The 56952-nt window shown below is 39.4% G+C and overlaps 2 protein-coding genes and 1 non-coding gene across 16 annotated transcripts; 1 reads left to right on the forward strand and 2 right to left on the reverse strand.

The window, feature by feature from the left end:
* Nucleotides 1-1023: 1023 nt before the first annotated feature.
* Nucleotides 1024-40164, forward strand: TERF1 (telomeric repeat binding factor 1). 14 transcript variants are annotated; one of them, XM_055286491.2, is made up of 11 exons: nt 1041-1433; nt 6143-6238; nt 14292-14413; nt 15837-15923; nt 18441-18590; nt 20547-20659; nt 24253-24312; nt 25969-26060; nt 31090-31182; nt 31505-31608; nt 38621-40164. In XM_055286491.2, exons 1-11 carry the CDS (start codon nt 1124-1126, stop codon nt 38795-38797), a joined length of 1404 nt encoding a protein of 467 aa, XP_055142466.1. In that variant the 5' UTR covers nt 1041-1123; the 3' UTR covers nt 38798-40164. The 14 variants fall into 14 exon arrangements, with proteins under 14 accessions (XP_055142467.1, XP_055142466.1, XP_055142468.1 ...); XM_055286500.2 differs by lacking the exon at nt 1041-1433 and adding an exon at nt 5164-5170; XM_055286492.2 differs by lacking the exon at nt 31090-31182 and having other exon boundaries at nt 1024-1433.
* On the reverse strand, nt 7223-7668 carry LOC129486502 (small ribosomal subunit protein eS26-like). Its single transcript, XM_055286506.2, has one exon. It carries the CDS (start codon nt 7643-7645, stop codon nt 7298-7300), a length of 348 nt encoding a protein of 115 aa, XP_055142481.1. The 5' UTR covers nt 7646-7668; the 3' UTR covers nt 7223-7297.
* On the reverse strand, nt 12562-12665 carry LOC129487046 (U6 spliceosomal RNA). Its single transcript, XR_008659180.1, has one exon. It is a non-coding gene; the product is annotated as a U6 spliceosomal RNA (small nuclear RNA).
* Nucleotides 40165-56952: the final 16788 nt, after the last annotated feature.

The following is a 56952-nucleotide window of genomic DNA, read 5'->3' on the forward strand; positions in this document are numbered from 1 at the left end:
AGGCTTTGATGATGTTGGATGCGTTACAAACAGAAAGGCTTTTAAAGTAAACTTTTTATTCAATTATGACACACATACTGAAAGTGCATAAACGATGTTCAGTGAATTTTTATAAAGTGAACACACTGATGTAACCATTACCCACATCAAGGAACAGAAAACGGAGCCGGGCGTTGTGGCTCAGGCCTGTAAACCCAGCACTTTGGCAGGAGGATAACTTGAGGCCAGGAGTTGGGGACCAGCCTGAGCAACAGAGTGAAATCCTGTCTCAAAGGAAAAAAAAAAACAAAACAAAACACAAAAACAATAACCAGACCACCCATCCCCATTTAGAATTTCCTTTTGTGCTAAGTTTCAAAACTCAAAATAAGCATTCACTTATTTTCTACAAACTGCATTCTATAGTCGATCTCAAACCTTGATTGAGATACATTTCCATTATAGTATACTCTTTCTAGAGCACTGATCTCAACATGTGGTGCCCAGCCAAGTAGCGTTAGACTTTCAAATTCAAGGATCCCAAGCTAGACCAGCAGAACAGGAATTCTGGGAGTGGAGCCCGGCAATTTGTTTTTTAGCAAGCCCCCAGGCTGATTCTGATGCATCTTGAGGTTGGAGAAGCATGGATGTTGTCAGTTGTAACAGTTGTTGTTTGTGATCACGTAGTAACTGTTAGATGAATACTAGGGTTTAAAAGTGTTACGCTTGTCTAATAGTGACAAGTTCTCATTACCCATTTCTTTCTGAAATACGCTGCAGGCAAATGCGTTTTCATTTTAAATAACCATGTTGTTGTTCCAGTCAAGGTTGCACTTTACAAGGAATAAGGAAGATAAAGCTGCCTCCTCCTATCCTAATCTCACTCCTCGCTCAGTATGGAGTCCTCCAGTTTACCTACAAAGCCCCGCCCTAGACTGGCGGCAAATTCAACGCCCAGAGGCAGGAACAGGTGTCGGCCAATCAGAAGCCGGAGCAGGTGTTGGCCAATCAGAAGCCAGGCTTGAACGGCTCGCCCTTGTCCCGCCGGCGGAAGAGACTCTCCGCGGCCACGCCCCGCGCCCTCGAGTGCGAGCCAATCGTTGCTCGGCGCCTGAAGGGGCAGTACCCAGGCGAGCCATTTAACATGGCGGAGGACGTTTCCTCAGCGGCCCCGAGCCCGCGGGGCTGTGCGGATGGTAGGGATGCAGACCCTACCGAGGAGCAGATGGCAGAAACAGAGGGAAACGACGAGGAGCAGTTCGAATGCCAGGAACTGCTCGAGTGCCAGGTGCAGGTGGGGGCCCCCGAGGAGGAGGAGGAGGACTCGGGCCTGGTGGCCGAGGCCGAGGCCGTGGCTGCCGGCTGGATGCTCGATTTCCTCTGCCTCTCTCTTTGCCGAGCTTTCCGCGACGGCCGCTCCGAGGACTTCCGCAGGACCCGCAACAGCGCAGAGGGTGAGGGCGGACCGCGTCCGGGCCGGGACTACGCGGGGGGCGGATGCGGGATCCGTGGTGCGCGGCAGAGGGCTGGTTCCCTACGTCGCCGAGGGAGGTCGGGAGAGAGGGGCTGCTGCGTCCAATTAGCTGGGAGTCCGAGGCTCCGGGCTGAACTTTGTTGGAATCCCGGTTCGCCCGTTGTCAGCACCTGAGTTTTTCTCAGATTGATTTCCTCTTCGATAAAATGAAAATAAGACCCTGTTTAGGTTTGATGCAAGCATATTAAATGATTTAAAATGTATGCAGTTCCACTCAACCCAGTACCTTTGTCTCTTTTGGCGCTTTCTACTCAGGTATTCCTGTAGCAATATTCAGCAGTCCCTGTGGCCTCCAGTGACCCCCCAGGCATCAGTGTTTTATGTTAATTTGTGAGCTATTTAACCTCATTTGGCCTGCTGGCTCTACAGCAGTTAATTTTATTCTGTATAGGCTCAGAATAAAAGTAAATGTTGGCCACATGCCTGCAAGTCCCAGCTACTTGGGAGCCTGAGGTGGGAGGATCGCTTGAACCCAAGAGGCAGAGGTTGCAGTGAGTCGAGATCGTGCCACTACAGTCCTGCCTGGGTAACAGAGTGATACCTTGTATGAATAAATAAATGAATGAATGAAACTGTTCATGAAATGTGCTGCACCCCGCCCCCGTCCCAAGATGGGGGTCTCACTGTCACCCAGGCTGGAGAGTGTAGTGGCGCCATCACAGCTCACTGCAGGCTCGACCTCCTCAGGCTCAGGTATCCTCCCGCTTCAGCTTCTGGAGTAGCTGGGTCTGCAGGCGTGCACCACCACCCGCAGCTGTTAAGTTACAGGCGTGAGCCACGCGCCTGGCCTAGTGTAGCTTTTCGAAAAACAACAGAAAGATGTTCTGGTACTTCATTCATAGTTGGCGCTAAAATTACTGTGCAAGTATATGTTTATAATACTATAACTATGCTATTTAATAGAATTCTCAGAAAGACATTTTGACACATTTCATCTTCACCATAATCCTGTGAGTTAGGCAAATAATCTTAGTTTTAAGGTACTGATAGGTTAAAAGGGAGTGTTTCAGCCCCATGCTTTATCTTCCAGTTCAAGGATCTTTCCTCTATATTGCGGTTAACACTGGAGCCAGGGATAATTAACATTAAGTAGAAAATTAAATCCTGGAAGGAAGCTAGTTCCTCAGAATTCTCTTAGAGTTCTCTTAGAGTTGGAGACATTGGTATGAGCTGTTCAGCTCATGTAGGTATAGATGACTTAGAAATATTTACATATGCATGTGTAGACATAGGTTACTATACAAATATGTATTTCCTTACTCTGTCAGATAAAAGGGCACAGAAGCAACCTAACTCTAGTAACAATGAGTACACCTAGCACCCCGATCTTGTTTACAACTAAGTTTAAAGACCTCACTTGGCTTTATTGTGATTCTGGATTCAGGTAATACTTTATTCCATAAAATAAGTGCTCGATGAATTGAGCAGTTGGGGGTTGGCTTTATAGACAGTAATACTTAAGGAAGCTGAAACAGAACAAAAAGAAGATTGGTTATTTCACAGTTACTTGTAAGGCTGGGACAGGGAGACAGAACAGTAGATCCATGGGATGCAGAATGGATGTTGTGTTAGCAAGCATGAAAGCAACAGTAATTTCCTTGTACCTACGTCTACCTCAGAGCTCTTGAGTGGTTAGGCTCATTATCAATGAGCAATGGTATTTCAAAAGGAATCTTTTTTCCAAGCAGTAGATCTCAATAATGGGCTTAAAATATTCAGTAAACCATGGTGTAAACAGAGGCACTGTCATCTTGTTCCATTTCTAGAGCACAGGCAAAGTTGGTATATCATTTTAAGGGCTTAAGATTTTCAGAATGAGAAATGGGCAATGGGTTTAACTTAAAGTCACCAGCAACATTAGTCCCTAACAAGAGAGTCAGCCTGTCCTTTGAAATATTGAAGTTAGGCATTGACTTCTCTCTGGCTATGAAAGTTCTCTATGACATCATCTTCTAATATGAGGCTGTTTCATCTACAACTAAAATCTGTTGTTGGCTGGATGCAGTGGCTCACACCTGTAATCCCAGCCCTTTGGAAGGCCAAGGCGGTTGGATCACTTGAGGTCAGGAGTTTGACACCAGCCTGGCCAACATGGGGAAACCCCATCTACTAAAAATACAACAATTAGCTGGGCATTGTGGCACACGTCTGTAATTCCAGCTACCCAGGAGGCTGAGGCACAAGAATCGATCACTTGAACCTGGGAGGTAGAGGCTGCAGTGAGCCGAGGTCACGCCACTGCACTCCAACCTGGGTGACAGCGAGATTGTCTCAAAAAGAAAACCAAAATAAGTTGTTTAGTGTAACCACCTTCATTTGTGATTGTAGCTAGATCTTCTCAATAACTTGTAGCTTTTACTTCAGCACTTGCTGCTTCACCTTGCACTTCTATGTCATAGAGATGGCTTCTTTCCTTAAACCTCATGAACCAACAACCTCTGCTAGCTTCCAACTTTTCTTTTGCAATTTTCTTACCTCTTTCAGCCTTCTTAGACTTGCTGTGGATTAGCTGTGGCTTAAAGGAATGTTGTCGCTGGTTTGATTTTTTTTCTATCCAAGTCAAACTTTCTCCATATGAGCAATAGGCTCTTTTACTTTCTTATCATTTATGTGTTCAGTGGATTCGAACTTTTAATTTCCTTTAAGAACTTTTCCTTTGTATTAACAACTTGGCTGTTAGGCACAAGAGGCCTATGTTTCAGCCTATCGTGGCATTTGACATCCTTTCCTCACTAAGCTTGATCATTTCTAGCTTTTAATTTAAAGTGAGAGACATGCAAGTCTTCCTTTCACTGAAACACTTGGAGGGCATGTAGAGTTACTCATTGGCCTAATTTCAATATTGTTGTGTTTCAGGAAATAAGGAGGCCTGAAGAGAGGGAGTAAGGGGAAGGGCTGGTCAGTGGAGCAGTTAGAACACACACAATATTTATGGAATAAGTTTGTGTCTTATATGGGCGTGATTTGTGGTACTCCAGAACCTTTACAATAGTAACATCAGAGATTATTGACCACAGACCACCATACAGATACAATAATAATGAAAAAGTTTGAAATATTGCAAGAATTATCAAAATGTGACAGGTACAGTTACTGTTAGAAAAATGAGCTGGACGTGGTGGCTCATGCCTGTAATCGCAGCACTTTGGGAGGCTGAGGCGGGCGGATCCCGAGGTCAGGAGATCGAGACAATCCTGGCTAACATGGTGAAACCCCATCTCTACTAAAAAAAATACAAAAAAAATTAGCCAGGCGTGGTGGCGGGTGCCTGTAGTCCCAGCTGTGCGGGAGGCTGAGGCAGAAGAATGGCGTGAACCTGGGAGGTGGAGCTTGCAGTGAGCAGAGATGCACCACTGCACTCCAGCCTGGGCAACAGAGCCAGACTCCGTCTCAAAAAAAAAAAAAAAAAAAAATGGTGCCGTTAGACTTGGCTCAAGCTGGGCTGCCGTAAACTTTCAATTTGTAAAAAACATGCTATCTGCAAAGCACAATAAAATGAAATATGTCAGCACCTATCCTTCGTGGTACTCATTAAAATTTTAATTACTTACATAACTTTTTGTTTAATTGTGTCTTCTCAGATTAAAACCTTCATGGGGGCAGAGACTGGCTATCTTAAGTCATCACCTCCTAACACAGGCTGGCAGTAGATGTTCAGTAAATATTGAATGGCTTGTGTTTAAATTCTGTATAAATTTTGTGCTCTCTTAAAATCCTGTTAAATTCTATTATGACTGTGTATGGTCCAGATAATCTCTGGTGTAGCATAAGATTATGTTAGAATTGAGGGAGGAAATTGGGTAAATATATATTTGTCTTACATGCCTAATTGCTACAGAACTGCTTTTCAGTTTGCTAGTTATTTAAGTTTTTTATATACACCAACCAAGCCTTGGGTTAAGTATAATGGTAGTATTGGCACCTTCAGGTCTTAGGTTAGACATTATTTCCTCAGAGAAGCCTTCCCTGACACCTCCTCTGTGCAGAAGATACTTAAACACACAGATTTCTTGTTATATGCTTCCAAAGCATTCTGTACTTGTCTTTTTAAAGTTTTCACCACATTTTTACTTCAGTAGTTCAATCGCTTGTCTCTCATTGCTATATGGTAAAAAGCTCACTGTGGTCCAGGAGTATGGCTTACTTGGTATTGTATGTAGTCACTGCCTGACTCAACATCTGGGTGGGCATTCAAGTTTTGGGGAGGTTAATATTAATTAATATGTTTTAAAATACAACTTTGTAAGCCAAACAGACTCACTTAACTGAAACCTTGATAGAAATAATATAAAATATTTTCTATTATATGAAATGTTTCTAGGTATAAGTTTCCAACCAATGATTTTACACATTTTATAATTTGTATCTAAATCTTTTTTGTTAATGTAGACTGCTACTTGTGAAAGAATTTTCAACAATTTTTATTCTACATGTGAAAGTTATATTTTGTAAGAAATGTCTTCATTGCTATTCTTTTTTTGTTCTGAATTTTAATCAGATCTTAAATGTACAACTCTAAATTTATGATAATTTTTACAATATGTTTGTAACCTATTACTGAACAAACCACACAGTGGCACTACTGGATCAAGTTTGATTTTAATAAAATTTACTTTTTTTCTTTTTTAGCTATTATTCATGGACTATCCAGTCTAACAGCTTACCAGTTGAGAACAATATACATATGTCAGTTTTTGACAAGAATTGCAGCAGGAAAAACCCTTGGTAAATATGTGTTTTTATTTTATATTGGAAATATTTCAATCTGTGTCTAAATGTAAGACAATGGGAAGAAACAGATGTTTCTGGGGGAAGTTTGCCTACAAGTGCCTGGTGCATAGGGGTGTGTGGGGTGTGTGTGTGTATGTGTGTACACATACAGTCATATCTAAAGCAAGTAAAAGAAATATAGTCCCTGTCATCTTAGAACATTGGTTCTCAAACTTTAGCCTGCTCCGGAATTACTTAAAGGACTTATTAAAAAAAAAAAAAAACATAGTGCTGAGTCTCCCTAACTCTCATGTGTTTCCGATTCAGTAGGATGGGTATGGGGCTCTGAAATGTACATTTCTAATAAATTCCCAGGTGATTCTGATGCTACTGTTGGGGAATTGTGTTTCATTGACTCTATTTGGTAACTTTGTGGTGACTCCAATCATACACACTCTGTTTTTTATTGGCAACTATTATATTTGAAACCTTTTATTTGAACTTGATGCCAGCACTTATTTATGTAAGAAGTACAGTTTATAGCTGTAATCTCTCTCCCTTGTCTCTGTAGTTCCATTTTAGATTGTAATGGGCAAGGCTGATTCAGTTTATCAGTAATGACTGGTATTTACAACATGGTCATTTTTTTTTTTTTCTTTGAGAAGGAGTCTCGCTCTTTCACCCAGGCTGGAGTGCAGTGGCGCAATCTCGGCTCACTGCAAGCTCCGCCCCCTGGGGTTCACGCCATTCTCCTGCCTCAGCCTCCCGCGTAGCTGGGACTACAGGCGCCCGCCACCTCGCCTGGCTAATTTTTTGTATTTTTAGTAGAGACGGGGTTTCACCGTATTAGCCAGGATGGTCTCGATCTCCTGACCTCGTGATCCGCCCGCCTCAGCCTCCCAAAGTGCTGGGATTACAGGCGTGAGCCACCGTGCCTGGCAACATGGTCATTTTAAAAGGCTATTTGATGCAAATAATTTTGTATTTAGATTGATTTTTTTTTTTTTAAGTACAATTTCCATTTTATTTTTCTCCAGAGAATAGTCTGTCTTCAATCTTTAAGAACTCAGCTCCTTACATGGGCTTTGGTGGGGGACGTGGGGCAGCACCTGCAGGTCTAAATCGGGGTGGGGGTGTTCGGTCCTTGCGGGCTTCACGAGATCGATTCCTGACTACTTTGCTGTGAATTGCACAGCTCACACAGTAATGTAGCTTCGCATACAGCTTGGGAAGCACATAGGCATCGAAGACGCTCGCTTCAGAAATGTCCCTGACTGCTGCGGCCTCCACTGTGTTTCGAATGACGAATTTCTTAATGGCCTTGTCCGTGGGCACGCATCGGGCACAGTTAGTGCAGCGAATAGGCTGCACGTGGCCGCGGCCCTTTTTGGCACGACCATTGTTCCTTCTTTTCTTTGTCATTTTGGAGGCACGGACCGGAGAGAGTAGATTGATTTTTATAATTTACAAAATACTTTTCCAACAATCCTGAGTAGTGGGCAGTACTTACATAAAACTGCTTGCTTATTGAAGTGTTGTCTTACATAAAATCCCAGTGTATTAGCACCACTGTCAAGGCCCTCACTAAAGTAGCTCTGGCTGATGTAGTCTGCTTTGTTTAGGGGGTGAAGGTAAGTCTGGAGTTGGTGCCAGGACCATAAATGGATAAAACTAGACAGAGGCAGAATAGTTGGGAAAGAGACAGAGCCATAGGTAGGCCTGGGCCAGTTGCTGGAGAAGTAGCAGGCTGGAGCAAAATTCCAGACCATGCAGACTATAAGTTGACACTGTTGTTAACAGGGTTGTTTTCTAAATTAGGGTGGAAAAGTATTCTAAAGTGCCTGGCAGTGCTTTACACATAGTAGTTGTTCAGCACATCTTAGTTGCTTCCTGGATAACCTTTTCGCCAAAAATGGTGGGGTGGAATCCAGATTTTATGTGTGATCTCATGGTTTAATCTTGGAATTTACCAGGATACTCTTTTGGATATATCCTAGATACAATAGGCCAGGATCAGCTGTCAAGAATCAATGTATTTCACCATAATGCACTCAACTGAGGCAGCATTTAAAATTTTATGTATTGGATTTTCAGCTATACATAACCTTTTTTTTGTTTGTTTTGCTCTATAGTGGCACTGCCTAATAGAGATATGTGAACCACATGTCTAATTTAAAATTTTCTAATAGCTATATTAAGAAAAGTAGGCCAGGCATAGTGACTCATACCTGTAATCCCAGTACTTTGGGAGGCCTAGACAGGAGGATCGCTTGAGCCTAAGAATTTGACACCAGCCTAGGCAACATAGCGAGACCCTGTCCCTACAAAAAATCTAAAAATTGGCCGGGCGTGGTGGCTGATGCCTGTAATCCCAGCACTTTGGGAGGCTGAGGCGGGCGGATCACAAGGCCAGGCGATCGAGACCATCCTGGCTAACATGGTGAAACCCCGTCTCTACTAAAAATACAAAAAAAAAAAAAAAAAATTAAAAAGTTAACCACGTGTGGTCCTCTGGAGACTGAGGTGGGAGGATCGTTTGAGCCCAGGAGGTTGAGGCTGTGGTGAGCTGTGATTGTGCCACTTCACTTCAGCCTGAGTGACAGAATGAAACCCTGTCACGAAATTTAGAAATTCCCATTCCAGCAGGTGTAGCTAAAAAATAATAATTAAAATAGGTGGAATTAATTTTGATAATCTTATTTAACTCAGTATTTCTCAAACACTATGTCAACAAGTAATCAGTGTAAAAAATGTTAGTAAGGCCAGGCACATGACTCACACCTGTAATCCCAGCTCTGGGAGGCTGAGGTGGGCGGATCACTTGAGCCCACAAGTTTGAGGCTGCAGTGAGCTATGATCACACCACTGCACCCCAACCTGGGCAGCACAGCCAGACCCCCATCTCTTAAAAAAAAAATCAAATGAGATATTCTACCTTTTTTTGGAGTAAGTCTTTGAAATCTTATGTGTACTTTATACTTAAGATGCATCTCAATTCAAACTAGCCATATTTTAGCTGTGCAGTAATCATGTATGGCTAGTAGCTACCATATTGGGTTTAGTCTCCTACCCCACATAGCTTTGACAAGATTGGACATGTTTGGGGTGCTGTGGCCTTAGACCCCCACATAGCTGTGAAATACAGCAGATATCTTAAAGGGGAAATGCTTGTCATCCTCCTCTCACGGAACTTTAAGCTTTTTTTTTTTTTTAGACAGGGTGTCTCTCTGGCCCAGGCTGGAATGCATGGTGCCATCATAGTTTATTGCAGACTCAAACTCTTGAGTTCAAGTGATCCTCCCACCTCAGCCTCCTGAGTAGCTAGGACTACAGGTGCACCCTCAGGCCCAGTTAATTTTTTAATTTTTTGTAGAGACGAGGTCTCATGTTGTCCAGGCTGGTCTTGAACTCCTGGCCTTAAGTGACCCTCCCACCTAGGCCTCTCAAAACTCTGGGAGACTTAATGTGCCTTTCCACTGCAGCCTACTGCATTGCCCTGGAACTCAGCACATGTCCTGTGGAGAAAAGCCAATCATGTTTGCAGTTCCTCTAGTTTGCAGTCGACGTGCCAGCCCCAAGGAAACCACCAGAAGCTGTTCTTATTTGTCTTTCCCCAGTAAAGTCTCTCTGGCTGGAGTACACTGGATCCTCAGCCTTATCCAAAATCAGCAAATCAGCAGCTCACCTCAGAAGGGATTCTCTCTGGAATTTTAGTTCATCTCATTTTCATTGCTTCCACGGCTATCCCATGTCTTTAGTAACGTGATTTTGGAGTTTATCTTATTGTTTTCTAGTTGTAGTGTGAGTGTTTTGTTTGCTGCAGTATACTACATCCCACCTGGAAGTGAATGTCTATACTGTAAATTTTTTGAAGCTAAATCTAACATACATTTTTCTCTGTCACATTTATAAGAAGGAAGGCAGGTAAGTGAGAAGGGTTAAGTAATGTCAGTCAAGAAATACTTATTTGAAAATGTGTGTTGAAATTAGTTCTTGAAAGAAAGCAAGCAGATGAAAAATGAGGAAGAAAAATTAGGCAGTCTACCTTTGCATTTTCATTTCACTACTTTTGAGGCACAGTAAGTTATTTTTAAGTGTCTTGGTGTCTGCTTGTACTACTTGCTAGGTGTATGACCTCTCTAGCTCTCAGATCTTACTGTATAAAACAAGTGCCACAGTGCCTGACACTCAGTGTTAGTTATTAACATGAATATCTTTTGTACACCTCTTTCTTACCTTATGCTGCTCCATTTTCTTGAAGTGTTCTCCTTCCTATCCTTGTACTCTACACTTAGTTATCATCTGTTTATCTTTAATGCCCCAATTTGGATGACTTCTGTTTCATGAAGGATTCACTTCTAGTATTCCTACTTAGAGTTAATACCATGTTCCTCAAATACACTAGACTCTGCTTGAGAATTTAATCTCTGGGAGATGGGTATAGGCATCAATTTTTTTTTACTTTTTTTTTTTTTTTGAGACGGACTCTCACTGTGTCGCCAGGCTGGAGTACAGTGGCGCCATCTTGGCTCACTGCAACCTCCACCTCCCGGGTTCAAGCGATTCTTCTGCCTCAGCCTCCTGAGTAGCTGGGACTACAGGCGTGCGCCACCATGCCTGGCTAATTTTTCTATTATTAGTAGAGACAGGGTTTCACCATGTTGGCCAGGATGGTCTCAATTTCTTGATTGGCGGATCTCGTGATCCGCCTGCCTTGGACTCCCAAAGTGCTGGGATTACAGGCATGAGCCACCGCACCTGGCCATGCATCAGTATTTTTCAAAAGCTCTTCAGATGTTTCTGAGGTGTAGCAAACATTGAGAACCATTGGCATAATGCACAGTTCCATTAAAGTACCAGTTATATTGGTTTGTCTGCATGTCTTCTTCCATAGCTAGGATGTGAATTCCACAAGGTCAGGAACTTTTTTTTTCATGTTTGTATCTTAAGTACCTGACACAGAACCTGGAATATAAAGAGACTTAGTATGTGAATGAATATATTTTTATATCTAAAATGTTGGAAAAATAATTCGGAGAGGACAATAGGAAATAAAGTAAAAATATTTGAAACTACGAATATTTAAACTGCGTGCTCACTCTGGTTTTTCAAGGAAAAAAGGATGTGCTATTTAAAATTCTCTGTATTCACCGGGCGCGGTGGCTCAAGCCTGTAATCCCAGCACTTTGGGAGGCCGAGGCGGGCGGATCACGAGGTCAGGCGGTCGAGACCATCCTGGCTAACACAGTGAAACCCCATCTCTACTAAAAATACAAAAAATTAGCCGGGCGTGTTGGCGGGCGCCTGTAGTCCCAGCCCCAGCTACTCGGGAGGCTGAGGCAGGAGAATGGCTTGGACCCGGGAGGCGAAGCTTGCAGTGAGCCGAGATCGCGCCACTGCACTCCAGCCTGGGGGACAGAGCAAGACTCCGTCTCAAAAAAAAAAAAAAATTAAAAAAAAAAAAAAATAAATAAAATTCACTTTATTTGGTCGGGCTCATGCCTGTAATCCCAGCACTTTGGGAGGCCGAGGCGGGTGGATCACCTGAGGTCAGGAGTTCGAGACCAGCCTGGCCAACATGGCGAAACCCCGTCTCTGCTAAAAGTACAAAAATTAGCCCAGTGTGGTGGTGGGCACCTGTAATCCCAGCTACTTGGGAGGCTGAGACAGGAGAATCACTTGAACCCAGAGGGCGGAGGTTGCAGTAAGCTGAGATCGCGTCACTTCACTCCAGCCTGGTCAGAAGAGCAAAGCACCTTCTCAAAAAATAAATAAGTAAAAATAAAAATAAAAAATTCTCTTTATTATGCTTATTTTTTTTTTTTTTTTTTTTTTGAGACAGAGTCTCTCTCTGTCCCCCAGGCTGGAGTGCAGTGGCGTGATCTCGGCTCAGTGCAAACTCCGCCTCCCGGGTTCACGCCATTCTCCTGCCTCAGCCTCCCGAGTAGCTGGGACTACAGGTGCCTGCCAACACGCCCGGCTAATTTTTTGTATTTTTAGTAGAGACGGGGTTTCACCGTGTTAGCCAGGATGGTCTCGATCTCCTGACCTCGTGATCCGCCCGCCTCGGCCTCCCAAAGTGCTGGGATTACAGGCTTGAGCCACCGCGCCCGGCCTATTATGCTTATTTGTTGCATACTTGCTATGGAACTACAACTGTGCTAGGAATTACAGGGGTTTAGAAAAATACACTTAAGTGGCTTCTGCCCCCCAAAATTTGAAATATTATGCATTATAGAGTAAGAATTTTTTTGTCTTCAAGACACTGTAAAAGCTAATAGGGTTGTTGAGGTAAGTACTACAAGGCATTAAAAAACGAATAATGATACAAGAGTTTCTTTTTAATGCAATGCTTCATGAATTTTTGCGTCATCCTTCTCGAGGGGTCATGCTAATCTCTGCATTCTTCCAATTTTTATACATGTGCTGCCAAAGCAAGCACATATAGGAGATTTAGAGAAAGGACATTTCCTAGTCTCTTAGCTGCTGGGGTAAGGACAGCATTCAAGAAAGAGGTGCAGTTTACACTATGGCTGTAAGAATTGCTAGATTTTGTCAGAAAGAAAGTATAAAAATGGTAGTCTATCCATATCCTCAGATGTGGTGTGGGGGTGGGGGGAAGGTAGTCTAGACAAAATGAAAACATTAGCATTATTTTGAAAATAAACTATAGTTTACCTGGATAGTAGACTCTTGATTTCCATATACAACTTCATAAACTTGGTTCTCACCCAGGCTTCCTATGATAGTAAATGTTAGCACCATTTATCCAATTATTAAAACCCAAGAGTCCTCCATTTTTTCCTTATGCTGTACATGCAGTCCATTAGCAGGTTCTATTCTACATTTAAAATAAGTTCCAAAACAGACAACTACTTGCCTCTTACATCATCTTTCTAAGAGTATGCATCCAACTTGCCCACCGACCTTCCTCCTGCCCTTTGTATTTGTTGTTTCAAGACAGGGTCTTGCTCTGTCACCCACGCTGGAGTGCTGTGGTGTCATCATCGCTCACTGAGCCTCAGACTCCTGGCTCAAGCAGTCCTCCCACCTCAGCCTCCCAAGTAGCTGAGACTACAGGCATACGCCCCTACCTGGCTCTTCCTGCCCTTTGAACCTCAAACTCCTCCTCAGGACCTTTGCACTTGCCATTCCCTCTGGAATGTTTTTCTTCCAGATCTTTGTGTGACTTCCTTCTGCTTCACATTATGCTGTTCTCAGCTCCATTGTCACTTCTTCAGAGAGGTCTTTAACCTGTCTGAAAGAGCTTCCCTCTCCCCTACCATTCTTCATTTCCAGAACCTTTTTTCTTTTCTTTTTTCTAGCCCTTACTACTCTGAAACTGTATTGTTTACTACTCTGAAACTGTATTTCTCATCAGCATGTGAGCATCATAAGAGCAGGATTTTGTCTTATTCACTGAGCCATTCCAAGTTTTTAGGCGAGTGCCTATATATAGTGAGTGATCAATAAATATTTATCGAATGAATTGTAGACTGTAGATGCTAGACATGTAAGACATTATCATGGAGGCTCTTGAATGTCCGAATGGGTTGTTGCTGTGTAATTTGCTTATTAGTTATCGGCTGTTGTTGAGTCTTTGTTCTGAATAACTTGATCACAACTCTTTTAGGAAAGCTTAATAATAGTACAACTATTATCTCATTATATATTCACATAAATTCTGTGAGGTAGTATTTATTATCACCATTTTATAGGTGAGAAAACTGGCCTGTCTTGAGGTTTGTTATAATGCATTAGACTTAGGAACCACTTAAGAATTCTGTTGCTATGACATGTTATGTAAAATAGTTTATTTTCGTTCTTTAAGAACGTTTTTGTAAAGAAAATTTTCAAATGTTTGTAATCTCATCAACCTTTTTCCATTTGAAATTGATCTTAATGAGCCAATTAACTTAGAAAATAAAATCACTTCTAAACTGGTATAAACAAGAAGAGTACCTAGCACATAGTATACACTCAGTAAATATTTAAAGGAATGCATTATTAAAAACACAGAGTTCTACTTAGCTTTCTGAGTTACTTATTTTTGTTCTGTTTTTAAAAGATGCACAGTTTGAAAATGATGAACGAATTACACCCTTGGAATCAGCCCTGATGATTTGGGGTTCAATTGAAAAGGAACATGACAAACTTCATGAAGAAATACAGAATTTAATTAAAATTCAGGTATGAATAAATTACTTTTATGCTTATAATTATTATATTTCTAGAAAATAAGAACATTTAACATTTAAAAGAAATTAAGAGAACCTAGTAGAAGTTGAGCAGTAGTAAAATTTAATGTATTGTTTCTCTTCAGAAATTTGACCTTTGGTTTATAGTCTTAACATGAGCACTGGGGGATGGAACTTAATGTGCCATACTTAAGTATTATGTTGCCCCTATGTTGTGGAAAATTTAAAAACCAGGGGTTTGTGCTCTCCCAATTGGTATTTAAAGATTATGTAAAAAGTAGATAATATTTTTAATTAATGGTAAATTTTAGATTTTTGTAATCAAGAATATATAAAATTTTAACCCAGTAGGGAGAATTTTAGTAGACAGTAAGTAGCCCAAAAACATCATTCAAAGATACAATAGCTAGCAGTCAAAGCAGATATTAGGTACTTTCATAGTTAAATAAACTTTTTCTCTTTTGAGAATTTTAAAAATTTCTTTTCAGGTTGGATAAAAGAAAATCCAGGTCATTCCCCACCTTCCCAAGAATTAGTGTGGTGATTGTCAAGTAGAATTAGGACCTGAAGAAAAGAAAATGAGCAGAAAAACGACTGCTTCCTTTATGAATTCAACCCAGAGCAAAGAGATTTGTCATGTCATTGCAATCTTTTAGGCTGCTAGAGAAAGCAAGTCTTTCTTAATACACTACTGTAAAGTCGAATGGGTGACAAAGTTTATAGCAAACATTTAATATATTCCTTACTATTTGCCAGGCACTGTTCTAAACTCTTTCGCATAAAACTCTTACATCCTCATAACAATCCTATGAAATGGGTACTATTGTTTCCACCATTTTACATATAAGGTAACTGGGGCACCAAGAGGTTAAGTAGCTTACCGAGTTTACATAGCTACCCAAATGGTAAGTGGTCCTGTCTTACCATGTTACCAAAAATGCCAATGCATGAAAAAAATGATCATTAAAAAACATCTAGCTTCTTAGGTTTGTATTAGATATTTTCCAGGGATCTGACTAGCAAATTTTATGTATCCTAATCATCACAAACATCATCTACCTCCTCTCATTTCCCTTTTACTCAAAATTAATATTTAGGTGGGTCCTAAATGTACGTGGTATGGCTTCTAATTTATTTATTAATACATACTTCTAATTGGGTCTAAATTAGAGATAGAATGCTGGGCATTTATGAATAAATGTGCATGGGACCAGTGCAAATTTTTCATGTCATTTCAAGCGACACTTACTTTGTCTTTGAAAAAGTATTTTATATCATTTATCAAATTAAAATTATTAAACTACATAAAAATGTTTTCAACAGAGGATTTCAGACTTACCTGAGTTATCTTAATAATTAAATAATTATTGGGTATTTTTAAACGCAGTCTAAGGTTGGTATTTTTCATCTTTTAGGCTATAGCTGTTTGTATGGAAAATGGCAACTTTAAAGAAGCAGAAGAAGTCTTTGAAAGAATATTTGGTGATCCAAATTCTTATATGGTAATTATTTAAATTAAAACCATAGAATTTTAGAACTGTTTATGTAGAATGAGGAAAACTGAAAGAAAATTGGAAGAGAAAAGAAATGCCTTATCTTTTAAACAGTATAGAATAATACTGTGCAATAGAAAAACTATGCAAGTCACATATGTGATTTAAAATTTTCGAATAAGCTGGATGCAGTAGCTTACACCTATAATTCCAGCACTTTGGGAGGCTGAGGTGGGAGGATCCCTTGAGCTCAGGCATTCAAGACCAGCCTGGGCAACATAGAGAGATCCTCATCTCTCCAAAAAGAAGAAATAATAAATAATGAAAAATAAATAAAATTTTCCAGTAGTCATATTTAAAAAGTAAAAAGAGGCGGGGTGCAATAGCTCATGCCTATAATACCAGTACTTTAGGAGGCTGAAGCAGGAGGATCATTTGAGGTCACTAGTTCAAGAGCAGCCTGGGCAACACAGCGAGACCTTGTTCTCTACAAAAAAATTAAAAATTAGCCAGGTGTGGTGGCGCAATACTGTAGTCTTGAGGTGGGAGGATTGCTTGAGCCCAGGAAGTCAAGGCTGCAGTGAGCTATAACGCCGCCGCTGTGCTCCAGCCTAAGCAACAGAGAGAGACCGTGTCTCTAAAAATAAATAAATAATAAAATAGTATAGTATTTGCATATAACATATATACATCCTCCTGTATACTGTAAATCATCTCTAGATTATGTATAATAACTTACACAATGTAAATAGTTGTACTGTTTAGAAACAAAAAGATACAGAACAGTCTGTATGTGTTCAGTACAGGTGTAATTTTTTCCCCCATACATTTTGTGGAACAAATACATGCATTTCTTTTGGGTTTATATGAAGAGTAGAACTGATGAGTCATAAGATGTGTACATACTCAGTTTTAGTAGATATTGCCAAACTGTTTTCCAAAGTAGTTATGTCAGTTCCTCCATTAGTGTGAAAGAATTCTAGTTGCTCCACACACCTTACATCTGGGTTTTCATTTTAGCCATTCAGGCAAATACACAGTGCTATCCCATTGGATTTTAATTTGTTTCCCTGATGAATAATCAGATTGAGCACTTTCCCTTGATAACGTTAGTAGATATAGTTGGAGAGTGACTACCTTAATCCAATAAGGAACCTGGGCCTAGTAGAGAGTAGGTTGGGCAGTTTTGGCAAGGCTTTGTCTGTCTCTAATTTAACCCTGTCCCTGGGGTATAACCCTCCAGAAATTTCAGCCAATAGCCTGATATGTCTGTTGGGTTATCTACCCTTATATTTTCTCCGTAGCACTATGAGACTACTGAAAATTCTACTCTGCTTATACCTCCCAGAAGAGGAAAACTTATGGCCAGGAAATATGAAGAGGTTAAGATAAGTACTTAACCTCACTAGTATTAATGTTGTCTCATTAGGGCAATATTAAGTACTATATTGAAATACCACTTCCCATCCCTCAGACTGGCATCAATTAAAATGTCTTAGAATATCAACAGTTGTCTCAACAAATTGAGAAATGATTGTACTGCCTGCCATAACTTCCTTTCAAGACTGTAAATTGGTACTTCTTTGGGAGATCATTTTAGCAAAATATTTTAAGCATACATTCCAGCAATTCCACTTCTAGACAATACCTTAGAATAGCTGGTTTCACTTTTAACTGCATATTTTAAAAGCCATGAAGCTTTAAAGGCAACAAAAAAACAAGGCCTTCCTGAGACAGTTGGGATTGAGCCTAAGAATTTTTTTAAAGTTCTACAGCTTTTATTGTGCAGCCAGCCTTGAAAAAGCTACTGTCCAAGAAAAACACATACAATGCACAGAAATTATTGTAGAAAAATGTCGAAGAGCAATGCAATAATTGCAAGTAGCCTAAATCCCTCGATAGGCTTAAAGAATGGATGAATAAGTGATGTTTTTGATCAGTGTAGTACTTTATACTTTACAATGGCAAAAATAACTACTTCTAGGAATATTAGATCAGCATGGATAAATGTTGTAAACATAGAGTTGAGTAAAATATAGCAAGTTTCAAAAGAATACGCATCGTACAACACCATTTGTAGAGTTTAAACCATGCTAAGCAATGCTACATATTTGTGGATACATACATATGTAGTGCAAGTAAAGGAATTCCTGGGAATGGTGAATTCTAAATTCAGGGTAATAGTTACAGTTAGAGGAAAGGGGATACAATTAGATTATGGTAGTAAACAGGGATTTTAACTGTATTGATTATGCTTTATTTCTTAAACTGGGTAATCGATACTCTGGTTTATGATACATATTTTTTTGAATCTGTCTAAAATGTAAAATATTTTTTAAAATGAGGAGAGGCCAGAAGAAGTCAGAAAAAGGTACATTGGCATGCCATTTAAAACTTAATTTTAAAAATATCTGTGTCTCTGAGTTTATAAAGTGATTTCTTTTCAATTAAATAATATATGACAAAAATCCTTGTATCTGTAACTTTGTGTGATTTATGTTAAGATATTTCTTCTCTTTTCTTTAGCCTTTCAAAAGCAAATTGCTTATGATAATCTCTCAGAAAGATACATTTCATTCCTTTTTTCAACACTTCAGCTACAACCACATGATGGAGAAAATTAAGAGTTATGTGAATTATGTGCTAAGTGAAAAATCATCAACCTTTCTAATGAAGGTATACATATTATTCAAGAGTGACTCTAATAATAGACTTAAAGGAAATGTTATAATAAAGGAGAATACTTGAAATAGAAATCCTTTAAAACTAGTCAGAATTTTTCATTGTGGTTTTGTAGAAAGGTGTGGTAAAATGTTACATTTTGTGGACCTAATTAAAAGATTTATGAGTGATATGTACTTTTGTAACTTTTCAAAATTAGTTTGGGAAAATTTTCAAAAGAAAAAGTTGAAGGGAAAACATAGAATGAATTAAAAATAAAAATAGGCAAAAGAAAATATTCATTTTAATTTAAGTAAATTTTAAAGATGTTTTTAAACATATTTTTAGGGAAAAATAGAATTGTATTAAAGAAGGGCCTTTTAAAATTTTTCTAGGCCAGGCACGGTTGGCTCATGCCTGTAATCCTAGCACTTTGGGAGGCCAAGTTTCAGGAGTTCGAGACTAGCCTGGGTGACATGGTGAAACCCCTTATCTACAAAAAAATACAAAAAAATTAGCTGGCCGGGTGCGGTGGCTCACGCCTGTAATCCTAGCACTTTGGGAGGCCAAGGCAGGCGGATCACACGGTCAGGTGATCATCGAGACCATCATGGCTAACATGGTGAAACCCCGTCTCTACTAAAAACATACAAAAAAATTAGCTGGGTGTGGTGACGGGCGCCTGTAGTCCCAGCTACTTGGGAGGCTGAGGCAGGAGAATGGCATGAACCTGGGAGGCAGAGCTTGCAGTGAGCCAAGATCGCGCCACTGCATTGTCGCCTGGGCGACAGAGCGAGACTCCGTCTCAAAACAAAAAAAATTAGCTGGGCATGGTGGCATACACCTGTAGTCCCAGCTGCTTTGGGGGGGGTTGAGGCTGTAGTGAGCTGAGATTGAGCCACTGCACTCCAGCCTGGGTGACAAACCGAGATCCTGTCTCAAAAAAAAGACATTTCTCGTCAGGCGCAGTGGCTCATGCCTGTAATCCCAGCATTTTGGGAGGCCGAAATGGGTAGATCGCTCGAGCCCAGGAGTTTGAGACCAGCCTGGGCAACATGGCAAAACCCCATCTCTACAAAAAAAATAGAAAAATTTAGCCAGACATAGTGGCACACGCCTGTAGTCCCAGCTACTTGTGGCGGCTGAGGCAGAAGGATCGCTTGAAGCTGTAGTGAGCTGAGATTGAACCACTGTACTCCAGCCTGGGTGACAAAGTGAGACTCTTGTCTCAAAAAGACATTTCTGGTCAGGCGCGGTGACTCATGCCTGTAATCCCAGCACTTTGGGAGGCCAAAATGGGTGGATCGCTTGAGCCCAGGAGTTTGAGACCAGCCTGGGCAACATGGCAAAACCCCGTCTCTACAAAAAAATTACAAAAATTTAGCCAGGCATAGTGGTGCATGCCTGTAGTCCCAGCTACCTGGGAGGCTGAGGTGGGAGATCACCTGAGCCCAGGAGGTTGAGGCTGCAGTGAGCTGTGATTGTGCCACTGCACTCCAGCCTGGGTGACAGAGTGAGACCCTGTCTCAAAACAAACAACAATAAAATTTTTCTAATAACATTTTATTTTCTGTCTTGGCCTCCAAAGTTTCAAGTTGACAGTGTTATAGTGGAGCATCTTGATTGATTTGAGATAATTTTTATTTCAAAATATCTAGAATTTTTATTTTTATTTTTTTCTGTGCAGCCTTTTCTCTTAAAATTGCCTGGAGAGCATTTTGTCTATCAAATGTATTTACAAGGAAAGACCACCTTCGTAATGCTGATAAACCAAGCAGATAGCTAATGTAGCTGCTGGCAGTGTCATAATTATTGGTGAAAATAACAACACAGTGCCCTTTATTGGCCTGTGAACAGATACATTGGCTATGACTATCAAAGAATTACAAGGCTTAATGTAATGCTGTTTGTTTAAAATGGCTTAATGCATTTCTTCCTATCCTCCTACCTCCACGCACACCGTTTTTTAAGGCAGCGGCAAAAGTGGTAGAAAGCAAAAGGACAAGAACAATAACTTCTCAAGATAAACCTAATGGTAATGATGTTGAAATGGAAACTGAAGCTAATTTGGATACAAGAAAAAGGTTGGTAATTTAATCAATTATATTTTTTGTTTTATGAATGTTCTGTCTTTATGTAAAATTGATGTGAGTCATTTTATTAAAAATTATTGAGTAGCATGTTATCTTGCTGATGATTAACATTTAGGTATTCAGAGTACTGTAGAGTTATTTCATGACTTGTGCAAATTATATATGCTAAGCAAAAGTAGAGAATAAGAAAATATTACAGTTTAAATAATGTGGATAGTTTACCATTCTTACTGAGGGTATGCTTAGGAACAAGGGTGAGGTTGGACTCCTGTGCCCCTTAGTTGTTTTTAGATTCTACATGTTCTCATTATGTGATTCATGTTTCATTGTACTAAGAGTCTAGTATTTTAAGATATTATTCATATATCTAAGCGTAAGCTCACTGCTTCATCTGGTGCTCAACTGAAGAAGTAGTGATTTGCTTTAATACTGGAGGAAAACAAGTTGTGTCAGTCCTATATATTGAGAGATAGTTGTTAAGTCTCCTGGCCAGGCGTGGTGGCTCACGCTTGTAATCCCAGCACTTTGGGAGGCCGAGGCGGGCGGATCACGAGGTCAGGAGATCGAGACCACGGTGAAACCCCGTCTCTACTAAAAATACAAAAAGTAGCCGGGCGTGGTGGCGGGTGCCTGTAGTCCCAGCTACTCGGAGAGGCTGAGGCAGGAGAATGGCGTGAACCTGGGAGGCGGAGCTTGCAGTGAGCCGAGATTGCGCTACTGCACTCCAGCCTGGGCGACAGAGCGAGACTCCGTCTCAAAAAAAAATAAAAAAAAAAGAAGTTAAGTCTCCAAAACTATTTTTTATTTAGGGATTTTCAGGGGTGATTTTTGTCTTTTGTTTTAGAAGCTTAAGTATCTTCCCCTATTGAGGAAGATAAAACTCTTAACATTATAAAGATCTTCTTTTCTGTTGAACCCATGGTCTGTTTTCTCTGTTCTTCTATCCTTAAACCAAAGCCAGATAATCAAATCTCTGTGGTCTCTGGATGGGTATATTTCGAAATGGATGTAATATTACTTTCTTCTTGGGACCATGACCTAAGTGTTGCAGGGACCCCATCTTAACTACTTATTTAGAGGTGGAGACTGGGGTTCAAGTTGGATCTACACTGCATTTGTCACATCTTAGGACTGAGGCTCTGTCATCTTATAGTGGCCCCTCCTATTGTTCCTGCCTGTCAACGCATGACTTGTTCCTCACTGGTTCATCTCTCCAAAGGCTGCACTAAAGTCTTATTTCACATTGATGTACTTTTCTAAAATCCAATTTAAGAAGTAGAGATTCCATTTTTATTGGCCCAATTACTTCATTTTGTTTTGAAAATCAAAGTTTAGTGATACTAATACCCAATACATTCTTGTGGCCAAGCCATCCTGCTCATGATAATACTGCTAATACCATGGTTCTTACAGATAATCATAAGCACACTTCCTATGGACTCTCCTTATATAGTACTACCCACTTATTTCAGATGCTCTCCTAGACACAAACACAGTGCAATCCATGTGTACCAAACAGAACTCTTCATGTTCTCATTTGTCTCTCTACACCGTTTCTCTTTAACCTCACACATCCAGCTGCTCTCAAAGTATTAAGAACCCCACCTCAGAAATGCTTCTCCAGTCTATTTTTATCTATATAGCTTTGTACCATTCAAATCCATCCTTGACATAACTTCCAGAGTTAGCATCCACAAAAATAAATCTCTTTAGATCACTCCCAGCTTAAAAACCTTTTGGCTCCTATTTCCTACTAGATGAGTCAGAATTTATTGGCATGGCTTATAAAGCCTTACGTAGACCCATTCTATTTTTTTTTTTTTTTTTTTACATACAGTCTTATCCCTAAGCATGAACTCCTCCCTGTCCACGTACATGGTACTTTCTAGCAGCACAGAAGCTTTGTTCCTTCTATTTGAATTCCTATTATTTTATTCTCTCCAAGGCAAGCTCTTACTTGCCATTCAGTCTATCTCAGAGATCACCTATATGAAGTCTTGCCCAGCTCTGTAATCAGAGTTGTTACTTCTGTGCTTTCATAGCATACATCTCTATAAAAGGACTTATCTTCATTAGTAACTTATTTGTTTACCTGATTCTTTCAATAGATTGAGAATTATTTGAAGGTTCTTACTTAGCTTTGAAGCATCTTAATTAGCTTGGTATCCTCATTGCCTAATTCATTACCAGGCATACATTAGAACTTGCTGTACACTAGTTACAGGGAACAAAACTAAAACTAGAAACAGGGTAAAGATCAAGAATCGAGCAAATACCAAAACCATCCTGGAAGCAGAACCAGGGCAAATAAAGCATCAAATCACCAATGTCATGACAGTTACCAATAAGGATTCAAGTAAAGCAAGTATAGAATCAGAAGTGTGATTGTGAGGTCAGACAAATCCTAGAAAAATGGAAAACTCCATGTTATGAAGACTAGATGAAATATTTTGCTCTGATAAAGCTTATACAGTTGTTCCTTGGTGTTTGAAGGGGATTAGTCCTAGGACATCCATCCTTCATGAATACCAAAATCCATGGATGCTCAAGTGTCTTACAAAAATGGTGTAATAGCCAGGAACAGTGGCTCACACCTGTAATCCCAGCACTTTGAAAGGCTGAGGCAGGAGGATCACTTGAGCCCAGGAGTTTGAGACCAGCCTAGGCAATATGGCAGAACCTTGTCTTTACAAAAATTAACCAGTCTTGGTGGTGCATGCCTGTAGTGCCAACTACTTAAGAGGCTTAGGTGAGAGGATCACTTGAGCCCGGGAGGTCTGCAGTAAGCTGCGTTTGTGCCACTGCACTCCAGCCTGGGTGACCCTTGGCGAGACCCTGTCAAAAAAAAAAAAAAAAGTGTGGGTGGGGGGTGTAATATTTGCATATAACCTACACACATCCTTCCATATACTTTAAATCATCTCTAGATTACTTAAAATATCTAACACCATGCTGAAATAGTTGAGATGGACAGCTTCATGGAGGTACTAGTCTTGAGCAGGGGCTTTTGTAGGATGGTTAAGTTTTTACAGATGGATAGAAGAGGAAATATCATTTTAGGAGAGAGGAATAGTACCGGTTAAAGCATGGAGGTGTAAATAGTCATGCTGTGTGTATGTGGAAACCATTTTAACTATAACAAACAGGAACTTAATCGATTCCCAAAAGTTCAATTGGAGACTGCTGGAGAGAACCATAAATTAAAATTGAACCCATCAAATTGTATACTTTAAACATGTGCCATGCTTTTTATGTATCAATTATACCTTAATAAAGCAGTTTTTAAAACTTGAATTCATGGAAATAAAGTGCCATAGAAGAGTTTTTGAAAGAGTGTTATAAATGCTTGACTACACCATTAATTATGCTTATGTTTGGAGAAGCTTGATTTAATACCTCTTCTAAGCATGTCTGGACAAAAATTAGCCATGTTGTAATGGACTGTATATGTCCCGATGTTACCGAGGTTTCTTTCCAAAGTTATTTTTTTATAAATTGAAATATGCCTTGACTATGTGGAAAGTACTATCCTTATGAAAAGTTTCTTTTGTTTACATTCTTACAAATTTTTTCTTCTTTTAAAGTGTTAGTGACAAACAGTCTGCGGTAACTGAATCCTCAGAGGGTACAGTATCCTTATTGAGGTGAAGTAAATTGACGTTTTTCTTCTTTGTCTTTCAAATCTTTGATTGAAGCAATTCATGCAGACCTAATATAACTACCACATAAATGGTACAATTGAAAGAATATCTCAGGGTCCTACTTAGCCCAATAGATATTCACGACTCTGAGACATCTTGAAATTCCAAACTCTAGAGACCTGCTCTGAGACTGGGTTGTTTCACATTGTTTCTACAAAGCCATTATTGGAATACACATATAGGGAGTTCTTGAGCTTAAAACAGATGTTTAGTAAACGCTTATCTGTCATAGAAACAAAGATACGATACTGGGGCAGGAAGGGGATGGGAATTACATTTCTAATGAATGCCCCAATGCCAATTTTATGAAAGTTACTTGAAAAACTTTATTTGATCTAATAGAATCGCTGTGACAGACAATGTAACCTGTCCCGAGGGCAGAAAGTCTGCATGAATGATTTCTAACATAGAGCAGTTGGGATCACAAGTGGAACCATGGGAGGAGGTGGCTGACTTCATGTGGAGGAGGTGATTGGACATGAGGAATTGAGAGGCCAAGATGGTATATGAATTGTCTGTGAGAACACTGAAATAATTCATAATAGCAGCACTTAGGTGTAGAGAAAGATCTGAGAATGATGAAGAAGTGCTTGGAAGGATGGTAAATGGCTGTGAAGAATGATCAAAGGTGATATATCTCAGTGGCATGAATCCTCAAGGCTGAAGTTTCTATGGAAGCAGGATCTTGAAAGTGGCATTCATTAGGAAATGAAAACTGCTGTCTCTGGAGTCCTATAGTTTATGGAGGGTGGAAGATTAAGCCAATCTCTACTTGAGAAGGCTACCAAGAAGAGAAACATTGTCCCCAGGGGAAAGCTAGATTTTAGACAAGGCAAAGAGCAGAGAGGAATGGGTGAAGAGATTGAGAATGACATTCCAGAAAGGACACTAGAGTCTTGGGAAGGAGGGACAGAGGGGAAGAGAGAAAGGATAGCTGGTCACCTAGAGTATCTATAGGGATAAAAGTATAACTAAAATAACCTACATTTTAGATGGAGATAATACAGCTGCCTAAGCTTAGGTGAACTGCTTTTTGAATCTTAGTTTGCTCCTTCATAAAATTGGATTAATATAATACCAATTTGGCAGAGTTTTCAAAAAATGATGCCACATCCTGTGTTTCCAAACAGCCTTACCTTTCAAAACTCTTTTTGGAAGCTATAAAGATAATCAAGTGATAACTGCCATTATGTAAAGGAATTTTGGAATCCGTCTTTGGGGAAATAAAAGCCATAAGAGAGAATGAAAGCTAATACTTTGTAGTTTAAGGATTTTTTTCTTTGATGTATCTAATTGGAAGGCCGAAAGAGTCTTGTCTTTTTTTTTTTTTTTTTTTTTTGCCTGCTTCTTCTGAGACATCAAAGAACATATTGATTTCTGTGGAGTAGATGAGATGGAGAAAGATGAGAGAGGCAACAGAAATCTTAAGAGGCCACAGGTTACAATGGGGCACTAAGCAGGGAGAGCACCAAAGGAAGTAGGCCAAAGTATTAATAGAAGATCCTAGAACAGATTAAGGCAAATCATTTACCTTTTTTCCATTGCTTTACTAATCTTTCTGGAGCCAATTACAAACTTTCATGTTTTATTTTATTTTAGATCTCACAAGAATCTTTTCTTATCTAAGTTGCAACATGGAACCCAGCAACGAGACCTTAATAAGAAAGAAAGAAGAGTAGGAACTCTTCAAAGTGAGTACTGTTATAACAGTTTTAGAAGGGGAGAATTGATATGTCCTCAAACAATCCAGCCATTGACTTTACTACTATAGCAAAAAAACACACACTTCAGAAAACTGAAGCACAAAGTCTGGACTTCATAGAGTTAACTGAGGTCGTGTTTAATTTAGAAAGTTAGCTATTTTGACTGTCTAGCTTAGGGTTCTTTTGCTATGGTGGTACACGGCTTTCCTACTTTCACTGTGTTCAGCAACTTCAAATATAGTCATATGCCACATCATGACATTTCAGTCAGAGACAGACTGCATTGCATATAGGATGGTGGTCCTGTAATAATGTAATGGAGCACATATGGAAACTTGATAATGTGGCACTTGATATTGGCATTGCATATCAAGTAGGGGAAATGATTGATAATTAGCAATGGTACTGGGAACCATGGGTTTTCTATATGAATATATATATATATGTTTGTGTAAGTGTACTCGTAATAATGTTCACCTAAGGACAAAATCACCCAACGACCCATTTCTCAGAACATATCCCCCTTGTAAAGCAATCCATGACTGTAGTTACTTTTCAGAAACATTAAGTACAGTTGATTCTTGTTATTCACAGTAGTTACGTTTAATAAAGTCTGAGAGCGTTGACTTAGCAAATTACAAGTTTGTTTTTGGTGTGTATTCATTTAACAAATGTTTATTGACCCCACATTAATATTTTAGGTACTGAACTGATACTGAGATTTTTTTTTTATACTTTAAGTTTTAGGGTACATGTGCACAACGTGCAGGTTTGTTATATATGTATGCATGTGCCATGTTGGTGTGCTGCACCCATTAACTCGTCATTTAGCATTAGGTATGTCTCCTAATGCTGTCCCTCCCCGCTCCCCCCTGAGATTTTTAATATGGATCTAAACCTAAATACTTATTGATAAAAATAATAGACATAATGAAATTAGGTTTATTTCTCCATGCTCATAAGGTACCATCTTGGTGCCAGGCAAATGATAGGCCTGCAGTAAATATTATAGAATAAATTTGTTCATACCTGATGGCTGATGACATGGCAACCATTAGCAAATATTTGTAAATAGAGTTCTAAAATATTTACATTCATAGATATCATTCCCATTTTAAAGATGAGAAAACAGAAACTCAGTAAAGTTATGTGCTTAATGTTGGTGGAGTTCCAAGATTGGTTTTCTACACCTATTGCTGCAAGACGGCTGGGAATCATTTTAAATGAGAATAATGTGAACATTTTCCTAGAGTTTTAATTTCATAGTATGAAATTCAAAGAAAAGGAAATGTAGGCCAGGCTCAGTGGCTCACGCCCATAGTCCTAGCACTTTGGGACACTGAGGCAGGTGGATTGCCTGAAGAGCTCAGGAGTTTGAGACCAGCCTAGGCAACATGGCGAAACCCTGTTTCTACTAAAAATAGAAAAAATTAGCCAGGCGTGGTCGTGTCTGCCTGTAATGCCAGCTACTCAGGAGGCTGAGGCACGAGAATCCAGCTTGAACCCAGGAGGTGGAGGTTGCACATGACAGAGTGAGACTGTCTCAAAAAAGAGAAAACATGGTTTATCTGCAAACTCGAAAACTATGAACTCTTTGCAGACTGGCTTGACAGTGACTGTGGCTATTGAGTCTATAAGGTCTTTGAGTTTTAGCACATTTTATTAGGTGTCAGTAATAAGTATGTTTTCTTAAAAAAATCCAGTGTACTTCAGTGGTACCTAGGTACCCCCTCTTTATAGTTTGAGGATAATAATTTTGTTTGTGCTAAACCTTTTTTTCTCTTCTTTTTCTGTTTTTGGAGACAGAGTCTTACTTTGTTGCCCAGGCTGGAATGCAGTGCAGTGGTGAGATCTTGGCTCACTGTAGCATCTGTGGCTACTTGGCTCAGTGAGCATCTTGGCTCACTGAGCACTGAGGCTCAGTTGATCCTCCCACCTCAGCCTTCCAAGTAGCTGGGACCATAGCCACGTGCCACCACACCCTGCTATTTTTTTGTTTGTTTGTTTTGAGATGGGGTCTCACTGTCACCCTGGCTGGAGTGCCGTGGCTCGATCTCGGCTCACTGCAACCTCCATCTCCAGGTTTCAAGCAATTGTCGTGCCTCAGCCTCCTGAGTAGCTGGGATTACAGGAATGTGCCACCACACCCGGCAGATTTTTGTATTTTTAGTAGAGATGGGGTTTCGCCATGTTGGCCAGGCTGGTCTGGAACTCCTAACCTCAGGCAATCTGCCCACCTCGGCCTCCCAAAGTGCTGGGATTACAGGCGTGAGCCACCACACCCGGCCTTTTTGTATTTTTTGTAGAGATGGGGTTTTGCCATGTTGCCCCGGCTGGTCTCTAACTCCCAAATTCAAGCAATCTGCTCGCTGTAATTGTGCTGAGATTACAGGCATTAGCCACTGCTCCCAGCCTAACCTTTTTTTCAAAAACTGATTTTTGTGTTGTAAAATTGACATATGCTTAGGGAAAAAAAAATCAAGTTAATTCAGAAAAGTTGAAAGAAAAAGCCAAATCATCCAGATTTCATCAGTGCAGAAAAACTCACCAGCATTGAGTGAAATTATTAATATTTGAGTTGAAAGCTTTTTATAGGTAAATGCATTCAATCCTCAAAACAACCTTAGGAGATTAGTGCTTTTTTTTTTTTTTAATCGTCTCCATTATACAGATGAGGAAGCTGAGACTTAAAAAGGTAAATAAAATGCCTTTGGTTACACAGTGTATGAATAGAACAGGAGCCAAAATTTGAAATCAGACAGTCTGACTCCAGAACCCAGGCCTTTAATTGCTTAGATGGACTACCTCAATAGAAGAATGGATAGATTGAAAGCAAATCAAATTTTAGAAAAATGTCGTCAAGTTACATATGTTACTTGAAAATATATTTACATTTAATTTTTAATATGTAAAACTGAAGTATTCAGTACTTCAGATAAAGGTGGTTGCACAAGAAATCTATCAGTAACCTTTATGATCTGTGTAAAATAAAGAATATGAAATGCTTTAAGAGGTCAGTCAGCTTTAGTCAATCAACTTTAGTCTGTTGATTGACCTTAGCAAAAATTTCTTCCACCAATCCCCAAATTTTCTTGGTTATATCTTATATAATCAATATTTGTAGCATTGTTTTCCCATGTTGGATTTTCAGTTCAAAATACTTTTTCATTTTCTTAGAGACTTTTTTACTGACCTATGAGGGAAGTTGTTTAATTTCCAAATATCTTTCTGTTACTGATTTTTAGTTTAATTCTATTTCAGTCTGTGAATATGCTTCATATATATATTTTTTAAGATTTGTTTTATGGCCCACAGTATGGTTTATTTTGGTCCATTTGGATGTGCACAGAGAAGAATGTGAATTCTGGCATTGTTGAATGACGTGTTTTAAAATGTCAGTTAGGTCAAGTTTTTAATAATGCTGTTCAGGTATTCTATATACATATTCATTTCCTGTCTACTTGTTGTATCAATTAGAAAAGTGATAAATCTCCCAACTATAATTATGAATTTGTCTTTACATTTATGCGACTATTTGCTTTTTGCTATTTTAGTCCTCTAGCACCTGTTTAAACATTTCTCCTAATGCTAAAATCTCTCCATCAGAGCTAGTGTGGTTTCCATTTTCCTGACTGGAACCCACCCAATATATATGTCAAAATCCCATATATGTCAACATCCCATGTTTGTAGTAGGGTAATCTTATTGTTTTTCAAGAGTATCTTGACTATTCTGGTGTTTTGGTGTTCCATATTGTCAGGGAAAAAAACCTAGCCATAGGGCTTTATAAGAAGTAAACCTGCTGCTACTTTTTAGGTACAAAAGGTAGACAACAAGACTTAGTGACTTAATGAGTTAAGTCCCTCCCCCCATATATATTTATATATAATATATAAATATGACTTATGAGGGAAGTTGTTTAATTTCCAAATATCTTTCTGTTACTGATTTTTAGTTTAATTCTATTTCAGTCTGTGAATACGCTTCATAGATTTTTTTTTTTTAAGATTTGTTTTATGGCCCACAGCATGGTTTATATATATTATATAATATATATAATATATTATATGGATATAATATATGGATATATAATATAATATAATATAATATATAATATATATAATATAATCTATGGATTCAACCAACCTTGGAATAAAATATTCAGGGGGAAAATATATATATATTTTTATATATAATATATATAACATAATATAAATTTATTATATATTATATATATAATATATAAAAATCATATATATTTTTCCCCCTGAATATTTTATTCCAAGGTTGGTTGAATCCACAGATGTGGAACCTGCGAATATAGAGGGCCAACAACAGTAGGCAGGCAGGTAGGTGAGTAGATAGGTAGGTAGATAGATAGATAAAGCTTCTCATAACATGTTTTATATACATAGTAAAGCTTTATAATTTACTACATACAGGTGTTGTATCACTTTTGCTAAAGTTATCTAAGAGGCCATGACATGATGGCTCATACCTGTAATTCCAGCACTTTGGGAGGCTGAGGCAGGAGGATCACTTGAGCCCAGGAATTAAGAGACCAGCCTGTGCAATATAGTGAAACCATGTCTTTACAAAAAAATGTTTAAAAATTAGTCGGGCATGTCGGCAGGTGCCTCTAGTCCCAGCTACTCAGGAGGCTGAGGTGAGGGAGGATAAGGCAGAAGTATCACTTGAGCCCAGGAGTTTGAGCTATGATCATACCACTGCACTTCAGCCTTGGCAAAAGAGAGAGACCCTATCTCTTAAAAAAAAAAAAAAGTTATCTCTAAGAATGTTAGATTTTTTTGTGGCTATTGTAAATAGTATCTTTCTATTGTTTTAATTAAATTATTTTAACTGTTTGTTGCTAGTGATAGAAATCCTATTACTAATGAATGAAATCCTTTTTGTGTATTGATCTTACTGATCTTTTAATTCTATTTGTAGAATAGAATTAGGTTTTCTGCCTAAACAATTATCATTTTTCAATAATTACAGTTCTGTTTCTTTTCAGTTACATATATTTCTTGTCTTACCAAACTGACTATGAATAAGAAAGAAGGAGTGAGGAAAGGATTATGCTTCTTAGTACTCCTAAAACATTATCGTAAGAAAATTTCAACGATCCTATGCAATAAATATTTTTCCTTTTTTTAAAAACAGATAATGAAAAGACAGGTTCAGGGATGTGAAATAATTTATTTAAAGACACATAAAAGAATCAAGACTCAAAATACTCCCCCTCTGATTTCAAAGGCTGATCTTTGCACTATACCATGCTGCTTCCAGATTTGAAGGAAAAAATTAAACATGTAGAGTACTTTTTCTTAGAATAGCTTAAAAAAGGAATTTCATGATAATCATTAAAAATATAGTTGCTCTTGTTTCTTTAATGTAAAACAATATTTATGACATTTTTCTACTTTTAGGTACAAAAAAGAAAAAAGAAAGCAGAAGAGCCACTGAAAGCAGAATACCTGTTTCAAAGAGTCAACCGGTAACTCCTGAAAAACATCGAGCTAGAAGAAGACAGGTATTTGGTTTTTTTAATATTTGAATAACACTTATGGACATTAAAGTTATAACTTGAATAATTGTGATTATTTCTGTTCAACCTCCCAAAAATCTTGAGTGTAAAATATTTACCCTTTGCTGGCCGGGCACGGTGGCTCACGCTTGTAATCCCAGCACTTTGGGAGGCCAAGGCGGGCGGATCACGAGGTCAGGAGATCGAGACCACGGTGAAACCCCGTCTCTACTAAAAATACAGAAAATTAGCCAGGCGTGGTGGTGGGCGCCTGTAGTCCCAGCTACTCAGAGAGGCTGAGGCAGGAGAATGGCGTGAACCCGGGAGGCGGAGCTTGCAGTGAGCCGAGACTGCGCCACTGCACTCCAGCCTGGGCAACAGAGCACGACTCCGTCTCAAAAAAAAAAAAAAATTTACCCTTTGCCATCTTTTATTTTGCCGTCTTAGATTAGGTGACTAATCAGCCTATTCAAAATGAAATACTTCACCCACATTTAAAAAGTCTTAAGTTGGGTGTTGGTACTAACATCTATTTGAAATTATTGTGATACTGTCATAAAATCTGTTTATTAGATGTAAGGTGGGACTTAACTCCACATTATAAGCTTTGATGTTTAAATTTTCCTAACAGGGATCCAGTTTAAATAAGATTTTTCTTTACTTAAAAACAAAGAAAAGATACCGTTTGATCACAAAATTTTATTAAGGTGGGTCAATTTAGGGCTTGATTCATTTGCTTCCCCTTTCAGTGACTATAGTCTTGTGCCATCTGCCCAGTGTCCAAAACCATTATTTTATGTATTTTTTGATTGTCTAGTTGTTCACAGCAGATGGATAAACCTGGTCTTTGTTTTTGTGGTGAGTGTGTGTGTGTGTGTTTTCCCCTTTTTTTGTAGAGATGGTGTCTCACAATGTTGCCCAGGCCGGTCTTGAATTCCTTGGCTCAAGTGATCCTCCTGCCTTGGGCTCCAAAAGCACTGGGACTGTAGGCATGAGCTACTGCACCCAGTCAGGCCCTTGTTTTCTTCTGTGGCTGGAACCGTTTTCTTACTCGAAATGCTTTTTTTTTTGACAAGCTAATTGCAAATAGTTCATACTGAGGTGTTGCAGATAGTGTCAAGTTGCACGCTACTTGGAATATCTTCTGTGACTCAAGTTTATGTTACCCTTCATTTCTCCCCCAGTGAACATAGCAAGCAATTTCTACTTTTGATTTGCTTCCTACACATATGACTTGCCTTTGTGATTCCCTTTTTTAGCCTTGCCATCTCTGGCCTTTAGTAGGTTGAGGGGAGCTCCTGCTGTTGCTGACCAGAGATTTAGGGGGTGTACCTCAGAGTATTTTCATTAGAAAAGCACATGCCACACGCTTTCTGAGATCTGTAGACAGAGTTGCTTTTTCATAACCTAAGTTGCACTGATTATTTATACCCTTTCTACCTACATTATGGTTCAGGTTGTAAATGTCTCTTACTTTTTTCAGAGTTTGGTATTTTATTTCTTGTTGCTTTTGGGTGAATTCCCAAAGGAGAAGAGGGAAATGCTAATCTTATGCTACCATATGCGACCACAGTCATGCATACGTTTTGTGCTGGATGTTTTTTGCAGTTTGAATATGATGTACATGTATATAGTTTGTTTATTTATCCTGCTTGGTATTTTCTGAGCTTCCTGAATCTGTAGTTTGGTGTCTGTCTTTAGTTTTGGAAAATGCTCAGCCATTATTACTTCAAATCTTTCTTTTGTTCCTTTCCTTCTTCTTCTGGTGTTCCCATTATGATTCCAAATGTTACATCTTTTAAGATTGTCCCACTGTTCTTAGTTATTCCTTTATCTTTTTTCTTTCTTTTTTCTGTTTACTTTTCAGTTTGAGAACTTTATTAATATACCTTCAAATGTACTGATTCTTTCTTCAGCTGTGTTTAATCTACTTGTGAGACCATCAGAGGCATTGTTCATTTCTGTTACCGTGTTGTTGATTTCTGGCACTTCCCTTTGGTTCTTTCTTAGAGTTTTCATCTCTCCATTTACATTTACCCATCTGTTCTTGCGTGTTGTCCACTTTTTCCATTAAATCCTTTGACATATTGATCATAATCATTTTAAATTCCAAGTCTGACAATTTCAAAATCTGTGCCATATCTGAGTGTGGTCCTGGTGCTTGCTTTGTCTCTTCAGACTGTGTTTTTTGCTTTTTAGCATGTTTATAATATTTTGCTGATAGCTAGACATATCAGGTAAAAGGAAATGAGATAAATGATCCTTTAATGTGAGGTCTTAATGTTTATCTGGCTAGGAGTTATCGTTTGCTGTAGCTGTAGGTGTCAAAGGCTAAAATTTCCTTTAGTGTCCTGTTTTTGTCTCTTGTTGTCTCTGGGTTTCCCTAGAGACTGCTTTTTAATAAAAATCTGAGGGACCTCTTTCAACTATAATGCCCAGGATCCTGACTAATGTGGTGGTAAGGTAAGGGGAGGTGAAGCGTTCTGGAGTCCTGTGCATAGGTCTCCTTCTTTTAGTAAGCCTGTGTCCTAGGCTATGACCTTCGTAAGTGCTTCTCAGCCCACCACCCCTTGGGTGAGACATGAAGGCTAGAGAGAGGTGGAGTTGAGTATTTCCACAGGTAAATTAGGTTCTTGTAAAACCTCAGTTGGTTAGGTTCTGGCAAAATTAGTTTCTCTTGAGGAAAGGATTTTGTTAAGGAGACCAGAATGCTTTCCTCATTTGTTTTGAAATGGGGAGTATTTCTAAATGGGGAGTATTTCAAAATGGCTACTTTTTCCCTCCACCTGTCAGAAGCAGGAAGGAATTTTTGTGTGATCTTTACCCTGATCTTTACCTGGGGATGGCTCCTGGAGATAAAACTCACAAAAGTTTGTGAGTGCCTCTGAAAGTGGGGCCCTTGGAGTTTTTAACTCTCAAGCCTATCCACACTGAGCCTCCATCAGTTCCTCAGTCACAGTTAATTGCTCCTACCAGTATTGGCTCCAGCTGTGAGCTTCTGCTCCTGGCCTTTCTGTCCCCAGTAATTCTTGTGATTCTCTCAATCTGCCTCTCTCTTTCTTTAGTTTTCAGGGCAGCAGTTTGCCCTGTGACATTTGTTCTTTGATGTATCTAAGAAGAGTTACTGATTTTCAGTTTGTTCAACAGCTTTTTTCTTCTGGGGACTGGAGTGATGATTTCCAAGCTCTTCACATGTTAGTCTGGAAACCAGAAGTCTCTACCTTATACATATAACTGATCTTTCCCTGTAGTTCTTCCAGCAGCCATTCCAAATGAGGTGTTATTTACAGATATATATGAAGAAAACAGTTGTTTCTCTTCTATTCATAACAAAATGTAGGATATCAACCACATAATCAGAGATAATATCTATCACCATTTCCTGTGCCAAAAAAGAATTCTGTGGATATCGCAAGGGCCTGGTTTTATTTTTTAGCTTTCCGTTCTTGGCCTTATGTTAAAATACTTGTTTTAGAAGATAAGTGACAGACTTAATTTTATTTTGTATTGAGGTTTTTTTTTAAAAAAAAAAAAAAAAAAAAAACAGCAATAGCCCATGTCTACTTGGACAGTTTTCTTTTGCTGCATTGGTCTATTAAAGATATTTCTTCCTTCCTTATCAGAATTAAAGAGCCCTCCTTTTATAAACTTATTCCATTAAAGAAGAAAAGTAAATGCCTTTCAAACTGTTTTCCATGAACAGTATGTAATGAGAAATACTGTAGCAGTATTGTCTTTTACTATTCGTAGTATCATTTTAAGGCATTAAAAAGCATTATTTGTTCTTTAGAATGGATATACAGTTCAGATCTGAGTTATGTAATCTCTAGCCTTGGGAAAGAAAAAGATTGGTGTGTTTTAATTTGTTATGTGCTCTTTGTATCTTTTCAGGCTATTGGCATGGCTGGGGTTGTTACGATTTTATATTTGATTTTTTGAGAAAATAAAAGACAAATAATAAAACAAAGGAAATGGGTTGTATGGGTTTAATGTCCAGAAATACATCATCTTAAACTCTTCCTTTAATTATTACTATCAGTGGAATCTGGTACAATCAGTTAAATGTATAAAATGAGGAAATGGAAAGTTTTAAGCACAGTAGTAGACTTTATGAAATTGTACTGCCCTTATGTTTTCTTTCTGATCTGACACAGGTCAGTTGTGTCACTCATTAAACTCTAGCTATAGAAAGTAGAAGTTGGTACCAATGACTACTAGGCCACTTGAACCTCTAAACTTAAACATTACAGCTTTCCTTACTTGCCAGACAATAGCTTATTCTGTACAATGTTTTCAAAACTCTTTCAGTCACAGGTAAAATTAAGCAAAGACTGAAAACATTTAGATCAAGCAGTACAATCAAGGCATAATCAACCATGAAGTAACACTGTATCAAGGTAAAGTTACTCTTTCAATAGAAGAAAAAAATAAAATACTTAATGCTAAACACTGTTAGTTTTCGGTTAATCTATACTGACAACATTACTACTTCCTAGGTTAGGGGTGAGCAAAATTTTTCTATAAAGAGCAAGATTTATAATATATTTATTACTAATGTATTTTATGTATATTTCACATACATAGTTTCTGTTACATATTTTAAATATATTTTTAAATGACTTAAATTTTAATATGGTTCTTAGCTCCAGGGCTGTAGAAAACCAGCCTTGGGCTGGGTTTTGGCAGTGGCTTGCTGACCCCTGCTATAGATGATACATTGGAAAATACTGCTTAAACATACTGCACCCAGGACCCCAAATAGGATTCAGAGAACATTGGCCATTTCTTGAAAGAAAGGGGCTTTTGTATTGTATCAAACGTCGTCTGTGTACCTTATTAAAAATACTACAGCTCAGATAAGAACAAGCAAACAATGCTGTATATGTGTATGAAATTTGTCTAAACCACAAACTACTTTTTAAAGCTGAATAATGTATATGACAAGTTTTTGAAAGAACAGAAATTCTTATCTTGGAGACCATGTAGTTGATAGGCTCTTTAAAGAGAGTTTATGTGGCCCCCAAATTTGTATATAAAATTTTAGATACCTATACTTTTCTGTGGAGTATGTCCGTAAGATTTATATGACCCCAAAGATTAATAACCCACTGTTGAAGTGCTTTTAATCAGTCACCCCACACATGAAAAATTTATTAATGCATCTCTTGGTTTTTGTCAGTTAATGACAAGCAGTGTGGTGAGGTTTTGTAGGAGTGAAGGCTGAGTCAGGCAGTAATGGATGGTCATAGGAGGCTGTCAGCCTTTGTCTAGCGATTGAATAGCCATGTACTTGTAAGCAGCACAGTTGCCGATAGGTGTGCCGCAGACAAACAAAAGCAAAAGCACGTACAGAAGAGACCAGGTTGGTATCTTGGATTTAAGTCACAAAGCAGAGGAATAGCAGGAACAGGGGATCAGGTTTAAGGTAGCTCAAACAAACTTCTCTATGGGTTTGGTTACGGTCACTGACAACTTTTTGGTACTGAGTCATACATAAGATGGTTCTCATGTCATGTTTGTATTCTTCAGGCCACCTTGAATTCTTTCTAATATTGCATCAGACAATTGAACTGGATTTTTTTTCTTCGATTATAGTGAAGTACACATGATATAAAATTTACCATTTGACATTTTAACTAATTTTAAATATACAGATTGGCAGCATTAAATATATTCATATTGTGCTACCATCACTACCATCTATCAATAGCACTCTTCCTCTTACAAAACAAAACTTGAAACCGTACTCATTAAACACTAACTCCATTTCCATCCCCCCAACCCCCTTGCCACCATCATTCTACTTTCTGTTTATAAGTTGGACTATTCTAGGTACCTCATATCAGAAGTAGCATAGTATTTGTCTTTTTCTGTCTAACCTAATGTCTTTAAGGTTTATGCATGTTCTAGAATGCATCGGAACTTCCTTTTTAAGGCTGAATTATATAAATATATAATATAATTTTGTTTATCCATTTATCAGTTGATGGACAGTTGGGTTGCTTCCACATTTTAACTATTGTGAATAATGCTGCTATGAACATGGATGTACAAATAACCTCTTCAGGTCCCTGCTCTCGACTCTTTTAGATATGTACCCAGAAGTGGAATTGCTGGATCATATGGTAGTCCTTTTTAAAAATTTTTTGGGTAACTGTCATACCGTTTTCCATAGTGGTGCTGTAATTTTACATTCCCACCACCAGTGCACACAGGTTCCAATTTATCCATATCCTCAACAACACGTATTTTGTGTTTTTTTGATAGCAGCCATCTGAATGAGTGTGGGTTGATGAACCGGGTTTTTAAAGAAAATGTGAAGTGCTGGAGAATTTCTTGTAGTCTAGACACAGTAAATAATCATGCACATGGTCAAATTGCTCTTTCAGCATGCCAACAGAAGGAATAATTAGTTGGTTGCCTGTAGCAAATGCCAGTTATCAGTAATTTTTCTGTGTATAGTATTAAATTTGATTTTTAAAAATGTTTAGGAATTTTCTCCTGGCATAAAATTAAATGTTTTTAATTAGTTTATGTTAGTTGTGTTTTTGAAAGTCTATTTTAGACAAGATTTGAGTTTTATATGGGTGTGTAATACTTCCCCTAACATAGGCAGAACAGGGTTTTCACTGAGTTCATTAGTGACTACTAAACATTTACAAAGCCTATGTGGAGATTTGGAGGATAATAAATACAACTATTAACAATTGTAGAAGAGCATTTTAAGAGACAGTATGGGCTTAAAGTCAGACAAATTCAGTTGACATGTAGCACTGCCGCTTTCTAGCTATCTGATTTTGGGCAGCTGAGCTTACATAAAATGAGCAGCAATAATAATGACCCCTAAAAATGTTATGATAAATGTAAAATCTTTTAAAAATCTAAGAAATGTTTAGGGAAATCTTCCATCTTTAAGAAACTAAGCATTATTTTGATTTTTTAAAACTGGCATTTATAGTAGGTATTTTCTTTTTGAATAATTGTTTCTGTAAATAACTGTTTTAATTTTTATCAAAAGGCATGGCTTTGGGAAGAAGACAAGAATTTGAGATCTGGCGTGAGGAAATATGGAGAGGGAAACTGGTCTAAAATACTGTTGCATTATAAATTCAACAACCGGACAAGTGTCATGTTAAAAGACAGATGGAGGACCATGAAGAAACTAAAACTGATTTGCTCAGACAGCGAAGACTGATTGTGTTTGTAAAAGCTTGATGAAAGGACAGTTAAGTATTTTGATCACTGCATTTTGTTTGAAACTTGCATCATTGATGTAATTTAAAACTTTTGTTTAAAGCATTACAGTATTTTTCTGTGACCATCAATTAATATGAGGGTTTGTGCTATAAGAGTTAAAGCATATGCTATCATTGTATTCTTTAAGAACCTTATTTTGATAAAATGTAAATTTGTTGAACCCTGCCACATTTAGTATCCCCACCCCCAAATCCTGTTCCAATGAAAAAATTAAAACCTGATACGAAAAAGAAAAAAAATTTCAGTTAACCTATTTTGCGTCTGTAGGCTGACCTCAACCCTGTAATGTAACCCATTAAAATGAATTTTCTTTTGTTTTTAAGACAGTTTCTCCCTGTTGCCCAGGCTGGAGTGCAGTGGCGCAATTTCAGCTCACTGCAACCTCTGCCTCCCGGGTTCAAGCGATTCTCCTGCCTCAGCCTCCTGAGTAGCTGGGATTACAGGCACACACCACCACGCCCACCTAATTTTTGTATTTTTAGTAGAGGCGGAGTTTCACCATGCTGGTCAGGATGGTCTCGAACTCCTGACTTCATGATCCACCCACCTCGGCCTCCCAAAGTGCTGAGATTACAGACGTGAGCCACTGCGTCCTGCCTAAAATGAATTTTCTAGATGATTGAATAACAGTAGTCCTTTGATAAGGAGATAATGACTTGATTTATGGCCTTAATATACTACTTAATTACTTAAGATGTTTATTAATAGAATGATAAATGTACAGAGTAACCTATAAGCATGACATACTTTTGCTTTCAGTAGTTTCATGTAAAGAAAAAAACTTGAAAATAGTAATACCTGAGGACCTATGGGAATAATAGACACTGGGGAGGTAGGGTGGGGAGCGGGAGCAAGAGCTGAAAAACTACCTACTGGGGACTCTGCTCACTACCTGGGTGACAGGATCATCCATACCCCAAACCTCAACATCACACAGTATACCCAGCTAACAAACCTGCCCATGTGTTCCCTGAGTCTAAAATAAAAATCGAAATAATTTTTTTAAAAAAGAAAAAGACAATAGTATTACCCATGGGACAAAATTTGTACTATTAGCAAGAATAATTTTGTGTCTCATTTAGAAACAGTTTGACTTTTGTTCCAGTGTTTAAACTTTGACAAAAATGGTTTTGAATAGATCTTTATAACCTGATGCCATAAATACAAGATTCTCTGATACCTTCATTTAATATATCAATATTGGGCCTAAAACAGTATTCTGTAAAGCTTAAATTGGTATTAACTATGATCATCTTGATGTCTATGATAGATAATAAACAAGGTCATACATACCTTACTAAACAATTTTGGTTTTTCACCAACATTTTATTCTTTAAAAGATTTAGACTAACAGCATTATTTAGCATTTCGAGTCATGTGCTTTATTTAGCAAGTGAGTAAGAATATTGGAATATTGAAGTATTTGCATAAAAAATCAAATGGTGGTGTTTTGTAATCTCTATTGTATTTCCTATTAAGGTTTCATATATTACTTTCCCATTGTTCCTGAATTTGTTATCCTACATATAAACAGAAACATAGATGAGTACCATATGCTTCCTGACTCCTTTATCTTGTTACACCACAAGATACTGCACTATTTATTGGAGATATTTTGATGATTAGTGCCAAGGCTGGCATCATGAGTCAAAATAGACTTGTTAAGTCAACCTCATTCCAAACACCTACTATAAATCATCAAATCTAAGTTGCCATTAATTGTAAGATGCCCTGTTATTTCACGTACAACTAGAAAAGAAAAATCGGTATCAATTATAGTATATAATTTATATATACTATATAAATTATATAGTGCTTTCTTATTTTGAATTTTACTTATTAGAAGAGCTATTTTAGATTTATTTAAACATAAGATTTTTATCACATAACTTGTGGATACAAAAAAAGAGAAATTATAAGCAAAATAATTTGGGTAATATATTCCTAAAACCTCATCTTCTCTAGTCTGAGTATTTTTTTGAATCTTTTTTTTGTTTTGTTTTGTTTTGTTTTGAGACAGGGTCTCACTTCATTGCCCAGCCTGGAGTGCAGTGGCACAATCACAGCTCACTGCAGCCTCTACTTCCTGGGCTCAGGTGATTCTCCTACCTCGGCCTCACAAGTAGCTGGGACTACAGGCATGTGCTGCCATGCTTGGCTAATTTTTGTATTTTGTTGTAGAAATAGGGCTTCTCCATGTTGCCCAGGTTGGTCACAAACTCCTGGGCTCAAGAGATCCGTCCACCTCAACCTCCCAAGGTGCTGGGATCACAGGCATGAGCCACTGAGCCCTGGCCCCTGAATTCTTTTTAGTCAGAATTTTTGTTGAGATAATGTAAATTCACATGCCATTGTAAGACATAATATAGAGATCTCTTGTACACTTGGCCCTGTTTCCCCAAATACTAATATTTTGTAAAGCTATAGTGTGTCACCACCAGGATATTGATATTGACACAATCCATTCAACTTATTTCCCCAGTTTAGTATTCTGTGTATTTAGATCTAAACAGTATTATCACTTGTGTTCATACATCCACCACCATGAGGATCCTTCACATTTCTCTTTTGTAAGCAAACATACCTCTCTTTCCCCCAATCCTGACAGCCACTAACATATCCTCTATTTATAACAGTTAATCATTTTAAAATCTTATATAGTGACATCACCAAAAATAGCAAAATAGGGAGCTCCAAAGATCTGTCCCTCCACTGAAGCAACCATTGCTAGCAAAAACTTAAGATCAACTTTTTGGATCTCTACTATCTAATAAAAACAACAACCAGAGTAATGCTTAATGAAGAGGCTATTTAACTTTGGTAAAAGAGTTTTTGTGGTTTCGCTTACGTACCTACCATGCCCCGTCTCCCAGCCAGGCAACAGCTGAGAGGACAGTGGCCTGTGCTCTTGGTGCATCTTGGTGCCAGAACGGGCAATACAGATCTTGCTCTCACAGAAATGTGGGTGTGCTTTGACCTGCCTGGCAGTTCCTGAAGGTTCAGCTCAGAGGTTTGCCTTTGTTTTGCCCCCTCCACACTAGAACAGCCTCACAGTGCTTATCAGAGAAGCATTACCTGCAGCCATCTGGGGCTGGGGATGGCAAATGGGGCAAGCAGCAAACAGACCAGAAAGCTTGGGACGGAAATAACTGGGAGGACGATACGTGGGAGAGAGAAGGCTCAGAAGGGCCCCTGTCTGTACTAGGTAGTCTGGAAGGCCACACACATGCCTAACACTGGACACATTTTTGGAAAAGACCTGAGAGGACTCTAGGCCTGCACCTCTGACTGATCTTTAGGCTCCACAGAAGCAGGAGGTGGAAGCTAAAGCAGAATTTAGGTGCCTGGCTAAGCGCTGAAGGAATGCCCAAGTCAGAACCAATCTACAAATCCTGGGAAAATTATTTGTAACTTTTTATTTTATTTTTTTAAAATAGAGACATGGTCTTGCTTTGTTGCCTGGGCTTGTCTTTAACTCCTGGCCTCAAGAAATCCTCCTGCCTCAACCTTTCAAAGTGGAACAGTATCTTTTGTTCTTTTGGACTCATGACAGTTAAGGAAATTAAGTGAAATGCTGTATGTATTCTTTGCCATCTTTCAATCAGCATATTTATACAATTCAAATTGTAGCTGTAGCTTATTTTTATTTCTACACTAATCCACTACATGATTCTATTAATAATTTACGCTGTTGATGAGCGTTTGAAGTGTAAAAATAATTGAAGACCAAACATGAGAAATACAGACTTTTTATTCAGAGCTTGCGGTAGCAAAGGAATCAGCCACGATCTCTTGTGTTTGGCAGACTCAGAGGCAGATAGGTTTATAGTGGGGGGAAAGGGGCAAGGTTCAGGAATGCTCTGCTTGGAGGGTGTTGGCATGAGGAAGCTGGAGGCTGACCAGCTCCCGCAGGTGTCTTACAGGATTGTTTTGGGGAACCTATTTGGCTTTCTCTGATTGGTCCCAAGTTGGAAGAGGGAGCAAAATGTTGGGATGATGGCAGTAACTGAGTAAGTCTTGACCATGCTGAATGGATCGCTGGGGAGATTGTGGTTTGGCTTCCAGGACTGGTTGCTGCAGAGGGTCTGGGTGAGAGTTCTATTGTCACAGAAGCTCCACCATCATCTGTGTATATGCCTAGTCTCAGAGTTGTTTCCAGTTTCTGGCTGCTAGGCTTTTACATTTCACAATGAAGTGTGATTTTAGAAATAATATGAACTCTTGCCTGCCAGAACAAAGGCCAATGAATTTTAAAGGAAGGAAACAAAATCTAGAACTCGACAGCAAGGGTCAACCATGAAAAGTTAGGTATGAATATTGTAATTCCTAGAGCAAGCATTTTTTCAAAAATATAGATAGCCAATAGAATACTAAATTCCTCTATTTGGACTACTAATAAACCAGAAACAAAAAGTAGTGAAACAAAAACAAAATCACAGGGACAAACAGAAGAAATAAAATGGTACACCTAAATCCAACCACATCAATAATTATATCAAACGTTAACGATCTAAGCCAGAAGGTGCGTGGCAAACTTTTTCTGTAAAGAGCCAGATAGTACATATTTTAGGCTTCGTGGGCCATACAGTCTGTGTACTCTGCCTCAAATTAGCCATAGGCAATATATAAATGAATGGGTATGGCTGTGTTCCAATAAAACTATATTTACAACAACAAACAGGCTGGATTTAGCCACAGGTTATAGTTTCCTGACCTTTGCTGTGGAATTCTAGAGTGTGTTTCCTTCCTTTAAAATTCACTGGACCTTGTTCTGGCAAGCAGTTAAATTACTTCTGAATCTGGGAACTTCTTTTAATTCTCTTGGCTTTTTTTCCAGTTTTGGAAGTTTCCAAGTATGGAACCACTTATAAATTAACAGGTTGGTTTTCCAAGATCAGCCTGGTGATGAGAATTTGGGCTACAAATAGACAGGATAGCTGACTGCCAGTGACCTCTTAGTCCCATTCAGTGCTCACACAGTTCCTTGAGCCTTAAGGGAGGGTTTGAAGTGACTTCTGGCTCAATCTCTCCTTAAGAAGATAGTCTTTCAGTGTCCTCATTTAATTATTCCCACCTCAATGTGTCCTTGGGCTTTGACTTCTGGCCCTCTTGCTGAGGAAGAGAAGACAATAATGGAAGTAAGAAGTATAGGACCCCCTTTCCTCCAAGGCTAAGATTCAGACCTCTTCAAAGAGGGCCTTCCTACACCTGGACCACAGCCAGCAGCAGGGAAGAAACTGGCCAGAGGGCACAGATGGTACTAACCTGGAACAACAGCCCAGGAGGGTGTGGCCGGGTGGAAAGGTGGCCTGGGGGCAACTGGAACTCATCCACATCACTCACCCCCTGAATAATAATGACAGGACCAGGACTGGAAGGGAATGGTCTTCCTGTCCTTTCACTCCAGAGACCCTCCAAAGCCCTCTGTTGGTACAACTTAATGATCATTGTGTCAACAGATATTTACAGAGTCCAGCCCATGTCCATCTATCACAAAGCAGGGCAGGGAAGGGTGGATTTGGAGCTGCGAGCCATTATATTGGTAACTGGTATATAAAGAGCTTTTATTTTTTTCAACTTACTGCCCCCAACACACACACACACACACACACACACACACACACACACACACACTCACACCCCTTCCTTCATATGTCAAAATGACATTAAGTTTTCATTTAAATCTATCCTATATTGAAAGAGCAAAAAAAAAAAAAATGACAGTTTGACTCAAGAAATGCAATGGTTTATATGACCTACAACTCTCGAAGGAAAGGAGTAATAATTTTGCAATGTTTTGATGATATTTACAAGTCATAATTTAAAGAGATACGTATTAATTTTTCCCTTTCCACGTAAGTCCTTAAGGAACTCACTCACATCTGTTTTAGCCCAAATTTGTATAGTGTTTTGCTTTGCATGGATTATCTCATTTAATTCTTGCAGAACCTTGATGAATGGTATTATTAATTAGCAGAATGGTAGTAGTAACAGGCAGAGTGGTATTGTTAATTGCATGTAATAGATAAGGAATCAAGCTTCAGTTATTTTGACTTGCCCAAAATTGATTTGGTAAGTGACAGAACTTTATTTGCTGATACTCCACAATTAAAACTTTTCATTATTCAGATAGAATTCTTTTCCCTTTTACTCTATACATGTTGATATGTTTGTTATAAAGAAGCCCAGGCCTGTGATCTCCATACCCGTGGAGCTCTGCAGCTGCAGCAGATAGTAGAATGTATGGGAATTCACCCAAATGCACTTACAGTAGAAGTGTATTTTTCATTATTTCAGAGATGCTTTTTCCTCTGTGTCTGGTTATAGATCAATTGGCATGGCATCAAGCAGATTGATGTTCCTCTTATCCCAAGCCCCAAGCCTTACTTTTTCTTCTTTGTTTTTGTTTTTTTGAGACAGAGTCTCATGCTGTCGCCCAGGCTGGACTGCAGTGGCACGATCTCTGCTCACTGCAACCTCTGACTCCTGGATTCAAGTGATTCTCCTCCTCAGCCTCCCAAGTAACTGGGACCACAGGTGCTTGCCACCACACCCAGCTAATTTTTTTGTATTTTTAGTGGAGACAGGGTCTTGCCATGTTGCCCAGGCTGGTCTTGAACTCCTGGCCTCAAGCCATCATCTCATCTCGGCCTCCCAAAGTGCTGGGATTACAGGCATGAGCCACCACGCCCAGCCATCCCAGCCCTTTTTGCTTCTACCAAGTGGTTACAACAACAACTTTGATAATCAAACTGTTAGTTAAAGGAATCCTGTGATGAGCATTTTTGAAAAGAAAAATGATCTCTGTATTATATATTTGGAATTTTGAATAGAAAGTAGGTCAAACATGTGTTTAACACTTAACACATCCCGGGGCCTCTCAGTCGTGGCACAGTGTGACCCCCTACATGCTATATGTGTATGAAGCACAGCAGAAGCACAGAGGCAAAACACACCTCAGTTGGCTTCCCTTGAGTTCCCTTTTAAACAGTCTTTTCTATAGTTCTGGATCATTCCTTTTTTTTGTTTTTGTTTTGTTTTGTTTTGAGACAGGGTCTTGCTCTGTCACCCAGGTTGAGTGCAGTGGTGCAATGACTCACTGCAACCTCTGCCTCCTGGACTCAAGCAATCCACCCACCTTGGCCTCCCCGAGTGCTGGGATTACAGGTGTGAGCCACCATGACCAGCTTTTTAATTTTTATTTTTTTTTTGAAACCTATTACAGTAACTCCCTGAGATGAAGATGAGACGTTTAGCTTCCTCACACTCCCTCCTCCTCCTTCCCCGTGCACCTCCCATGCTTTGTTAAATGTTACTCTCCTGTTACTTGCTTAAGGTACTCTTTCTTATGCCTTTAGACAGAATTCCTTGGCTTTACTGAGTAAGATGGGGAAATTAGAAATCTGCAATCCCCAATGTTATACTCATTTTGTTAGCTGTGACTATTTCATTGTCAAGCGGTTGGTTGGTTAGTTGGTTGGTTGGTTGGTTTTGTTTTGGTTTCACCATTCATACACAGTCTGTCCACTAATTATAATGAAATATTTTGTGCTTTATGTGTGGGTAGATTCTAAAAAATCAGAAACCAATAAACCTGTAGTACGATTATATAGTATATTATTCACATTAGTTCCTAGAAGTGTGGTTGACTCATTAAAAATGTAATCCTATATTACAAAATTCATACAATTAAAGTGTCAAAGGAAATTATGTTCTCTCCCCCCTCAATAGCTCAGAATCATGCCACATTTAAGCTTCATATTTTGATCATATTTTTATTTTCAGTTTCATCCTGAAACTTTTATTTACAGTTTGATGAAAGTAGTACATGTGCACAGTTTTAAAACTGAAATAGTTCCACATGGCTTAAAATGCAAAACACTCTTCCCTTTCACTACCCTTTGGTGCTTCCTAAAAGCCACCATTCTCAACTCTTTTAGCTCTTCCTTTAGCTATTGATTTTTATATTTGTTAAAAACGTGCTCTTACTGCTGTTTGTTGTTTTTGGGTTTGAGATATTATTTATTGTTATTATTATTATTATTATTAGAGACAGGGTCTTGCTCTGTTGCCCAGGCTGGAGTGCAGTGGTGCAATCTCAGCTCACTGCAACCTCTGCCTCCCCAGCTCAAGCGATTCTCCCACCTCAGCCTCCTGAGTAGCTGGGACCACAGACGTGCATCACCACGACTGTTTCTTGTTTTGTTTTTAAGGAGATAGGGTTTCACCATGTTGCCCAGACTGGTCTCCATCTCCTGGACTCAAGTGATCCACCCACCTCAGCCTCCCAAAGTGCTGGGATTACAAGTGTGAGTCACCACAACTGGCCAGAGATAATATCTTACTGACCTCCTCTATACGGGATGCTGTGCCCGGCCACACCTCACATACACACATTGCACTCACACATGTGCTTCTCCTCCCCAGTTCCTTCAGCGTGTTTATGCCAGTTTTTGTTGAATCAATAGTAAGTGTTCATACTATATTAACTCTGTAATTGTTCTTTACACCTGAGCCGTGTAGTTTCTATGTACATGTCACTTATTCATCTCCAAATTCTCCAACCAAATTGAAAATCTCAGAACATAATGAAAGACCTAGGCCCTCCTTCGGATTGCATTGTTTTTTTGGAGCCATCCCTGCCCCTGCTCCCAGGTACTCTGGCTGCTCTGCAGGCCTACTGCAAGCTGTCAGGCTTATATTGCCCTTCATCTGCCTTCTGGGGATCCTCATTTCTCTCCCAGGTTGTGTTCCTTATTACCTGGACCCTCTTGCTTGGTTTACGCTCCTGTTTAGATAGAGCACCTCCTCCTGTACCTTCACAGAAAATGCACAGAGAATGGAAAACTCATATCTTGCATGTCTGAAAATATCCTTATTCTGCCTCACATTTGAATAATAATTTTATGGGATGTAGAATTTTAGTTTGGAAAACATATTCTTTTGAATTTTAAAGACATTGCTCTGTTGTCTCCTAGTTTCAAATGTTGCTTTACGTAAATATTCTGATACAATTGTAATTACTGATTATTTGCACATGACCCACTTTTCTCTCTGGAATATTTTAGATTCTTGGGTATCTGATAATCTGGAATTTCATGGTAAGATGCCTTGGTGTGAACCTTTTTTTCTTTTTCTTTTTTTTTTTTTTGAGATAAGTTCTTGCTCTGTCACCTAGGCTGGAGTGCAGTGATGTAATCACGGCTCACTGCAGTCTTGACCTCTTGGGCTCAAGTGATTCTCCTGCCTTAGCCTCCCAAGTAGCTGGGACCACAAGCACGCACCACCACACACAGCTAATTTTTTAAACTTTTGGTCCGTTCCAAGATGACGAAATAGGAACAGTTCTGGTCTGCAGCTCCCAGCGTGACTGACGCAGAAGACGGGTGATTTCTGCATTTCCAACTGAGGTACCTGGTTCATTTCATTGGGACTGGTTGGACAGTGGATGCAGCCCATGGCGGGTGAGCCGAAGCAGCGTGGGGCATCACCTCACCCGGGAAGTGCAAGGGGTTGGGGAATTTACCTTTCCTAGCCAAGGGAAGCCGTGACAGACTGTACCTGGAAAATCAGGACACTGCCGCCCAACTACTGGGCTTTTCCAACGGTCTTAGCAAACAGCACACCAGGAGATTATATCCCACACCTGGCTCAGTGGGTCCCACATCCACGGAGCCTTGCATACTGCTAGCACAGCAGTCCCAGATCGGACTGTGAGGTGGCAACCTGGCTGGGAGAGGGGTGTCTGCCATTGCTGAGGCTTGAGTAAGTAAACAAAGTGGCTGGGAAGTTCCAACTGGGTGGAGCCCACCACAGCTCACCAAGGCCTGCCTGCCTCTGTAGACTCCACCACTGGGGGCAGGGCATAGCTGAACAAAAGGCAGCAGAAACCTCTGCAGTCTGTTTTTTGTTTTTTTTTTTTTTTTTTGAGACAGTCTCGCTCTGTTGTCCAGGCTGGATGCAGTGGCGCAATCTCAGCTCACTTGTCAGCTCCGCCTCGTGAGTTCATGCCATTCTGCTGCCTCAGCCTCCCGAGTAGCTGGGACTACAGGCACCTGCCACCACACCCGGCTAATTTTTTGTATTTTTAGTAGAGACAGGGTTTCACCATGTTAGCCAGGATGGTTTTGATCTCCTGACCTCATGATCTGCCCACCTCGGCCTAAACCTCTGCAGTCTTAAACATCTTTGTCTGACAGCTCTGAAGGGAGCAGTGGTTCTCCCAACACGGTGTTTGAGCTCTGAGAACTGGACAGACTGCCTCCTCAAATGGGTCCCTGACCCCCTTATAGCCTAACTGGGAGACACCTCCCAGTAGAGGCCAACTGACACCTCATACAGGTGGGTACCTCTCTGGGACGAAGCTTCCAGAGGAAGGATCAGGCAGCAATGTTTGCTGTTCTGCAATATTTGCTGTTCTGCAGCCTCTGCTGGTAATACCCAGGCAAACAGGGTCTGGATTGGACCTCCAGCAAACTCTAACAGACCTGCAGCTGAGGGACCTGACAGTTAGAAGGAAAACTAACAAACGGAAAGGAATAGCATCAACATCAACAAAAAAGACATCCACACCAAAGCCCCATCTGTAGGTCACCATCATCAAAGACCAAAGGTAGATAAAACCACAAAGATGGGGAGAAACCAGAGCAGAAAAGCTGAAAATTCGAAAAACCAGAGCGCCTCTTCTCCTCCAAAGGATCGCAGCTCCTCGCCAGCAACGGAACAAAGCTGGATGGAGAATGACTTCGACAAGTTGACAGAAGTAGGCTTCAGAAGTTTGGTAATAACAAACTTATCTGAGCTAAAGGAGGATGTTTGAACCCATCGCAAGAAAGCTAAAAACCTTGAAGAAAGATTAGACGAATGGCAAACTAGAATGAATGGTGTAGAGAAGACCTTAAATGACCTGATGGAGCTGAAAACCATGGCACAAAACTGTGATGCATGCACAAGCTTCAGTAGCCGATTTGATCAAGTGGAAGAAAGGGTATCAGTGATTAAAGATTAAACTAATGAAATAAAGTGAGAAGAGAAGTTTAGAGAAAAAAAGAGTAAAAAGCAATGAACAAAGCCTCCAAGAAATATGGGACTATGTGAAAAGACCAAACTTACGTTTGATTGGTGTACCTGAAAGTGACAAGGAGAATGGAACCAAGTTGGAAAACACTCTTCAGGATATTATCCAGGAAAACTTCCCCAACCTAGAAAGGCAAGCCAACATTCAAATTTGGAATTACAGAGAACACCAAAAGATATTCCTTGAGAAGAGCAACCCCCAGACACATAATTGTCAGATTCACCAAGGTTGAAATGAAGCAAAAATGTTAAGGGCAGCCAGAGAGAAAGGTAGGGTTACCCACAAAGGGAAGCCCATCAGACTAACAGCGGATCTCTCGGCAGAAACTCTACAAGCCAGAAGAGAGTGGGGGCCAATATTCAACATTCTTAAAGAGAAGAATTTTCAACCCAGAATTTCATATCCAGCCAAACTAAGCTTCATAAGTGAAGGACAAATAAAATCCTTTGCAGACAAGCAAATGCTGAGAGATTTTGTCACCACCAGGCCTGTCTTACAAGACCTCCTGAAGGAAGCATTAAACGTGGGAAGAAACAACCAGTACCAGCCACTGCAAAAACATGCCAAATTGTAAAAACCGTCGATGCTAGGAAGAAACTGCATCAACTAATGGGCAAAATAACCAGCTAACATCATAATGACAGGATCAGATTCACACATGACAATACTAACCTTAAATGTAAATGGGCTAAATGCCCCAATTAAAAGACATAGACTGGCAAATTGGATAAAGAGTCAAGAGCCATCAGGGTGCTGTATTCAGGAGACACATCTCATGTGCAGAGACACACATAGGCTCAAAATAAAGGGATGGAGGAAGATCTACCAAGCAAACAGAAAGGCAAAAAAAGCAGGGGTCGCAATCCTAGTCTCTGATGAAACAGACTTTAAACCAACAAAGATCAAAAGAGACAAGGCCATTACATAATGGTAAAGGGATCAATTCAACAAGAAGAGTTAACTATCCTAAATATATATGCACCCAATACAGGAGCACCCAGATTCATAAAGCAAGTTCTCAGAGACCTACAAAGAGACTTAGACTCCCACACAGTAATAATGAGAGACGTTAACACCCCACTGTCAATATTAGACAGATCAATGAGACAGAAGGTTAACAAGGATATCCAGGACTTGAACTCAGCTCTACAACAAGAAGACCTAATAGACATCTACAGAACTATCCACCCCAAATCAACAGAATATACATTCTTCTCGGCACCACATTGGACTTATTCCAAAACTGACCACATAGTTGGAAGTAAAGCACTCCTCAGCAAATGTAAAAGAACAGAAATCACAACAAACTGTCTCTCAGACCACAGTGCAATCAAACTAGAACTCAGGATTAAGAAACTCACTGAAAACTGCTCAACTACATGGAAACTGAACAACCTGCTCCTGAATGACTACTGGGTAAATAACTAAATGAAGGTAGAAATAAAGATATTCTTTGAAACCAATGAGAACAAAGACAAAACATACCAGAATCTCTGGGACACATTTAAAGTAGTGTGTAGAGGGAAATTTATAGCACTAAATGCCCACAAGAGAAAGCAGGAAAGATCTAAAATTGACACCCTAACATCACAATTTAAAGAATTAGAGAAGCAAGAGCAAACAAATTCAAAAGCCAGAAGGCAAGAAATAACTAAGATCAGAGCAGAACTGAAGGAGATAGAGACACAAAAAACCCTTAAAAAAAATCAATGAATCCAGGAGCTGGTTTTTTGAAAAAAACAAAATTGATAGACCACTAGCAAGACTAATAAAGAAGAAAAGAGAGAAGAATCAAAAAGATGCAATAAAAATGATAAAGGGGATATCACCACTGATCCCACAGAACTACAAACTACCATCAGAAAATACTATAAACACCTCTGTGCAAATGAACTAGAAAATCTAGAAGAAATGGATAAATTCCTGGACACATACACCCTCCCAAGACTAAACCAGGAAGAAGTTGAATCCCTGAATAGACCAATAAGAGGCTCTGAAATTGAGGCAATAATTAATAGCCTACCAACCAAAAAAAGTCCACGACCAGATGGATTCACAGCCAAATTCTACCAGAGGTACAAAGATGAGCTGGTACCATTCCTTCTGAAACTATTCCAATCAATAGAAAAAGAGGGAATCTTCCCTAACTCATTTTATGGGGCCAGCATCATCCTGATACCAAAGCTGAGCAGAGACACAACAAAAAAAGAGAATTTTAGACCAATATCCCTGATGAACATCCATGCAAAAATCCTCAATAAAATACCAGCAAACCAAATCCAGCAGCACATCTAAAAGTTTATCCACCACGATCAAGTCAGCTTCATCCCTGGGATGCAAGGCTGATTCAACATATGCAAATCAATAGACATAATCTATCACATAAACAGAGCCAAAGACAAAAACCACTTGATTATCTCAATAGATGCAGAAAAGGCCTTTGACAAAATTCAACAGTGCTTCATGCTAAAAACTCTCAATAAGCTAGATATTGATGGAATGTATCTCAAAATAATAAGAGCTATTTATGACAAATCCACAACCAATATCATACTGAATGGGCAAAAACTGGAAGCATTCCCTTTGAAAACTGGCCCAAGACAGGGATGCCCTCTCTCACCACTCCTATTCAACATAGTGTTGGAAGTTCTGGCCAGGGCAATCAAGTAAGAGAAAGAAATAAAGGGTATTCAATTAGGAAAAGAAGAAGTCAAGTTGTCCCCGTTTGCAGATGACATGATTGTATATTTAGAAAACCCCATCATCTCAGCCCAAAATCTCCTTAAGCTGATGAGCAACTTCAGCAAAGTCTCAGGATACAAGATCAATGTGCAAAAATCACAAGCATCCCTATACACCAATAACAGACAAACAGCCAAGTCATGAGTGAACTCCCATTCACAATTGCTACAAAGAAAATAAAATACTTAGGAATCCAACTTCCAACTTCCAAGGGATGTGAAGGACCTCTTAAGGGGAACCTCAAATCACTGCTCAATGAAATAAAAGAGGACACAAACAAATGGAAGAACATTCCATGCTCATGGATAGGAAGAATCAGTATCATGAAAATGGCTATACTGCCCAAGGTAATTTATAGATTCAATGCCATCCCCATCAAGCTACTAATGGCTTTCTTCACAGAATTGGAAAAAAAACTACTTTAAAGTTCATATGGAACCAAAAAAAAAGCCCATATTGCCAAGACAATCCTAAGCCAAAAGAACAAAGCTGGAGGCATCATGCTACCTGACTTCAAACTATACTACAAAGCTACAGTAACCAAAACAGTGTGGTACAGATGCCAAAACAGAGATGCAGACCAATGGAACAGAACAGAGGCCTAAGAAATAGTACCACACATCTACAACCATCTGATCTTTGACAAACCTGACAAAAAGAAGCAATGGGGAAAGGATTCCCTATTTAATAAATGGTGCTGGGAAAACTGGCTAGCCCTACGTAGAAAGCTCAAACTGGATCCCTGCCTTACACCGTATATAAAAATTAATTCAAGATGGATTAAAGAATTAAATGTTAGATCTAAAACCATAAAAACCCTAGAAGAAAACCTAGGCAATACCATTCAGGACATAGGCATGGGCAAGGACTTCATGACTAAAACACCAAAAGCAATGGCAACAAAAGCCAGAATAGACAAATGGGATCTAATTAAACTAAAGAGCTTCTGCACAGCATAAGAAACTACCATCAGAGTGAACAGGCAACCTACAGAATGGGAGAAAATTTTTTCATCTACCCATCTGACAAAGGGCTAATATCTAGAATCTACAAAGAACTTAAACAAATTTACAAAAAAAATCCAAACAGCCCCATCAAAAAGTGGGCAAAGGATATGAACAGACACTTCTCAAAGGAAGACATTTATGCAGCCAACAGACACAGGAAAAAATGGTCATCATCACTGGCCATCAGAGAAATGCAAATCAAAACCACAATGAGATACCATCTCACACCAGTTAGAATGGCAATCATTATAAAGTCAGGAAACAACAGGTGCTGGAGAGTATGTGGAGAAATAGGAACACTTTTACACTGTTGGTGGGCCTGTAAACTAGTTCAACCATTGTGGAAGACAGTGTGGCGATTCCTCAAGGATCTAAAGCTAGAAATACCATTTGATGCAGTGATCCCATTACTGGGTATATACCCAAAGGATTACAAATCATGCTGCTATAAAGACACATGCACACGTATGTTTATTGCGGCACTATTCACAATAGCAAAGACTTGGAACCAACCCAAATGTCCATCAATGATAGACTGGATTAAGAAAATGTGGCACATATACACCATGGAATACTATGCAGCCATAAAAAATGATGAGTTCATGTCCTTTGTAGAGACATGGATGAAGCTGGAAACCATCATTCTGAGCAAACTATCCCAAGGACAGAAAACCAAACACCACATGTTCTCACTCATAGGTGGGAATTGAACAATGAGAACACTTGGACCCAGGTCGGGGAACATCACACACTGGGGCCTGTCATGGAGTGGGGGGAGGGAGGAGGGATAGCATTAGGAGAAATACCTAATGTAAATGACAAGTTAATGGGTGCAGCAAACCAGCATGGCACATGTATACGTATGTAACAAACCTGCACATTGTGCACATGTACCCTAGAACTTAAAGTATAATAAAAAGAAAAAAAAAAAAAAAACTTGTAGAGACAGAGGCCTCACCATGTTGCCCAGGCTGGTCTCAAATTCCTGGGCTTAAGTGATCCACCCACGTTGGCCTCCCAATGTGCTGGGATTATAGGCGTGAGCCACCGTACTGGGTCAGCCTTTCTTTTTAACTAAGGAGCCTGGCACTCATAGACTTTGACGTGTTCCCGTTATTCAGGTGTTGCATCTCTTTGACTGATTCTCAAATGTCCTTATATTTTATGTCCTAATTTCTGTCTCTTTAATTTGTTTGTTTACTTTCTGGGGAAAATGGCATTAAGCTTTATGTTATAAATTTTCATAATATTTATATATGACTATTAAACTTTTTAATCTTCAAGAGCTTTAAATGTTCCTTTTTTTGAGCATCCTGTCCTTATTCCATGATTTATCATTTAATCTGTTCTGTTCCTGGTAGCGATCAGTGATTTATTTCCTCTGAGTTTTGTTATATTGCTTGTTTGTTCATGTTTAATTTTGGTTGCTCTTGTTAGTGGTTTTTCTCAAATGTCTGGTTGTCCTGTGTTGTCCATTTATATTTATGGGTAAGAACAAAAAAGTTGATTGAAACCAGACGAGGTAGTTCATGTCTATAATCCTAGTGACTCGGGAGGCTGAGGTGGGAGGATCACTTGAGTCCAGGAGTTTGAGACCAACCTGGACAACATAGCAAGTTACCATCTCTAAATAAATAAGTAATACTTAAAAAAATTAAAAAGCTGATTCAAGTTCTGTGAGCAATGATGGGACATGTCAAATGTTATGAACTGCATGGTTGTGTCCCCACAAAATTCATATGTTCAAACCTTTATCTCAAATATGATGGAACTTGGAGTTGGAGATGGGCCTTTGGGAGGTAACTAAGTCATGAGGATAGAGCCCTGATGATAAAATTAGTGCCCTTATAAGAAGGGACATGAAAAAGCTTTCCCCACTTGCTCTCCTCTTTCTCTGTCCTGTCCCATCTCTGTCTCTTCTCTCTCTTTCTCCTTCTCTCCCTCTGTCTCTCTGCCTGCTATGTGAAGACAGCAAGAAGGCATCCATCTCCAAACCAAGGAGAGGGCCCTCGCCGGACATCAGATCTACTGGTACCTTCATCTTGGACTTTCCAGCCTCCAGAGCTGTGAGAAATAAATGTTTGTTTTTTAAACCACCCAAACTATGTTATTTTTTTTTTCATATAGCAGCCTGAACAAAGACATCCAGGTAGCGATATGCCTGTAGTGATTAGACAGAGACATGGCTCTTTCATTAGGGGATCCTCAACTGTCAACACCTATTGTCATTTCTCTTGTATAATCCACTTCCTCAGAGAGGAATCCAACAAACCTGTGTAGGGATGAGAGTGGCAGTGAGGGAGTTGAGGGAGGGGCTTATCTATCTCTGCTTGCAATATTCTCAGAGCACATGGAAAAGGGAACCAGGGGATCACCAGTCAGAACAGAGACTTTCATTCAGGCTTCATTCTCAGTCTCTGTGACTTGTGTTTCCAATCCAAACTCCTCCATAGACTGAACCTTCTGTCAGGCTGTTGACCTGCAGCATGGGGGAGGGAATCTAAGGCTCTGACTTCTTAGACCAACCATCAGCCATTCATTCCATTGAAGGAAATACCTGGAACCTTCAGTTCCAGAGCCTTTCCAGAGTGCTAGAAATTACCTTGCTTACTCAAATTCACCCGTAGATCTAGGTGTTGGCTTTGTCCTCCGATTTTAACAGCCATCTTATTTTCTGGTCCTGAAATGTGGCTATCTCTTCTGCGTTTTCTCTCCCGACCTCCTCATTATATATGGGCTTTGTTGTTTTGGTGGGGGAGGGGCTTTGAAAATCCCTTAACTGTAATTTTATTGGGAATTGGGACACAAATATATGTGTCCAACCTGCCATGTTTAACCGGAAAAAAGAATGTTCTGCTTAGGATCTTTTAATAAAGCTTCTGATCCTTGTGCCTTTAAAAGTCTGTATGTTGCTTTCACACTTTATTAGTGATGGCTGCTATCAAATGTTAGTTTCACATTCATTTTCCCTCAGAGCTTGGAGGCTTTCTTCTGTTAGATGTTAAGCATGCACTGATGCTGATGAGAAGAGTGCTGTCTTCATGGGGACTCCTGTTCCTTTACAGGTAATCTGTTGTTCTCTCTCTGGAAGGTTTTATGGTCTTTTGTTTATCCTTCATTTTCAATTTCACAAATTTGTCTCTAGGGCTGAGAGTCCTTTTCATTCATCCTTTGGTGCTTGGTGGGACTGCCTCACCAAGAATGGCTCTCATCTCTGATTCCAGCTTCTTCTGTACCCGTGTTAAAGGATATGGCCCCTTTATTCTG

Source organism: Symphalangus syndactylus, chromosome 7 (assembly GCF_028878055.3).
Source record: "Symphalangus syndactylus isolate Jambi chromosome 7, NHGRI_mSymSyn1-v2.1_pri, whole genome shotgun sequence".
Lineage (NCBI taxonomy): Eukaryota > Metazoa > Chordata > Mammalia > Primates > Hylobatidae > Symphalangus > Symphalangus syndactylus.

Excerpts from the sequence above, each read along its gene's own strand:
- LOC129486502 (XM_055286506.2), bottom strand. The coding sequence starts at position 7,645 with ATGACAAAGAAAAGAAGGAACAATGGTCGTGCCAAAAAGGGCCGCGGC.
- TERF1 (XM_055286491.2), top strand. The coding sequence starts at position 1,124 with ATGGCGGAGGACGTTTCCTCAGCGGCCCCGAGCCCGCGGGGCTGTGCG. Across the intron at positions 18,591-20,546 it reads CATCAACCTTTCTAATGAAG|GCAGCGGCAAAAGTGGTAGA; the intron begins GTATACATATTA and ends CCGTTTTTTAAG. Across the intron at positions 24,313-25,968 it reads GGTACAGTATCCTTATTGAG|ATCTCACAAGAATCTTTTCT; the intron begins GTGAAGTAAATT and ends ATTTTATTTTAG.